The following is a 58,441-nucleotide window of genomic DNA, read 5'->3' on the forward strand; positions in this document are numbered from 1 at the left end:
ATCTGAGAGACCTGGAGCAGTTGGGGAAAGGAACCCTTCCAATCTGAGAGACCTGGAGCAGTTGGGGAAAGGAACCCTTCCAATCTGAGAGACCTGGAGCAGTTGGGGAAAGGAACCCTTCCAATCTGAGAGACCTGGAGCAGCTGGGGAAAAGAACCTTCCAATCTGAGAGACCTGGAGCAGTTGGTGGAAGAAGAGCACTCCAAAATTCCAGTAGAGAGTTGTAAGAAACCAGCCATCCCTGGATGTATATTTTTCTGTACTGGTTTGTAACTTCTTTCGTATGGAAAAAAAAAAACGAATAAACACTATTGAAAAAGAATAAAAGTTGTTCCTCAATACCCGGCCCCGAGTTTGGCAGCTTTAAAGTCATTTTCCTTTGTGATAAGATTCCCATTACTGGAAACTGCAAACAACACAATAAAAATTATTAAACAATTAAATTGTTTTTAATACATTTATTTCAAAGATTATAAAAAAAAACAAAAAAAACCACTTTTTTCAGCAGCCTGTCCGTCTATTGCAGGGTATAGGTTTGCGTCACGCTGTTCAGGGAAAGGGTCACAATGAGTGAACGAGGGTCCTTCCTGTTCTTGCGCACCGTTATCTTCCCCAACAAGAGGTCTCCTGTAGAAAAAAAAGATGAAAATAGAAGGTACAATCTGGAGGTCTATTGCTGCCACCATACACATATGCAGGCCATCCATGGTTTGAATTTCAAACGATTTTCGTACGAAAATCGTACCTAAGAATAATCAGCCGATTTTCGCTCTGTTAGTGGGGCAATGGCATCGGCCGATTTTCATGGTTCCTCCCCATTTCGTTTATTGGGCATGCTGGAAAATTTGTGAAAAACGACCGATTTTCGATTCATTGGTGGCACCATGGGATTACAGAACGAATGACGTTTCGGTTTTCGGACGAAAAATCGTTCGGAATTCGAACCATGTATGGCCTGCAATAGCAAGTGTAGCTTTTAGCTCCTGGACCTTTAACCCGGGTTCATACTGCAGTGGTACGGGTAATCCCATGTAATTGGCATGGGAACCGCACCGCATTCCTGTGCCAATCACATGCGATTTGTGGGCGGAGCGATCAGAGACGTACATTTTGTATGACTCTATTCGCACCGGCACCAAAAATGTGCAGGACCCTTTTTTGGGTCCGCACTAGAATCGGATCGCATGTGTATTCACATCTATGCCATCTGATTCTGCGCATCGCACCGATGTGGGGATGGCGTTAACTTACCATACACACCCGCATCGGTCCGTGTGAATGGGATTCGATTGTGATGCGCTGCGGAATTCGCACTGAAAACGCTGCAAATTCCACACCGCATCCGTGTGAACAAAGGTTTATACCATTTATAGACCATAACAATGTTTACATTTCTGCCATGGGCCGGGTTATTTGGCGACATCTTTGTCAATACCAAAAATAAATTAATATATAAATTTTTTTTATTGTGGATGGGGGGAGGGGGGCAGGGGGACGCAGGATACGCTTTGTTTTGGCAATTTTGTTGTGCAAAAAGAAAAAAAAATGTTTCTGTAATCTAAAATAATAAGATGTCAAATATGTTTCTCGCTATTTTGACCAGCGTTCCTAACAATAAATAAATCATTTTACTCTAAATAAAAAGTATACATATTATTCTAAACTTTGTCCCATTTAAAATTTACACAAATTTTATTTTTCAGCTACAAAACATGGCAAAGTTATTTGCAAATAAAATAAAGTAAAATATATATACACTATACTGCCAAATGTATTGGCCCCGCCCTCCCAATCATGTGATTCAGGTGTTCCAATCCCCTCCCAATCATGTGATTCAGGTGTTCCAATCCCCTCCCAATCATTTGATTCAGCTGCTCCAATCCCCTCCCAATCATGTGATTCAGCTGCTCCAATCCCCTCCCAATCATGTGATTCAGCTGTTCCAATCCCCTCCCAATCATGTGATTCAGCTGTTCCAATCCCCTCCCAATCATGTGATTCAGCTGTTCCAATCCCCTCCCAATCATGTGATTCAGGTGTTCCAATCCCCTCCCAATCATGTGATTCAGGTGTTCCAATCCCCTCCCAATCATGTGATTCGGGTGTTCCAATCCCCTCCCAATCATGTGGTTCAGGTGTTCCAAACCCCTCCCAATCATGTTATTCAGGTGTTCCAATCCCCTCCCAATCATGTGATTCAGGTGTTTCAATCCCCTCCCAGTCATGTAATTCAGGTGCTCCAATCCCCTCCAAATCATGTGATTCAGGTGTTCCAATCCCCTCCCTATCATGTGATTCAGGTGTTCCAATCCCCTCCATGGACACAGGTGTATACAATCAAGCACCTAGGCATGCAGACGGCTTCTACAAACATTGGTGAAAGAATGGGTCGCTCTCAGGAGCTCAGTGACTCCAACCGTGGTCCCGTGATAGGTGGCCACCTGGGCAATAAGTCCATCCGTGACATTTCCTGGCTACTAAATATTCCACGCTCAACTGTTAGTGGGATTATAACAAAGTGGAAGCAACTGGGAACAACAGCCACTCAGCCACCAAGTGGTAGGCCACGTCACATGACAGGGCGGGGTCAGCGAATGCTGAAGCGCACAGTGCGCAGAAGTCGCCAACTGTCTGCAGAGTCAATAGCTAAAGACCTCCAAACTTGGTGTGGCCTTCAGATGAGCCCAACATCAGTGTGTACAGAGCTTCATGGAATGGGTTTCCATGGCCGAGCAGCTGCATCCAAGCCTCACATCAAGGAGGTATAGGAATGAAAAGGCCCTGGGAATCAAGGGAGGTGTAGGAAGGAAAAGGCCATGAGATACAAGGTGGGTTAAAGGGAGGAAAAGGCTCTTGAACTTAAGGGCAGTATAGGGAGGAAATGGCTCTGAGAATCATGGGGGGGGGGTTAAAGGGAGGAAAAGGCTCTGGAACTTAAAGGAGATATGGGAAAGAAAAGGCTCTGGAACTCAAAGGGGGTGAAGGGAGGAAAAAGCTCTGGGATGTAAAGGAGGAATAGGAATGAAAAGGCCCTGGGAATCAAGGGAGGTATGGGAATGAAAAGGCCCTGGGAATCAAGGGAGGTGTTGGAAGGAAAAGACCATGGGATTCAAGATGGGTTAAAGGGAGGAAAAAGCTCTTGAACTTAAGGGCAGTATATAGAGGAAATTGCTTTGGGAATTATGGGAGGGTTAAAGAGAGGAAAAGGCTCTGGGACTTAAAGGAGATATTGGAAGGAAAAGGCTCTGGAACTCAAAGGGGGTGAAGGGAGGAAAAGGCTCTGTGATGCAAAGGATGTATAGGAATGAAAAGGCCCTGGGAATCAAGATAGGTGTAGGAAGGAAAAGGCCATGAGATACAAGGTGGGTTAAAGGGAGGAAAAGGCTCTTGAACTTAAGGGCGGTATAGGGAGGAAATGGCTTTGGGAATCATGGGGGGGGGGTTAAAGGGAGGAAAAAGCTCTTGAACTTAAGGGCGGTATATAGAGGAAATTGCTTTGGGAATTATGGGAGGGGTAAAGAGAGGAAAAGGCTCTGAGACTTAAAGAAGATATGGGAAAGAAAAGACTCTGGAACTCAAAGGGGGTGAAGGGAGGAAAAAGCTCTGGGATGTAAAGGAGGAATAGGAATGAAAAGGCCCTGGGAATCAAGGGAGGTATGGGAATGAAAAGGCCCTGGGAATCAAGGGAGGTATTAAAATGAAAAGGCCCTGGGAATCAAGGAAGGTATTGGAATGAAAAGGCCCTGGGAATCAAGGGAGGTGTTGGAAGGAAAAGGCCATGGGATTCAAGATGGGTTAAAGAGAGGAAAAGGCTCTGGGACTTAAAGGAGATATTGGAAAGAAAGGGCTCTGGAACTCAAAGGGGGTGAAGGGAGGAAAAGGCTTTGGGATGTAAAGGAGGTATAGGAATGAAAAGGCCCTGGAAATCAAGGGAGGTGTAGGAAGGAAAAAGCCATGGGATACAAGGTGGGTTAAAGGGAGGAAAAGGCTCTTGAACTTAAGGGAGGTATAGGGAGGAAAAGGCTCTGGAACTCAAGGGGGGGGGGGGTTAAAGGGAAGAAAAGGCTTTGGGACTTAAGAAGTGTAAAGTGAGGAAAGGGATCCGGAAAACAAGGTTTCTTGGACTTGAGAAGTGTCAGGGACTCAACGTGAGTCTTCAGAGGTAAAGTCTCTGTGACTCACGATGTGCATAGACAGAAATAGGTTCTGGGACTTTGTGGGGTATAGGGAAGAAAATGGTCATGGACCAAAAGAAGTATTAGGAGCAAAAGGCTCTGGGACTCAAGAAAGGGTAAAGGAAGAAAGGAAACTGGGACTCGAGGTGGGTATAGGGTGAAAAGGGCACAGTGACTTCAGGGGAATATAGGGAAGAAAGGCTTTGGGACACAAATGGGGTATAGCAAAAAGGCTCTAGAGCTGAAGGGTGGTAAAGGTATTAAAGGGCACAGTGACTTCAGGGAAGTATAGGGGAAAATAGGCTCTGGTTTTCAAGGGGGGGTGTATAAATATTATGCACATGCTGTTGCGCACAAAAATGTTGACTGGAACCACAGAAAAGTAAAAACATTAGGTATTAAGATACAGGTAAAAGAAGGAAAAGGCTGTATGGCTCAAGGGATGCGGGGGCAGGAAAAGGAACAGGGACTGAAAAAAGATATAGTGAAGGAAAAAAGCTCTGGGACACTAGGAAGCTATAGGGAAGGAAATGGTACTGGTGGGTATTTGGAGGGGAAAGGCACAGAGTTTCAAGGGGAAGTATAGGAAAGAAAAGCCGCTGGAAGGACTATAGGGAAAAAAGGCTCTGGGATTCAAGGAGGTATAGAAAAGAATAGGCTCTGGGACTTAAGCTAGATATATGGAAAGAATAGGCTCTGGGATTCAAGGGAGTATGGGGACACAAAGGGGTATAGGAAGGAACTCTAGGACACAAGAGTGGAACAGGTAGGAAAAGGCATAGGGACTTAAGGTTGGTTAGAAGGAGGAAAAGGCTCCAGGACACTAGTTGAGTAATAGGGAGAAAGACACACAGGGATTAAAGAGGGTGTAGGGAACAAATTGCTCTACAATGTGATGGGGGTATACAGAGATAAAGGCTCTGGGACTTAAAAGAGAAATAAGGAAGAACAGAGCTCTGGGACACAAGGAGGGTGTAGGGAAAAAAAGCCTCTGGAAATCAAAGGAGTATGGGAAGAAAAAGCTCTTGGGCATAACTATGGTATAGGGAAGGAAAATGCTCTGACACCCAAGGAGGGTATAGGGAAGAAAAAGGCTCCGGGACTTTAGTTAGGTATTGAGAAGGAAAATGCTCCAGGACTCAGGGTGTGCATCTGGGGAAAAAGGCACAGGGCCTCAATGAGTGGTGTGGGGGGGGGGGGATACAAGAAATAAAAACCTCTTGATTTCAAGTGACTATAGGGAAGAAAAAACTCTGGGACATAACTTGGGTATGGGGAAGGAAAATGTCTGGCACCCAAGGAGGGTATAAGGAAGTAAAAGGCTCCGAGACACAAGGAGGTGTAGGGATGAAAGAGGCTCTGGGACTCAGTGTGTGTATTTGGGGAAAAAGGCAAGCAGCCTCAGGGGGAAGGGGAAATACAGAAAAGAAAAGCATCTGCAATTCAGTTGAGTATGGTGAAGAAAATGCTTTGGGGCAAAACTAAGGTATAGGGAAATAAAATGCTCTGGCATCCAAGGAGGGTATAGGAAAGGAAAAGGCTCTGGTACCCAAGGAGGGTATAGGGAAGGAAAAGGTTCTGGGACACAAGGAGATGTAGGGAAGGAAAAGGCTCCGGGACTCTGTGTTTATTTGGGGGAAAAGGCAAGAAGCCTCAAAGGGAAGGGGGAAATATAAGAAAGAAAAGCCTCTGGAATTCAGGGGAGTATGGGGAAGAAAAAGCTTTGGGGCAAAACTATGGTATAGGGAAAGAAAATGCTCTGGTACCCAAGGAGGGTATAATTAAGGAAAAGACGCTGAGATTCAAGGAAGTATAAGGAAAGAAAATGCTCTGGCATCCAAGGAGGGTATAGGGAAGTAAAAGGTTCTGGGGCACAAGGAGATTTAGAGAAGGAAAAGGCTCTGGGACTCAGGGTGTTTATTTGGGGGGAAAAGGCAACAAGCCTCAAGGGGAAGGGGAAATATAGGAAAGAAAAGCCTCTGGAATTCAGGGGAGTATGGGGAAAAAAATGCTTTGTGGCAAAACTAAGGTATAGGGAAGGAAAATGCTCTGGTACCCAAGGAGGGTATAAGGAAGGAAAAGACGCTGAGATTCAAGGAAGTATAAGGAATGAAAATGTTCTGGGACTTAGGGATTGTATTTGGGGGAAAAAGCACAGAGCCTCAAGCGGAAGGGGAAGAAGTATAGGAAAGAAAAATTGATTTCAAGTGACTACAGGGAAGTAAAAACTCTGGGACGGGACTTTGTATAGGGAAGAAAAATGTCTGGCACCCAAGGAGGGTATAGGGAAGGAAAAGGCTCTGGGACACAAGGGGGTGTAAGGAAGAAAAAGGCTCCAGGACTCAGGGTGTGTATTTGGGGAAACGGCAAGAAGACTCAAAGGGATGGGGAAATATAGGAAAGAAAAGTCTCTGAAAGGGAGTATGGGGAAGAAAAAGCTTTGAGGCAAAACTAAGGTATAGGGAAAGAAAATGCTCTAGCATCCAAGGAGGGCATAAAGAAGGAAAAGGCTCTGGGACACAAGAAGGGTATAGGGAAGGAAAAGGCTCTGGGACACAAGGAGGTGTAGGGAAGAAAAAGCCTCCGAGACTCAGGGTGTGTATTTGGGGAAAAGGCAAGAAGCCTCAGGGGGAAGGGGAAATATAGGAAAGAAAAGCCTTGGAAATTCAGGGGAGTATGGGGAAGAAAAAGCTTTGGGGCAAAACTAAGGTATAGGGAAGGGAAATGCTCTGGTACCCAAGGAGGGCATAGTGAAGGAAAAGGCTCTGAGAATCAAGGAAGTATAAGAAACGAAAATGCTCTGGGACTTAGGGAGTGCATATGGGGGAAAAAGCACAGAGCCTCAAGCGGAAGGGGAAGAATTATAGGAAAGAAATACTGATTTCAAGTGACTATAGGGAAGAAAAAACTTCGGGACATGACATGGAAGAAAAATGTCTGGCAGCCAAGGAGGGTATAGAGAAGGAAAATGCTCTGGGACAGAAAGAGGTGTAGGGAAGAAAAAAGCTCCGGAACTCAGAGTGTGTATTTGAGGAAAGGAAGGGTAAATATAGGAAAGAAAAGCCTCTGGAATTCAAGGGTGTATGGGGAAGAAAAAGCTTTGGGGCAAAACTAAGGTATAGGGAAGGGAAATGCTCTGGTACCTAAGGAGGTTATAGGGAAGGAAAAGGCTCTGGTACCCAAGGAGGGTATAGGGAAGGAAAAGGCTCTGGCAGCCAGGGAGGGCATAGGGAAGGAAAAGGCTCTGGTACCCAAGGAGGGTATTGGGAAGGAAAAGGCTCTGGTACCCAAGGAGGGTATTGGGAAGGAAAAGGCTCTGGTACCCAAGGAGGGTATAGGGAAGGAAAAGGCTCTGGTACCCAAGGAGGTTATAGGGAAGGAAAAGGCTCTGGTACCCAAGGAGGGTATAGGGAAGGAAAAGGCTCTGGTACCCAAGGAGGGTATAGGGAAGGAAAAGGCTCTGGCACCCAAGGAGGGTATAGGGAAGGAAAAGGCTCTGGTACCCAAGGAGGGTATAGGGAAGGAAAAGGCTCTGGCACCCAGGGAGGGTATAGGGAAGGAAAAGGCTCTGGTACCCAAGGAGGGTATAGGGAAGGAAAAGGCTCTGGTACCCAAGGAGGGTATAGGGAAGGAAAAGGCTCTGGCACCCAGGGAGGGTATAGGGAAGGAAAAGGCTCTGGTACCCAAGGAGGGTATAGGGAAGGAAAAGGCTCTGGTACCCAAGGAGGGTATAGGGAAGGAAAAGGCTCTGAGATGTAAGTTAAGTATTGGGAAGGAAAATGTTCTGGGGTGTGTATTTGGGGGAAAAGAAGATCAGAGCTCTAAGAAGAAGAGGGAAGCATAGAGAAGGAAAACCTCTGGGATTCAAGGAAGTATAGTGAATAAAAGGCTCTGGAACTCAAGAAGGCTTTGGGATGAAAAGATTCTGAGACTGAGACGGTTGAATGAAATCTGATTTAAAGGGGAAACTCTGACTGTTCGGATGCCGTATCCATGCCTTGCATTCCATAAAATGTTTTTGTTCCAGAATCAGAATTCAGCAACCAGCCCAATTGTACCTCCTAATCAAAGTATCGCAACAGCAGCCAGGCAACCAGCATTTAGAACTGCCAGCCTTCATATTTCCCTCCGGATGGGTTTCCTTTTTAAAACCCCCCTTCTGTTCCAGAAGACCGGCAAGCTCCACGGCGACAGCGAAGAGGTAATCAATGTATAATTTGCCGGCTGGAAGCAGCGGCTGAGCCTTCAATCTGCTTTGTGCGGCATTCTCCTCGCAGCTGAACGGAGCCCCGGAGCCTCGGAACACCTCGCCTGATCGGCACAATTAATCAGTGTCATGTAGATATCAAATGACTGATGTTTCCGAGCGCTCAGCTTGGCCCCGGAGCCGCCGAGAGAGTCTCTCCGGGATAGATCCCACTTCACCTTGCTCTTATCGTCCCCCTCCGGCTGCCAGAGCGGCGCTGCGGCGGCGGAGCCGGGAGATTAGGACAGAATACATTTCATTATTACCCTATTATGCTCTTTTATTTGCCCCTCGGAGACCACTTAAGTCGGCTTACAAATAAACTTACAGCGATCGGCGCGCCATCTGCTTACAAATTGCCCGGAATAAACACGTGTACGGCGAAGAGCCGAGATACCCAGATCTGTAATTTTACCGCTCGCTGGGAACAGCCAACACTGTGATTTACATGAGAGCTGAACTCCAGGCAGATATAAAAAAAAAAATGATTACATCGAGCTATGTAGGCACTAAAAAAAAGGAATGAAATGCATGTCTACATCACCTAGCAACGAGAGACCTGAACCCTGTGTAATAAAAAAAAAAAGCGGCATTCTGGGAGCTCTACTGCCTTACAAAAGGCTGTCAGTCTAACAAAGTGAGCATGCTTACAGGAGTTAAGTTCAAAAAAGCCGTGCCACCAGGGCCGTGGATACGGGGGTACCACCAGTCCTCCTGTATGGGGCCCAGGCTGTCAGTCTGACACAGTGAGCATGCTTATCATGGTATCATCCGAGTAGTTTATGTTCCTGTATGGGGCCCAGGCTGTCAGTCTGACACAATAAGCATGCTTACAGGAACAGAAATTACAGGGATGATACCACTGTTGTGCTGCCGACTCTTCATTCTTTAGGTGTTATGGATCTTTTGGATGACTGGACGGGGGGAGCGGTAAAAATCTGTGGCTGAGCTGCAGTCTTACCCTGGCAGTTGAGTTCAATGATGCCGTGCCGCCAGGGCCGTGGGTAAGGGGGTACCACCAGTCCTCCTGTACGGGGCCCAGGCTGTCAGTCTAACACAGTGAGCATGCTTATCATGGTATCATCCCAGTAGTTTATGTTCCTGTATGCATGCTCACTGTGTTAGACAGCCTGGGCCCCGTACAGGAGGACTGGTGGTACCCCCTTACCCACGGCCCTGGTAACACAGTGAGCATGCTTACAGGCACATAAACTAGGGGCCCAAGCAGCAGGGTGAATCGAATGTGGGTAGAGAGAGTTATCGGCACGGCGGTGGGGGGCAATTACTGAATCCGATCCCCTGTATGGCTCTCTCTGCAGCAGCTGAAAGCCAGCGGGAGGGAGAGGAGAAGAAGCCAACTTTCAGCTGCTGCAGAGAAAGCCATACAGGGGATCGGTTCCAGTAATTGCCCCACCCCGGTGCACCCATCACCTCCCTGTACACCATACATTTCCCCCTGCTGCCCCCACCCCTGTAATGTTGCTGGCTTCTCTCCTCTCATTCCCATTGGCAGCTACAAGCATACAATAGGATCATTCAGGATGGAGAGTGTCACATTTACCAGCCCCTTTCTCTCCTGAATGAACACGATGTGTGATTGGTACCAATGAATCACTGTGTTCATTCATAATTGAAGCATAGTAAACTGTTTTCTTGTGGGAATGGGATAGCTTGTTAGGTTGGCTGTATGGGGCCCCTTGTTTTGGGGGGCCCTGTCAGGTTGGGTGTATGGTGCCCCATGGTTCGGGGGGCCCTGTCAGGTTGACTGTATGGGGCCCCATGGTTTCTAACAGCAGCACTGCGAGCCGCAACCACATGTAATGCACACGACTGTACTGCAATTGTGTAGCATTACAGGTTTGAAAAATCAGGCGGTAAGGAAGTCTATTTGAGGATTAGCTCCTGGGGATGTCTATGCTAGAATTAGCTCCTGAGGATGTCTATGCTAGAATTAGCTCCTGGGGATGTCTATGCTAGAATTAGCTCCTGGGGATGTCTATGCTAGAATTAGCTCCTGGGGATGTCTATGCTAGAATTAGCTCCTGGGGATGTCTATGCTAGAATTAGCTCCTGGGGATGTCTATGCTAGAATTAGCTCCTGGGGATGTCTATGCTAGAATTAGCTCCTGGGGATGTCTATGCTAGAATTAGCTCCTGGGGATGTCTATGCTAGAATTAGCTCCTGGGGATGTCTATGCTAGAATGAGCTCCTGGGGATGTCTATGCTAGAATTAGCTCCTGGGGATGTCTATGCTAGAATGAGCTCCTGGGGATGTCTATGCTAGAATGAGCTCCTGGGGATGTCTATGCTAGAATGAGCTCCTGGGGATGTCTATGCTAGAATGAGCTCCTGGGGATGTCTATGCTAGAATGAGCTCCTGGGGATGTCTATGCTAGAATTAGCTCCTGGGGATGTCTATGCTAGAATTAGCTCCTGGGGATGTCTATGCTAGAATGAGCTCCTGGGGATGTCTATGCTAGAATGAGCTCCTGGGGATGTCTATGCTAGAATGAGCTCCTGGGGATGTCTATGCTAGAATGAGCTCCTGGGGATGTCTATGCTAGAATGAGCTCCTGGGGATGTCTATGCTAGAATTAGCTCCCGGGGATGTCTATGCTAGAATTAGCTCCCGGGGATGTCTATGCTAGAATTAGCTCCCGGGGATGTCTATGCTAGAATTAGCTCCCGGGGATGTCTATGCTAGAATGAGCTCCCGGGGATGTCTATGCTAGAATTAGCTCCCGGGGATGTCTATGCTAGAATGAGCTCCCGGGGATGTCTATGCTAGAATGAGCTCCCGGGGATGTCTATGCTAGAATGAGCTCCCGGGGATGTCTATGCTAGAATGAGCTCCCGGGGATGTCTATGCTAGAATGAGCTCCCGGGGATGTCTATGCTAGAATGAGCTCCCGGGGATGTCTATGCTAGAATGAGCTCCCGGGGATGTCTATGCTAGAATGAGCTCCCGGGGATGTCTATGCTAGAATGAGCTCCCGGGGATGTCTATGCTAGAATGAGCTCCCGGGGATGTCTATGCTAGAATGAGCTCCCGGGGATGTCTATGCTAGAATGAGCTCCCGGGGATGTCTATGCTAGAATGAGCTCCCGGGGATGTCTATGCTAGAATGAGCTCCCGGGGATGTCTATGCTAGAATGAGCTCCTGGGGATGTCTATGCTAGAATGAGCTCCTGGGGATGTCTATGCTAGAATGAGCTCCTGGGGATGTCTATGCTAGAATGAGCTCCTGGGGATGTCTATGCTAGAATGAGCTCCTGGGGATGTCTATGCTAGAATGAGCTCCTGGGGATGTCTATGCTAGAATGAGCTCCTGGGGATGTCTATGCTAGAATGAGCTCCTGGGGATGTCTATGCTAGAATGAGCTCCTGGGGATGTCTATGCTAGAATGAGCTCCTGGGGATGTCTATGCTAGAATGAGCTCCTGGGGATGTCTATGCTAGAATGAGCTCCTGGGGATGTCTATGCTAGAATGAGCTCCTGGGGATGTCTATGCTAGAATGAGCTCCTGGGGATGTCTATGCTAGAATGAGCTCCTGGGGATGTCTATGCTAGAATTAGCTCCTGGGGATGTCTATGCTAGAATGAGCTCCTGAGGATGTCTATGCTAGAATGAGCTCCTGGGGATGTCTATGCTAGAATTAGCTCCTGAGGATGTCTATGCTAGAATTAGCTCCTGGGGATGTCTATGCTAGAATTAGCTCCTGGGGATGTCTATGCTAGAATTAGATCCTGAGGATGTCTATGCTAGAATTAGCTCCTGAGGATGTCTATGCTAGAATTAGCTCCTGAGGATGTCTATGCTAGAATTAGCTCCTGGGGATGCCTTTGCCAGAATTAGCTCCTGAGGATGTCTATGCTAGAATTAGCTCCTGGGGATGTCTATGCTAGAATTAGCTCCTGGGGATGTCTATGCTAGAATTAGCTCCTGGGGATGTCTATGCTAGAATTAGCTCCTGAGGATGTCTATGCTAGAATTAGCTCCTGAGGATGTCTATGCTAGAATTAGCTCCTGGGGATGTCTATGCTAGAATTAGCTCCTGAGGATGTCTATGCTAGAATTAGCTCCTGAGGATGTCTATGCTAGAATTAGCTCCTGGGGATGTCTATGCTAGAATTAGCTCCTGGGGATGTCTATGCTAGAATTAGCTCCTGGGGATGTCTATGCTAGAATTAGCTCCTGAGGATGTCTATGCTAGAATTAGCTCCTGAGGATGTCTATGCTAGAATTAGCTCCTGGGGATGTCTATGCTAGAATTAGCTCCTGAGGATGTCTATGCTAGAATTAGCTCCTGAGGATGTCTATGCTAGAATTAGCTCCTGAGGATGTCTATGCTAGAATTAGCTCCTGGGGATGTCTATGCTAGAATTAGCTCCTGAGGATGTCTGTGCTAGAATTAGCTCCTGAGGATGTCTGTGCTAGAATTAGCTCCTGAGGATGTCTATGCTAGAATTAGCTCCTGGGGATGCCTTTGCCATAATTAGCTCCTGAGGATGTCTATGCTAGAATTAGCTCCTGAGGATGTCTATGCTAGAATTAGCTCCTGAGGATGTCTATGCTAGAATTAGCTCCTGAGGATGTCTATGCTAGAATTAGCTCCTGAGGATGTCTATGCTAGAATTAGCTCCCGGGGATGTCTATGCTAGAATTAGCTCCTGGGGATGTCTATGCCAGAATTAGCTCCTGAGGATGTCTATGCCAGATGTAGCTCCTGAAGAAGTCTATCCCAGAATTAGCTCCTGATAAAATCTATCCCAGAATTCTGTCCTGAAGAATTCTATCCCACCACTATCTCTTGAGGAAGTCTATCCCAGAATTAGCTCCTGAAAAAATATATCCCAGAATTATCTCCTGAGGAAGTCTATCCCAGCATTAGGTCCTGATGAAGTCTATATAAAAATTAGCTCAAAAGAAAGTCTATTCCCCATTCTTACTGTAGAAGCCTTTCTGTATGCTGAGATTAAACCTGTTTTCATGCAGAGGCAAAGAGTGCCCCCTCGTCCTTTGCAATGACCTTCGTCAGGGAATGACTTTGCACAAAGTTCACTCTGTGGATCCCGTATATTTATACATGGTGATCACATCCCCCTTAATTGCCTGTTATTAGGAAAGATGAAATAAAGTTCAGTTAATCATTCCTCATAGCTGAACTCCCCCATGCTTCTTATCAGCTTTTTTTTTTTTTGCACTTCTCTGCACTTTCTCCAGCTCCCTATCATCCTTCTTGCAAGTCTACAAGTCAGGTCTGACTGATTAAAGACAATTCAACGTGTCTGTGAAGGTTCCCATTTATCCTGGTTACGGTACAATGTAGCCATTTGAAATTCGACACATTCAGTTGGACTTGTTCTGCAATGTTGGAGGTGTTTTGTGGCTAATCCGAGCCACGTCTGCAGTCGTAATTCTTCATTATAGCTGACGAAGCGGCTTGGATTGAAACAAGTCAATATGTTATCTGGTAATCTCTGATCTCAGCAGCCCTTCAGCAAGGATGCTACGTACAGACAGGCAGAAGGAGGGAATCAATCTCTGTCATCATGAGAATGCCATAGAAGCAAGGGTGTAGGACGGTGAAAGCCACATCAAAGGCTAAACCCAAGGAAAGTTAGCCATTTGCTCACCAAGGTACGTTTATAAACAGCATGGTATACAAGGGCCTAAATCAAGCTCACTGCTGCAGCTGTGCGCTTGGTATCGGCTTTAACAGCCAGCAAAGGGCTTTTATGGAGCTCCCAAAGTGCTCCCCCCACCCCGACACCCACAGTGGTTCCTGGACCCTTCCTTTCCTCTGACTGTGGGAAACTGCTCATACAATGAGAGCAGGAGGAACTCGGGGTACATTCGTTCCCTCCTACGACCCCGGAAGTGAGTTGTATTACATCACTTCCAGGGTCACAGCTGTCATTCCTTGGCTAGTGTAGCCAAGGATGCAGGATGCAGCTATTCAAGCACGATCTGTGCTTGAATAGCTTACTTGGAAGACAGGCGAGACATAGGGGGCGCACTTTGGGGGCTCCATAAAAGCTCCATAAAATCCCTAAAGGGTAGCACGTTGCTGTGCATGGCGGAAAAACACCTAGCCTAACAAATTAATTTTTTCTTTAAGTTTCTTGCTATCACAAGGGGGCAAATGGGTTCCCGATGTGAAAACGTGGGCAGGTGACAGATACTCAATAAAGAGACATTGGGGATTTATTAGAACCCCTATGTCTCTCCTGATCTCCAAGGAAGCTATTCAAGCACAGATCATGCTTGAATAGCTGCATCCTTGGCTTCACTAGCCAAGGAATGACAGCTGTGACCCTGGAAGTCATGTAATACAACTCACTTCCGGGGTCATAGGAGGGAACGAATGCACCCCGAGTTCCTCGTGCTCTCACTGTATGAGCATTCGTTCCCTCCTACGACTAACGACCCCGGAAGTGAATTGTATTACATCACTTCCAGGGTCACAGCGGCCATTCCTTGGCTTGTGAAGCCAAGGATGCAGCTATTCAAGCACGATCTGTGCTTGAATATCTTCCTTGGAGGGCAGGAGAGACATAGGGGGCGCACTTTGGGAGCTCCATTAAAGCCCTAAAGGGTAGCATGTTTCTGGGCATGGCAGAAAAACACGTGAAGTGTGCACCTAGCCTGACAAATGAATTTTTGTTTCTTTAACTTTATTGCTATCACAAGGGGGCAAATGGGTTCCCAATGTGAAAACGTGGGCAGGTGACAGGTACTCAATAAAGAGACATTGGGGATTTATTAGACCCCCTATGTCTCTCCTGCCCTCCAAGGAAGCTATTCAAGCACAGATCATGCTTGAATAGCTGCATCCTTGGCTACATTAGCCAAGGAATGACAGCTGTGACCCTGGAAGTGATGTAATACAATGCACTTCCGGGGTCATTAGTCGTAGGAGGGAACGAATGTACCCTGAGTTTCTCCCGCTCTCACTGTATGAGCATTCGTTCCCTCCTACGGCTAACGACACCCACAGTGGTTCCTGGACCCTTCCTTTCCTGGGGGGATCCCCAGACTGTGGGAAACTGCTCATACAGTGAGAGCAGGAGGAACTTGGAGTGCATTTGTTCCCTCCTATAACCCCGGAAGTGAATTGTATTACATCACTTCCAGGGTCACAGCTGTCATTCCTTGGCTAGTGTAGCCAAGGATGCAGCTATTCAAGCACGATCTGTGCTTGAATAGCTACCTTGGAGGGCAGGAGAGACACAGGGGGTCTAATAAATCCCCAATGTTTCTTTATTGAGTACCTGTCACCTGCTCACGTTTTCACATCGGGAACCCATTTGCCCCCTTTGTGATAGCAATAAAGTTAAAGAAAAAATTCATTTGTCAGGCTAGGTGCACACTTCTCGTGTTTTTCCGACATGCAGAGAAACGTGCTACCCTTTAGAACTTTTATGGAGCTCCCAAAGTGTGCCCCCCCCGACATCCACAGTGGTTCATGGACCCTTCCTTTCCTCGGGGGATCCCCAGACTGTGGGAAACTGCTCATACAGTGAGAGCAGGAGGAACTCGGGGTACATTCATTCCCTCCTATGACCCCAGAAGTGAATTGTATTACATCACTTCCAGGGTCACAGCTGTCATTCCTTGGCTAGTGTAGCCAAGGATGCAGCTATTCAGGCACGATCTGTGCTTCAATAGCTTCCTTGGAGGGCAGGAGAGACATAGGGGGTCTAATAAATCCCCAATAGCTGCATCCTTGGCTACACTAGCCAAGGAATGACAGCTGTGACCCCGGAAGTGATGTAATACAATTCACTTCTGGGGTCGTTAGTCGTAGGAGGGAACGAATGTACCCCGAGTTCTTCCTGCTCTCACTGTATGAGCATTCGTTCCCTCCTACGACTAATGACCCCGGAAGTGCATTGTATTACATCACTTCCAGGGTCACAGCTGTCATTCCTTGGCTAGTGTAGCCAAGGATGCAGCTATTCAAGCACGATCTGTGCTTGAACAGCTTCCTTGGAGGGCAGGAGAGACACAGTGTTTTTTCGACATGCACTGAAACGTGCTACCCTTTAGCAGATGCATGGCGATGCCGTGAAGAATTAACCTACTAATGTGCATTTTTGGATGCGCCAAAAACGCATAGTGCAGCAACATCATGTAGTTCGATTCCATTTTGCAAAAGGGTCAGGGACTTTTTTTTTTTTTTGCATTTTTATCACACGCAGGGAAGCCCATTAAAAGGAACGGTCTGCCCTGCAAGCGACGCATGGAAATATGCGCACGCTCCTTTGCGCCCGCATGTTGTGAGTGGATCCTTGGTCATGGTTCAGCCTGCGCCTCTTTATACTTCAGCACTTTTAATCGGTGGCTAGGCTGGCATATTGTTCTCTGTTCCACAATAAATGTCACTGAGCAAACGCTGGAATGCTAATTTGTACCTCAGAAGCAATGATGCAGTTCCTAAAATTGGTATTTTTCACTTCGCTGAAATAATTAAAAACAAAAAAAAAGAAAAAAGAAAAGAAAAAAAGGTCTGCACACCAATAACGCACACCTCCTAAACGAGAACTCATACGAAAAACAAAGAAAAAGGCGCAAAACCTCAGCAGCAAAGCAACATAAATACAGAAGGATTTTGAACACACACATATCAGCTGATACAATATACAAATCCCGAAGAAGTCCAATCCAGAAGGATGAAGAAGACCCCGGTCACACTGGGTGCGACTTGGCATGCGATTCGCCATGCCATGCGACATGAAAATCGCATGGCAAGTCGCACCCTATTTTCCGCAATTACAGCGGTCATATCGAAGCGATTCCGACTTGGTCGGAGCCGCACCGGTTTCTAAAAGTAGAGCATGCACTACTTCAGGTGCGACTTGCATAGAGCCTAGGTTCACATCTGTGCGGGTGGTGCCACTGTGGATCTGCACGAAAATCCGTGCAGCCGCACCACCGGCACAGAGAATTGCGGACCCGCCGGCGGGTGCTGTTAGTTCTAATGGCGCGCGGCCGCACTGGAAAACACAACCGTACTGGGAACCTCGACTGCGTTTTCCAAAGTAGTGCCAGGACTTCTTCCCTGCGTGTCACGGGGCGCAGGAGTCCATTCAAATGAATGGGCTCTCCTGCCTGTGCAAAACCCAGCCCGCAGGGCCGCATAGGTGTGAACCCGGGGGAGACACCTGTGTCTGGCGAGCCGCACCTCGAGTCGGAACACCATCCGATTTTAAAATCGTGCGACTTCACTGGAAGTCGGTAATACGCAGACTGCTACACCGGGACGTCTACCCCCATGACGGACTTGATGTGCCTTTTATCTACCGTCATCTTGTAAGTGTTTTAACTTTTCTGTAATAAAAAAAAAGTATTACATCTACGCTTAGAGGCGCCTTGTCTTTTAACTAACTCATACTATTAGCTCATTTAATATACCCACATGGAAGGAAAATATATTTTAAGTATATTTAAAAAATATTCTTCCCCAATATATTGACATATATAAGAAATACTACAATTTTGGCCATATTCAATATATATACATACACACACACACACATATATACACATACTGTATGTTGAACTGCGTTTTTTATATATTACAAAATACATGGAAAATATTTTTTAAAATACTTTATCTTTAAAAATAAATGTAATCTACATTTTTGGAATGCACTTACAAATATATGAAAAAGTGACTTTTTAATATGTTAACAAATAGCTGAATAATATACCAAAATATATATATTTTTAATAGATTTTGTAATATATAAAAAATGCATTTCAACATACAGTCTATCTATCTATATATACACACACTATATATATATATATATATATATATATATATATATATAAATAATTATACAGGATTTATGGCGCCAACAGTTTGCTCAGCGCTTTACAATGTAATGAGAGACAATACGGTAACAAAAAAATTCAATACGAGAGGGATAGGAGGGCCCTGATCCTTGTGTATATATATATATATATATATATATATAAATGCACACATACATACACATATATATAAATATACATATATATATACACATATATAAATATACATATATATATATATACACATATACATATATATATTTATATATACACACACATATAATATATATATATATATATATAAATATATTGAATACGGACAAAATTTTTGTATTTCGAATACAGTTGTGCTCAAAAGTTTGCCTACCCCGGCACAAATTGTGAAATTTTGCCATTGATATTGAAAATCTGACTGATCATGCCGAAAAATGCTCTTTTATTGAAGGATGATGACATGGGCAGACTGACCATTTGGAAATTCAGGCACTGCCCGAGGGCCCGGGGTCAGTAGGGGGCCCCATGAGATGCCCCTGGTACCTTTTTCATAGGCTTTTTTGAGTTTGGGCAAGGACACAGGGGCCCCATGATCTCCTATTGCCCCGGGGCCCCATGAGTTGTCAGTCCGCCCCTGGATGATGATCATATGAAGCCATTTATAATCGAATAGTTGTTTGGCTCCTTTTTAAATCACAATGATAACAGAAATCACCTGAATGGATCAGAGGTTTCCCTCCCCTGGAATGTTCGGCCTTGGTACAGACACACAAGGTGACACACACGGGTTACAATGCCAGTCCATCTGTGGCTTTTTAAATTGCAATTAGTGGAAAGTTCGGGGATCTCTTGATACCGAGCCAAGGTCAGGTAGACCAAGAAAGATTGCAGCCACAACTGCCAGAAGAATTGTTCGGGATACAAAGAAAACCCCACAGGTGACCTCAGGAGAAATCCAGGCTGCTCTGGAAATAGATGGTGTGGTTGTTTTTAAGGAGTACAATACGGTGATACTTGAACAAAAATGAGCTGTTTGGTGGAGGTGCCAGAAAGAAGCTTTTACTGCACCAATGCCACAAAAAAGCCCGGCTACAATATGCCTGACAACACCTTGACATGCCTAACCGGGCCTTCTTGTGTCACTGATGCAGTAAAGACTTCTTTCTGGCAACTCCACCATGCAGCTAATTTTTGTTCAAGTGTCATCATATTGTGCTCCTTCAATACAACCACACCATCTTTTTCCAGAGCAGCCTGGATTTTTCTTGTGGTTACCTGTGGGGGGTTTCCCTTTGTATCCCAAACAATTCTTCTGTCAGTTATGGCTGAAATCTTTCTTGGTCTACCTGACCTTGGCTTGGTATCAAGAGATCCCCAAACTTTCTACTTCTTAATAGGTGATGTAACAGTACTGATTGGCATATTAGGCTTTGGACATCTTTTAATGTCCTTTTCCATCTTTATAAAGTTCCATTGCCTTGTTACGCAGGACTGTTGACAGTTCTTTTCTGCTCCCCATGGCTCAGTATCTAGCCTAGTCAGTGCTTCCATGTAAGAGCTAACAAACTCATTGACTATTTATACACTGACACTGATTGCAATTTAAAAAGCCACAGATGTGGGACATTAACCTCTAATTGGCATTGTAACCCGTGTGTGTCACCTTGTGTGTCTGTACCAAGGCCGAACATCAAAGGGGGTGGAGACTTCTGATCAGGGGGTGGAGACTTCTGATCTGGGGGCGGAGACTTCTGATCCGGGGGGCGGAGACTTCTGATCCGGGGGGCGGAGACTTCTGATCCGGGGGGCGGAGACTTCTGATCCGGGGGGCGGAGACTTCTGATCCGGGGGGCGGAGACTTCTGATCCGGGGGGGTGGAGACTTCTGATCCGGGGGGGGGGGCGGAGACTTCTGATTCGGGCCATTTGGGTGATTTCTGTTATCATTAGGATTTAAAAAGGAGCCAAACAACTATTTGATAATAAATGGCCTCATATGATCATCATCCAGGGGCGGACTGACAACTCATGGGGCCCCCGGGAATAGGGGATCATGGGGCCCCTGTGTTCTTGCCCAAACTCAAAAAAGCCTATGAAAAAGGTACCAGGGGCATCTCATGGGGCCCCCTACTGTCCCCGGGCCCTTGGGCAGTGCCCGAGTTTCCAAATGGTCAGTCTGCCCCTGTCATCATCCTTCAATAAAAGAGCATTATTCGGCATGGTCATATTTTCAATATCAATACTGCACTGCACTCATGTAATCACGGGCAGAACAAATCACAAACTGCTAGAGCCAAGCAGCCTCAGCAAAGCCCTGATTATCCCCCATTCACTGTCATTCCAGACAGCCGATTATTTAAGGGCTCCTTCGCATGTGTGGCAGCCCTTGCCACCCCCTATGAAAAGTGATCTGCGATGGATCACTTTTCAAAGCGGTTTGACAGGAGGTAAGGATATGATATATTTCTTCCTCATCACCTGATTTAACCCTGTAAATGCCAAGCCACAATTGCATGCGCTGTGCGCGGGTGCGAGGAAGTTAATGGTGTTTCCTCCCTACGCTTCCATGGGTCATGCGCAGTGGCAGTAACGCCTGCTGAATGTTACATGTCGTTTAATATTTGTCACAGCCGTGAAGCACAGCATTGCAGCCCTGGCAAGTGTACAGCTCTGTACACAAACCATGGCTCAACCACATACTTTTACCACCCCTCTCATGTGAATGAACCCTTAAGGCAGCCTTTCTCAGCAGTTATATCCCAGAAGAACCCTTTAAATCAGTGGTCTCCAACTTATGGCCCTCTGAATAGTTCCCCAAGGGCCAGAAAAAGGTATGCAGAGGGCCAGAAGTTGGAGACCACTGATTTAAAGGGTTCTTCTGGGATATAACTGCTGAGAAAGGCCGCCTTAAGGGTTCATTCACATGAGGCAGGGTGGTAAAAGTATGTGGTTGAGCCACGGTTTGACCACCCATCTGGAAAATGACATGCAGCCGCTCAGAGTGTACAGTATGCATACCTTTTTCTGGCCCTTGGGGAACTATTCAGAGCTGTACACTCTGAGCGGCTGCATGTCACTGTCCAGGTGGGTCACTGTACTGCTGTTCCTAAACATTAAATGAATGAACATATCCCTGACATCCCTTTAGATGTATATCCTTGCTGGCCACTGGGTGCTGCAGGCTTTAGCTGTGCTATCTGCTGATCAGTTGCTGGAATCAAGCAACTGATCAGTAAATTTCCCAACTAACGTCTGCAGGGAGAAGCAAGCATATCCAAAGGGAAGCCAGGGATGTCATTGGCCTGCCCCTTACATCTATTCATTTTCTGTACCATCATTCATTTTTGCTCTTTGCCATGTGTGAACCTGATCTTTAGGACTGAATGTATGAAAGAACATATCGTTGGCATCCCTTTTAGATGTGTATCCCTTCTGGCCACTGGGTGCTGCAGGCTTTAACTGTGCATTTTGCTGATCAGTTGCTGGAACCAAGCGACTGATCAGTAGATTAGCCAACTAAGGTCTGCAGCATCCTGTGGCCACAGGGGAGGAGCATGCACATCTAAAGGGATGCCAGGAATGTGTTTCATAAAAAGCTTGAAGCAGGAAGCTGTGATGTTTCCTCCCAAAAAAAACGCTCTAACCATGGAGCAAAGACCAGCAGAAAGACCCAGCGATGAAAAGAGGTATTTACATTAAAAATGGTAATTGCATATTGATTGGAGGGGGAGGAGAGGGAAAAAGGGGAGGAGTTATATACATAAATTATACTTCAGCTTTAAAATGTAAATATATCTGTTTAAATGTACACTTCAGTGGAAGGTCAGGCCTCAAAGTACCTACCAAAGAAAAACTTCACCGCTCAGGGCTTTCGTTCCATCCAGGCCTTTGAGACCCTGTAAGTCTCCAGTGTCACTGCCCCGCCTCCTGATTGTTCTTTGAAGTAATGGGGTGACCGGAGGGGGGGGGTGGGCATTTTCTGTTCCCATTGGCCATGTTCCGGGCTTCTCTAAACCCTGAAGCATGGTAAAGTGGCCCTTTGTTTAGAAAGTCTAGAGGCCCCTGCTCTAAACTGATGACCTGTAGAAGCTTTTAAAGCGGCACCTATAGAAAATATAGGACAGTGAAGTTTGCTGCATGTGTTTTAACCAGTTCCCAGTGTACTGGCCCATTGCCGGTACCATGTGGCCACTGTGACCAATCACAGCAGGTCACATGACAATTGTAAACAATGGATGGCTTCCTTTTATGCCATCCATTAGTATACAATTGTGTCGCTAGCTGTGATTGGTCACAGTGATCACATGGTACAGACTGGGCCAATCACAGCCCCGTATTGAAGTGGTTAAAGCCTTGACATGTTGGATATCTATTTACTCGGTGCAACCTCCTCTTTTTTACTTTACAAACGAAACGGGTAGTTTATTGCATTTTTGTGCCCTAAAATTAACTTGAGTGTATTTTTTTACTGTCATTTTGCATTTCATACACTGATGGGCTAATATCATACGACATAAAAAAATTGGCAGTACTGCTCTTTTATTCTCCAGAGCGTCTGCTTTCGGATAAAATACATCAATTCCGGGGGTTTTATGTGATCTTCAGGCCTAAAATTCTTATTTTTTTTTTTTTAAACGTGTGCAAAAAAAAAAAAAATTGCAAAATTGGCCGTGGCAGCAAAAGGGTTAAATCCTGAGCGGTGTACTTTATTGGTTGATCCGTCACTTTCTGGTATGGCCAGTGTCCAGCGAAGGGAGACGGGTCTGGATTAGTATGCCGTGATCGACGTGACCCGACCAGAAATGAATTAACCTCGGATCAATTATTGTCTATATATCCTGTACACTGCTCACCCACCGCAACCTGGAGGGGGCTGCCGGGGGATTCAGGAAGAGATGGTAGAAATTCTCATTCAGGATATATTGGTGTGTACACGATGGGACTTTTTTTTTTTTTTTTTTAAACATGCTTTATGTAAAAAAAAAAAAAAAAAAAAAAAAATCTGGAACTCTTCTACAACAGAGAATTCCCCAAGTTCTGTCTTTTTCAACCATTTGTACTCTTGAAATAATTTTTACTTCCTGACCCAACATGGAAAAAAATATATAAATAAAAAGAATCATTAATTTTAAAAAAATGTATAGAAAAATGAATCATTAATTAAAAAAATAAAATGAATCATTAATTTAAAAAAAAATTAATAATAAAATGAATCATTAATTTAAAAAATAAAATAAAAAAAATAAAATGAATTAAAAAAACATAAAATTAATCATTAATTAAAAATAAATTAAAAATAAATAAAAATAATTTAATATATATATATATATATATATATATAAAATCCCCCCCCCCCCTCTAGCCATCTGAGCATTGCTGTCATTTTAGCAATTTGTATTCAGCTGTTTCAGGCTCCTTATCCCTCTTCAGTGCAAGTTCTGGCTGTATGGGTTCTGTGGTGCAGAGTGGGGGTATTGAATTAAAATTTGTGAACGTCTGATCAGTAAAATTGTCTTCCAAACGAGGTCCAAATCTTGTGTTTGTACAAGGCTCAGATGTTTATCATCACAAGACCCCCCCCCCCTCCCCTTTACATCATAGTGTCCCCCCTTTATATCATTTCCCTCAGTCCCCACTTTACAAAACATTCCCCCCTTTACATCAGTGTCCCTAGTCCCTCCCTTCTCATACATCACAGTCCCCCCTTTACATCAGTGTCCTCAGTCCCTCCCTTCTCATACATCACAGTCCCCCCTTTACATCAGTGTCCTCAGTCCCTCCCTTCTCATACATCACAGTCCCCCCTTTACATCAGTGTCCCTAGTCCCTCCCTTCTCATACATCACAGTCCCCCCTTTACATCAGTGTCCTCAGTCCCTCCCTTCTCATACATCACAGTCCCCCCTTTACATCAGTGTCCTCAGTCCCTCCCTTCTCATACATCACAGTCCCCCCTTTACATCAGTGTCCCTAGTCCTTCCCTTCTCATACATCACAGTCCCCCACTTTACATCAGTGTCCTCAGTCCCTCCCTTCTCATACATCACAGTCCCACCTTTACATCAGTGTCCTCATCTGTTTCTCTCTCCCAGTTGACAGCTCCATTCTTTTTTCAGGCATCATCCCGGGTCACCATCTACTTCCTGGAATGAGATGCTGACTCGCAGATAACTTAGTCATGTAAGCCCCGGAACGTGTTCACAAATGTCTGACGCAGATCAGCCCCTGATGCAGCCTCTCGCCTTGTGACTTGCTAAAAAGTTATAATGTTACAGTCTGATCACTGGGGGAGGGGAGACTGAGGAAATGCTTTCTCCTTCCTGAAGCAGACTGATGACATCATCTCAGGCTAGGCAAAGTCACTGGAGAGGGGAGGAATATCATTGCCCTCAGTCCCCCCTTCACATCAGTGTACTCAGTCCCTCCCTCCATACATCTCAGTCCCCCCTTTACATCAGTGTCCTCAGTCCCTCCCTCCATACATCTCAGTCCCCCCTTTACATCACTATCCCCACTTTACATCAGTGTCCTCAGTCCCCCATTCAGATCACTATCCCCACTTTACATCAGTGTCCTCAGTCCCCCATTCAGATCACAGTCCCCCCTTTACATCAGTGTCCTCAGTCCCCTTCCTCCCATACATGACAGTCCCCCCTTTATATTAGTGTCCTCAGTCTCTCTTCACTCCCCCCTTACATCACAGTGTCCCCCTTTATATCACCCCCTTTTTACATCAGTGTCCTCAGTCCCCCCCATACATCAAAATCCCCCTTTTTACATCAGTGTCCAAAGTCCCCCCTTTAAATTAGTGTCCACAGTCCCTCATCACCTCACAGTTCCCCCTCCTCCCAATCACAGTCTACATCACTGGTCCCTTGAGAGGTTGCTCGGGGCACCTTGAGCTGTGGCTAACTGACCTCATATTTGATAGTGCTGCATAGTTCCAACTATGGCCAACACCACTTGGTAGACTCAAGCAGTACATTTTTCTCACTGGCCCAATCATGTGATATCAGCTAGGGTGTCCCTAGACCTGAAGATTATTTAAAGATGGGGTCTCCAAACTTTCTAAACGAAGGGCAAGTTTACTGTTCTTCAGACGGGGCCGGGCAAACCGACTGGCTAGGTGTTCAGTAAAATTGTTGAAAAAATTATTATTGAAAATATAATAATTGTGCCCCATCACTGGTGTCAGTGGAAGGAATACTTCCCTGTCATTGGGAATCAGTGGAGGGAATCGTGTCCCATCATTGGTGTCAGTGGAGGGAATAGTTCCCTGTCGTTGGGAGTCAGTAGAGGGAATTGTGCCCCATCATTGGTGTCAGTAGAAGAAATAGTTCCCGATAGTTGGGAGTCAGTGGAGGGAACTGGAACTGTGCCCCATCATTGGTGTCAGTGGAAGGAATAGTTCCCTGTAGTTGGGAGTCAGTGGATGGAATATTGCCCCATTGTAACAGAACCTGACCACAGACACAAGATATATACACAGGGTGGGGCAATCCACACCCAGCAACAAGAGACATCAGCAGACAGTCCCATCAGGGGGAAGGGCTGCCAGAAACACCCCCCACCAAGCCAATACACAAACACATACATCCCATAATAGTTTGCTCACAAGCAAGACAGGCAATAGAACAATGGGATCCAATCACATGGCATTAAACAATGAACAACCCCCCACCCCACCAATACATGTCCACACAATATCATGACATATCAACCTGCACCCCTAACAAGCACAGGGTGACTTACACATAAGTGGGATATGGGGAGCTGAGACAGGGGTCTCCCCACCTCTCTAAAGTGAGCGGTGTTCCATGGGCCCCCCAACCAAAGTGACTCCCATCACACCCATCATTGGTGACAGTGGAAGGAATAGTTCCTGTCGTTGGGAGTCAGTGGAGGGAATAGTGCCCCATCATTGGTGTCAGTGGAAGGAATAGTTCCTGTCGTTGGGAGTCAGTGGAGGGAATAGTGCCCCATCATTGGTGTCAGTGGAAGGAATAGTTCCCTGTCATCGGGAGTCAGTGGAGGGAATTGTGCTCCATCATTGGTGTCAGTGGAAGGAATAGTTCCCTGTCATTGGGAGTCAGTGGAGGGAATTGTGCTCCATCATTGGTGTCAGTGGAAGGAATAGTTCCCTGTTGTTGGGAGTCAGTGGAGGGAATTGTGCCCCATCATTGGTGTCAGTAGAAGAAATAGTTCCCGGTAGTTGGGAGTCAGTGGAGGAAACTGTGCCCCATCACTGGTGTCAGTGGAAGGAATAGTTCCCTGTCGTTGGGAGTCAGTGGATGGAATATTGCCCCATTGTAACAGAACCTGACCACAGATACAAGATATATACACAGGGCGGGGCAATCCACACCCAGCAACAAGAGACATCAGCAGACAGTCCCATCAGGGGGAAGGGCTGCCAGAAACACCCCCCACCAAGCCAATACACAAACACATACATCCCATAATAGTTTGCTCACAAGCAAGACAGGCAATAGAACAATGGGATCCAATCACATGGCATTAAACAATGAACAACCCCCCACTCCACCAATACATGTCCACACAATATCATGACATATCAACCTGCACCCCTAACAAGCACAGGGTGACTTACACATAAGTGGGATATGGGGAGCTGAGACAGGGGTCTCCCCACCTCTCTAAAGTGAGCGGTGTTCCATGGGCCCCCCAACCAAAGTGACTCCCATCACACCCATCATTGGTGACAGTGGAAGGAATAGTTCCTGTCGTTGGGAGTCAGTGGAGGGAATAGTGCCCCATCATTGGTGTCAGTGGAAGGAATAGTTCCTGTCGTTGGGAGTCAGTGGAGGGAATAGTGCCCCATCATTGGTGTCAGTGGAAGGAATAGTTCCCTGTCATCGGGAGTCAGTGGAGGGAATTGTGCTCCATCATTGGTGTCAGTGGAAGGAATAGTTCCCTGTCATTGGGAGTCAGTGGAGGGAATTGTGCTCCATCATTGGTGTCAGTGGAAGGAATAGTTCCCTGTTGTTGGGAGTCAGTGGAGGGAATTGTGCCCCATCATTGGTGTCAGTAGAAGAAATAGTTCCCGGTAGTTGGGAGTCAGTGGAGGAAACTGTGCCCCATCACTGGTGTCAGTGGAAGGAATAGTTCCCTGTCGTTGGGAGTCAGTGGATGGAATATTGCCCCATTGTAACGGAACCTGACCACAGATACAAGATATATACACAGGGCGGGGCAATCCACACCCAGCAACAAGAGACATCAGCAGACAGTCCCATCAGGGGGAAGGGCTGCCGGAAACACCCCCCACCAAGCCAATACACAAACACATACATCCCATAATAGTTTGCTCACAAGCAAGACAGGCAATAGAACAATGGGATCCAATCACATGGCATTAAACAATGAACAACCCCCCACCCCACCAATACATGTCCACACAATATCATGACATATCAACCTGCACCCCTAACAAGCACAGGGTGACTTACACATAAGAGGGATATGGGGAGCTGAGATAGGGGTCTCCCCACCTCTCTAAAGTGAGCTGTGTTCCATGGGCCCCCCAACCAAAGTGACTCCCATCACACCCATCATTGGTGACAGTGGAAGGAATAGTTCCTGTCGTTGGGAGTCAGTGGAGGGAATAGTGCCCCATCATTGGTGTCAGTGGAAGGAATAGTTCCTGTCGTTGGGAGTCAGTGGAGGGAATAGTGCCCCATCATTGGTGTCAGTGGAAGGAATAGTTCCTGTCGTTTGGAGTCAGTGGAGGGAATAGTGCCCCATCATTGGTGTCAGTGGAAGGAATAGTTTCCTGTCATTGGGAGTCAGTGGAGGGAATCATGCCGTACTGTTGGTATCAGCAGGAGGAATAGTTTTCCATCATTTAGATCAGTGGAAAGAATAATTTTCCATCATTGGGTGTCAGTGAGAGGAATTATGCCTCGTTGTTGTCAGTGGAAATAATGATGCCCCATCGTTGATGTCAGTAGGATGAATAGTGCCCCATCATTGGTGTCAGTGGAAGGAATAGTTCCCTGTTATTGGGAGTCAGTGGAGGGAATCATGCCCTACTGTTGGTATCAGCGGGAAGAATAATTTTCCATCATTGGGTGTCAGTGAGAGGAATTATGCCTCATTGTTGGTGTCAGTGGAAGGAATGGTGCCCCATCGTTGATGTCAGTCAGAGGAATAGTTCCCTGTCATTGGGAGTCAGTGGAAGGAATCATGCCCTACTGTTGGTATCAGCGGGAGGAATAGTTTTCCATCAGTTAGATCAGTGGGAAGAATAATTTTCCATCATTGGCTGTCAGTGAGAGGAATTATGCCTCGTTGTTGGTGTCAGTGGAAGCAATGGTGCCCCATCGTTGATGTCAGTCAGAGGAATAGTGCCCTGTGGCCCAGATAAATGCAAGCGAAAGGCCGCATCCGGCCCGCGGGCCACAGTTTGGAGACCATTGGTTTACATGATGGAGTCATCTCTTAGCCAGCATCTCAATCCTAGGAATAGATGGCGACCCTGGATGATGCCTGAACAAAGGTGGCGCCATCCTTCTGGAGAAAAAAAAAAAGCAGATGAAGGCGTTGTCAGGGGGAATACTGCGGGAAAAATTACCAGGAGGTGTTACATTGAAACAATACGGATCATGCTGAGCTCGGACTGCAACTTTGCAGCAAAGTCACAAGGTGAGATGCTGCTGCAGGGGCTGGCCTGTGTCAGATCACACGACGACACTGTTACATTGCCATGTGTATGGTGACCCTTACAGATATTTATTATTGAGTAACAATGTCCCTTTAACAGGTTTTTTTTCTTTGTAAGCCTAAAATAAACCTCAGCGTACAGCGGCCAAGTCTTTGCTCGGGGCGATAAATCCTGCCGCGACCTACAACGAAGGTTTGCCAAGTTCCCTGAACCCCGGCAAAAGCCTGGCCAGCAATCCAGCCAGCATGGAGCTCCTCCGAAAGATCCTCAGCATATTGAGGACATGACCGCACAGATTTCACAGCAGATGCCAGCGGCTTGCGTGGCTCGCTGCGATCCGTTATGCTGTCAGGAAAGACCAACCTGGGAATTTACCCCATAAAGCCGGCGCTGACAAACGACGGGCTCCAAACCAAGCTATTTTTGGTGGATCAACAATAAAAAGCGATTTGCGTTCCTTTGAAAGTCATTGAAGTCGGTGTAATTAGTCCAAAACTGGAGGGTATAGAGAAAAGGGATTTGGGCGGAGCTTAGGGGGTGGTGATGCCCCCCCTCACCCCATTAATCCAAAGAACAGTCGGGGCGGTGACAATGAAGACTTACAGGGTCTCAAAGCCCTGAGCGGGGAAGCATTTCAGTAGGTACTTTGAGGCCTGACCTTCCACTGAAGTGTACATTTACATTTTAAAGCTGAAGTATAATTTATGTATATAACTCCTCCCCTTTTTCCCTCTCCTCCCCCTCCAATCAATATGCAATTACCATTTTTCATGCAAATACCTCTTTTCATCGCTGGGTCTTTCTCCTGGTCTTTGCTCCATGGTAAGAGCGTTTTTGTTGGGAAGAAACATCACAGGTTCCTGCTTCAAGCTTTATATGAAACACGTGCCTGGAATCCCTTTAGATGTGCATGCTCCTCCCTGCTGGCCACAGGATGCTGCAGACCTTAGTTGGCTAATGTAACAGAACCGGACCCCGACTGCACTTGGGTACTTCCGATATAATACTCCTTCCCCGTCCGAACACCGACCACAGACACCACAGCAGACCATACAAGACTAGACAACGCCATTTTTGAAGTAAACCAGGAAATAGACTACTTTATTTTAACACAGATACAAGATATATACATTCAAGGGAACAACCCCCCCCCCCCTCCCTGCATAATGACACAGGGCTGGGCAATCTACATTTAGTAACAAGAGACACACCAGCAGACAGTCCCCGCAGGAGGGAGGGCTGCTGGAAACACCCACAACAAGCCAATACACAAACACATACATCCCATAATAGTTTGCTCCCAAGCAAGACACACAATAGAACAATGGGATGCAACCACATGGCATTAAACAATCAACAACCCCCCCAACCCCAATATTAGGACAGATCACCCTGTACCTCTAACAGGCACAGGGTGACTTATACATAATAGGGATATGGGGAGCTGAGACTGGGGTCTCCCCACATCTCCAAAGTGAGCTGTGTTCCACGGTCCCCCACCCAAAGTGACTCCCGTCACAGCTAATCTACTAATCAGTCGCTTGGTTGCAGCAACTGATACGCAAAATGCACAGCTAAAGCCTGCAGCACCCAGTGGCCAGCAGGGATACACATCTAAAGGGATGCCAATGATATGTTCTTTCATATATTCAGTCCTAAAGATCAGGCTCATACATGGCAAAGAGCAAAAATGAATAATGGCACAGAAAGTGAATAGCTGTAAGGGGCAGGCCAATGACATCCCTGGCTTCCCTTTGGATATACATGCTTCTCCATGCAGACGTTAGTTGGGCAATCTACTGATCAGTTGCTTAATTCCAGCAATTGATCAGCAGATAGCACAGCTAAAGCCTGCAGCACCCAGTGGCCAGCAGGGATATACATCTAAAAGGATGTCAGGGATATGTTCGTTCATATAATGTTCAGGAACAGCAGTACAGTGACTGGCCCCAGCCCTAAAGATCAGGCTCACACATGATGAAGAGCGAAAAGGAATGATGGCACAGAAAGTGAGTGGCTGCAAGACGCGAGACGATGATGTCCCAAGGTGAGCAGAGCTGCTGAGTAACTGCTAGGAGGGGGAACTGTGCTGCTGAGTAACTGCTAGGAGGGGGAACTGTGCTACTGAGTCTCTGCTAGGAGGGGGAACTGTGCTGCTGAGTCTCTGCTAGGAGGGGGAACTGTGCTACTGAGTCTCTGCTAGGAGGGGGAACTGTGCTGCTGAGTCTCTGCTAGGAGGGGGAACTGTACTGCTGAGTCTCTGCTAGGAGGGGGAACTGTACTGCTGAGTCTCTGCTAGGAGGGGGAACTGTGCTGCTGAGTCTCTGCTAGGAGGGGGAACTGTACTGCTGAGTCTCTGCTAGGAGGGGGAACTGTGCTGCTGAGTCTTTGCTAGGAGGGGGAACTGTGCTGCTGAGTCTCTGCTAGGAGGGGGGAACTGTGCTGCTGAGTCTCTGCTAGGAGGAGGGAACTGTGCTGCTGAGTCTCTGCTAGGAGGGAGAACTGTGCTGCCGAGTCTCTGCTAGGGGGGGGGACTGTACTGCCGAGTCTCTGCTAGGGGGGGGAACTGTACTGCTGAGTCTCTGCTAGGAGGGGGAACTGTACTGCTGAGTCTCTGCTAGGAGGGGGAACTGTGCTGCTGAGTCTCTGTTAGGAGGGGGAAATGTGCTGCTGAATCTCTGCTAGGAAGGGGAACTGTGCTGCTGAGGCTCTGCTAGGAGGATGGAACTGTGCTGCTGAGTCTCTGCTAGGAGGGGGGGAACTGTGCTGCTGAGTCTCTGCTAGGAGGGGAACTGTGCTGCTGAGTCTCTGCTAAGAGGGGAACTGTGCTGCTGAGTCTCTGCTAGGAGGATGGAACTGTGCTGCTGAGTCTCTGCTCGAGGGGGAACTGTGCTTCTGAGTCTCTTCTGGGGGGGAAACTGTGCTGCTGAGTCTCTGCTAGGAGGAGGGAACTGTACTGCTGAGTCTCTGCTAGGAGGGGGAACTATACTGCTGAGTCTCTGTTAGGAGGGGGAACTGTGCTGCTGAGTCTCTGCTAGGAGGGGGAACTGTGCTCCTGAGTCTCTTCTAGGAGGGGGAACTGTGCTGCTGAGTCTCTGTTAGGAGGGGGAACTTTGCTCCTGAGTCTCTGCTAGGAGGGGGAACTTTGCTCCTGAGTCTCTGCTAGGAGGGGGAAATGTGCTGCTGAGTCTCTTTTAGGAGGGGGAACTGTGCTGCTGAATCTCTGCTAGGAGGGGGAACTGTGCTGCTGAGTCTCTTCTAGGAGGGGGAAATGTACTGCTGAGTCTCTGCTAGGAGGGGGAGATGTACTGCTGAGTCTCTGCTAGGATGGAGAACTGTGCTGCTGAGTCTCTGCTAGGAGGGGAACTGTGCTGCTGAGTAACTGCTGGGAGGGGGAACTGCGCTGCTAAGTCTCTGCTAGGAGGAGGGAACTGTGCTGCGGAGTCTCTGCTAGGAGGGGAACTGTGCTGCTGAGTCTCTTCTAGGAGGGGGAACTGTGCTGCTGAGTCTCTTCTAGGAGGGGGAAATGTACTGCTGAGTCTCTGCTAGGAGGGGGAACTGTGCTGCTGAGTCTCTGCTAGGAGGGGGAACTGTGCTACTGAGTCTCTGCAAGGAGGGGGAACTGTGCTGCGGAGTCTCTGCTAGGAGGGGGAACTGTGCTGCGGAGTCTCTTTTAGGAGGGGGAATTGTGCTGCTGAGTTTTTTCCAGGAGGGGGAACTGTGCTGCTGAGTCTCTGCTAGGAGAGGAACTGTGCTGCTGAGTCTCTCTTAGAAGGAGGAACTGTGCTGCTGAGTCTCTGCTAGGAGGGGGAACTGTGCTGCTGCATCTCTGCTAGGAGGGGGAACTGTGATGCTGAGTCTCTGCTAGGAGGGGGAACTGTGCTGTTGAGTCTCTGCTTGGCGAAGGAAGCTGAGCCTCCAAATATCTGTTTGGCAAGGGGAGCTGAATCTCTGCGTCTCTGTGGGGAGTGGGGAGCTGAGCTGCTAAAGTTTCTGCTTGGAGGAGGAGCTGAGCTGCCGAGTCTCTGCTGGGAGTGGGGTGAGCTACTGAGTCTCTGCTGGGAGTGGGGTGGGGTGAGCTGCTGAGTCTCTGCTGGGAGTGGGGTGGAGTGAGCTGCTGAGTCTCTGCTGGGAGTGGGGTGGAGTGAGCTGCTGAGTCTCTGCTGGGAGTGGGGTGTGGTGAGCTGCTGAGTCTCTGCTGGGAGTGGGGTGTGGTGAGCTGCTGAGTCTCTGCTGGGAGTGGGGTGGGGTGAGCTGCTGAGTCTCCGCTGGAAGTGGGGTGGGGTGAGCTGCTGAGTCTCTGCTGGGAGTGGGGAGCAGAGCTGCTGAGTCTCTGCTGGGAGTGGGGAGCAGAGCTGCTGAGTCTCTGCTGGGAGTGGGGAGCAGAGCTGCTGAGTCTCTGCTGGGAGTGGGGAGCAGAGCTGCTGAGTCTCTGCTGGGAGTGGGGAGCAGAGCTGCCGAGTCATTGCTAGGACATTTAAAATACCTGAAGGTGGCTTTAATTAATAATTAGAGCATTTAAACAATTACTTATTACAGGGTCACTTTAAAAGAAGGTTCAAAGTATATTTTTAAGTCATTCGGTTGTTTTTCGGTTTCCTGCTCTGCTGCCCCGATAGCTAAACTGCAAATTTAAGCAGAAGTACAGCAAGCGTCGGGAGCCACTGGGGACCTTGCAGGGACCTTCATCTTGCTTTCAGACAGATGGAGATGTTGCGGAGATCCAAACTTTATCAGCAATCTCTTCACTCTTAAAATTCTAGATATGTGTGACAAAGATGAGTGTTCCGGTTTTGGGGTTTTCTAAGGATATGCTGTAGGAGGGAGCCGGGCGCGGACTGACAGGCTGCGATGATAAACCAGATCGGCTGGAGGAATATTTGTTCAGGAGACGGGCGAGGGAGAAATAGACGATGAGCAGATATGATCTCCGGAATGATGGAGAGAGAAGGACGGCCTGTACCAGGCACTGCAATGCGGAGGCAGCCAGTGGGATGAGGACAATATGCTTCCTCCCCGCCGGCGCAGCAGACGATCGCTGCTCGCTGGGTGTGACAGACAGTGCGGTATTTAACGCAGAGCCCCCCCATAGTGTCACATACAGGATGAGTATACCACAGACACGGCCAGATTGATGAAACAGACACGCCGGTTTGTGCTCCTGATGCGGAGGTGGCAGGTAGACATGGAGATTGATGCTGTGCAGAGGAGACGTGTCATTAAAGAGGAGTATAGGAAGCGCCGGGAGGCAGGTGGGATGCAGAGAGGCATAAGTAGAGGAGATACAAATTTAAAGGAGAACTCTACAAAATCCTTTATATTGTTTTAAACAGAAGAAGATGTCTAAGAACAATATTCAAAGATCTCGGGGAAGCCCTGGTAAGAATCGTCCATCGGGAGTCATTGGTAATATGGCCCTCACATCGGCGGTGGTAAATTTGAAGAATGCCGCCTTTGCCAGAATGATACCCCTGCAGTCATGCCGCTGGCTCTGCCGAGTGGTGTGGAGCCTGGAACGTTGCAGGGACCATCAAATGGGAGCTCAATTAGCTACAGCTCAAGGAACTCCTAGCCAACCCTTGAGGGACCCTAGGGTTCCACAAAACCTTGGGTGAGAATGGCTGATCCAGGGGCGGACTGACCATTTGGAAACTCGGGCATTGCCCGAGGGCCCGGGGTCAGTAGGGGGCCCCATGAGATGCCCCTTGTACCTTTTTCATAGGCTTTTTTGAGTTTGGGCAAGGACACAGGGGCCCCATGATCCCCTATTGCCCGGGGGCCCCATGAGTTGTCAGTCCGCCCCTGGGCTGATCTATAGAGTAAGCACGCCACATCCACAAAATGCCTTTGCATTTAAGTTGAATTCAACATATTTCAGATTGTTCTGGAGCTGCACACCATTTCTCCAGGGTACAAATTTACTTTATAGTTCAGCACAATCATAGACACTTCATAAGGAATCTTCTTGTAACATGTTTCACCCCCTACTGGGGCTTAACAGGATCAGCTTTATAAAAATCAACTTTATTGTTCAGCACTAGCACAGACATTCCACATAGGGTCCTCCCGCTAACGCATTTCGTCCCCTACTGGGGCTTAACATATACAGTATAGAAGCACTATAATACAAAACACCAAAGACATTCAGGTCCAGCCAAGGTTTATTGCAATGACAGCACACTTCTCACCCCACACATTATGTTAAAGCATCTATGTGATTCTAGTGTTTGGGTGTACATACACTATGTTGCCAAAAGTATTGGGCCCGCCCTCCCAATCATGTGATTCAGGTGTTCCAATCCCCTCCATGGCCACAGGTGTATACAATCAAGCTCCTAGGCATGCAGACTGCTTCTATTAACATTGGTGAAAGAATGGGTCGCTCTCAGGAGCTCAGTGACTCCAAGCGTGGTCCCGTGATAGGTGGCCACCTGGGCAATAAGTCCATCCGTGACATTTTCTGGCTACTAAATATTCCACGCTCAACTGTTAGTGGGATTATAAAAAAGTGGAAGCAACTGGGAACAGCAACTCAGCCACCAAGTGGTAGGCCACGTCACATGACAGAGCGGGGTCAGCACATGCTGAAGCGCACAGTGCGCAGAAGTCGCCAACTGTCTGCAGAGTCAATAGCTAAAGACCTCCAAACTTGGTGTGGCCTTCAGATGAGCCCAACAACAGTGTGTAGAGAGCTTCATGGAATGGGTTTCCATGGCCAAGCAGCTGCATCCAAGCCTTCCATCACCAAGTGCAATGCAAAGTGTCGGATGCTGTGGTGTAAAGCACGCCGCTACTGTACTCTAGAGCACGGGAGACGTGTTCTCTGGAGTGACCAATCACGCTTCTCTGATGGATGTGTCTGGATTTGGCGGTTGCCAGGAGAACGGTACTTGCCTGACTGCATTGTGCCAAGTGTAAAGTTTGGTGGAGGGGGGGATTATGGTGTGGGGGTGTTTTCAGGGGTTGGGCTTGGCCCCCTAGTTCCAGTGAAGGGAACTCTTAAGGCATCAGCATACCAAGACATTTTGGACAATTTCATGCTCCCAACTTTGTGGGATGGCCCCTTCCTGTTCCAACATGACTGCGCACCAGTGCACAAAGGAAGGTCCATAAAGACATGGAGGAGCCAGTTTGGGGTGGAGGAACTTGACTGGCCTGCACAGAGTCCTGACCTCAACCCCATAGAACACCTTTGGAATGAATTAGAGCGGAGACTGCGAGCCAGGCCTCCTCCCCCGACATCAGTGCCTGACCTGACAAATATGCTTCTGGAAGAATGGTCCAACCTTCCCATAGACACCCTCCTAAACCTTGTGGACGGCCTTCCCAGAAGAGTTGAAGCTGTTATAGCTGCAAAGGGCGGGGCCAACTCAATATTGAACCCTACGGACTAAGACTGGGAGGGGCCATTAAAGGTCATGTGTGTGGAAAGGGCGGGGCCAACTCAATATTGAACCCTACGGACTAAGACTGGGAGGCCATTAAAGTTCATTTGGGTGTAAAGTCATTCGTCCCAATACTTTTGGCAATATAGTGGATCTTTACAATCTACCTAATTTAGTGCTAAGATCACCTTTACAAAAAGTATGTAAAGGTGAACACATGTAAGTCTCTCATATTCCAAGATATGAAATCATAGGGGAAAATGGATGTTGAATGTGGTGTCTTGTTTTATGCCTTCTCTGGAATGTCTTTGAACTCCTGTGAAGGGCTTGGTTTACGCTTTTACGATATCCCAGATTGCACAGCTACCAGACAGGGGGGCACCTAGCTGTTGAGGTTTTATAGCCAGGACGCCCTCCCAATGGGTTTCGATGCCTTTTTGAACTCTGCATCAAACAGACCACATGTCACTCAACAGAGAGGGAGGGGGGATGATTGGAGGAGGAAGCCTGATTTGGGAGTGAGAGATGGTACAACATGGAAAATTCTTAACAAGATGGAGGACCGCGTCCATCTTTGTGTGCACGATTGCTACATGGCCCACTAATGTATAAGAATGCCTCCAAATCCTGATTAAGGGGCCCTATAAGGATGATTACCTTAACTGACCTAATGCTATAGGAATGTCATTGTAAACTGACCATATGGCCACGCCCACTAATTTCATTGCAGGGAATACGTTATCTTCTTAGATTGCACACCCCTTGAGGGTTAGGGACCTTAGATTGCACACCCCTTGAGGGTTAGGGACCTTAGATTGCACACCCCTTGAGGGTTAGGGACCTTAGATTGTACACCCCTTGAGGGTTAGGGACCTTAGATTGTACACCCCTTGAGGGTTAGGGTCCTTAGATTGTACACCTCTTGAGGGTTAGGGACCTTAGATTGTACACCCCTTGAGGGTTAGGGTCCTTAGATTGTACACCTCTTGAGGGTTAGGGACTGATGTGAATGTACAATATATATGTAAAATGCTGCGTAAATTGATGGCGCTATATAAGTACCTGAAATAAATAATAATAAATAAATAAACATCACCCAGAATTTTTACCTGCTTTGACATCGGTTGGTTTCTCCACAAGGAAAACCGTTTGCTTCCAGTGGGTTTTGGTGCACGTCGGCCCCGTGGAAAAGGCGACCTGCAGACACAGAGCGGTATTTGTAATATCATGGTACATTACTTTATTACACGATGACATACACGCACATTAAATGCTTATAACAACAGGGAAAGAGCAGCTCATTCCCACATAGCCCGGGGCACCGAATTAAATGCAGCCTTTCCCGTAATTAATTTGGACCGGCGTCTGAATGTACTTACTGGCGTATGACAATCCTTCTCGAAGAACACGTCAAAATAGCCGGCCAGAGCCTACGAGAGACATGAAGGGTAATCAGTCAACGCGAGTTACTGCAGACGACAGCAGAACAATGTATGGAATAACATCATCGATATACGCATTAACATATTCTATTACTGAAGCAAACGCTATAAAATCACAGCAGGCTCAGAAAAAACTGCAACCCCTTGGAAAAAAAAAATGACTATTTATGGAGTACTCATTGACTATAAGGCACTCGTGGAAGAGTTTAAAAAATTAGGAGCTCTGCGTGGCCACTCCTACCGCAGGAGATTTCTTCGTTCTATTTAATGGAAGGTTTATGGTCAATGAGCATGATGGATTGGGGGGGAGACGAGGCAGACGAGAAACATTAGAGGAAAGAGCCTGGTAGGGAGGCTTCACTACTGAAGTCTTCAAAATGCATAAGAAAATGGCGCTCTGGAGAAAAACGTTTAGTTTGGGGGTGGGCAGGAAAGGGCTAGATGTTTGGAGGCCAATGGTCATGGTCAATGATGTGCCAGCTGACAGGGCATACAGAAAGTCCTCCTGTAAAGGGTCAAGGCTCCATCAGGTCAACAACAGGGTCTGGACCGGACCAGAACTCCATGTATATGTATCTCAGAGCGCATGTCTTTTGGGCTTGTCCCCTTTGGGCTGAAATCCAGCTCATTCTTGGTATGGGAGGTGGTTTCTGGGCTTTGTTTGGCATGTGCCAGGTATCTGGTACATGATAGGTGCGGGAACTGAAGGGGTAACATGTCGGGTGTAGGGTCATAGATCGGGGGGGGGGGTCTGGATTGCTGGTAGAGGTCAGTGCAGCCTACAGAACACAAGGAATATAGAGACCAGTGGTAGGCCAAGGAGAGTTCAGACCCCTGTACTGAGTATATTACACACACCAGACCCCTACACTCTGTAAATTACACACTGCTGACCTTTGCGCTGCGTACAATATATACCCCTGTATTATATACATGACACACAGCTGACCTTTTCTCTGCGTACAATATATACCCCTGTATTATACACATTACATACAGCTGACCTCTGCGCTGCGTACAATACATACCCCCGTATTATATACATTACACACAGCTGACCTTTGCACTGCGTACAATACATACCCCTTTATTATATACATTACACACTGCTGACCTCTGTGCTGCGTACAATACATACCCCTTTATTATATACATTACACACAGCTGACCTTTGCGCTGCGTACAATACATAACCCTGTATTATATACATTACATACAGCTGACCTTTGCACTGCGTACAATACATACCCCTTTATTATATACATTACACACTGCTGACCTCTGTGCTGCGTACAATACATACCCCTTTATTATATACATTACACACAGCTGACCTTTGCGCTGCGTACAATACATACCCCTTTATTATATACATTACACACAGCTGACCTTTGCGCTGCGTACAATACATAACCCTGTATTATATACATTACATACAGCTGACCTTTGCGCTGCGTAAAATACATACCCCTGTATTATACACATTACACACAGCTGACCTTTGCGCTGTGTACAACACATACCCCTGTATTATACACATTACACACGGCTGACCTTTGCGTTGTGTACAACACATACCCCTGTATTATATAGATTACATACAGCTGACCTTTGCGCTGTGTACAACACATACCCCTGTATTATACACATTACACACGGCTGACCTTTGCGTTGTGTACAACACATACCCCTGTATTATATAGATTACATACAGCTGACCTTTGCACTGTGTACAATACATACCCCTGTATTATATACATTACACACAGCTGACCTTTTCGCTGCGTACAATACATACCCCTGTATTATACACATTACACAAAGGTGACCCCTGCACTCTATACATGAAATTTCCCTGCAATATGTACATTACACACACCTGACCCCTGCACTATGAGGATGGTGAAGTGACAGAAGAGCTGTGATGTGAATGGGGGGGCTGAAGTTTTAGGGGAGATGACCGATCTAAAGGGGGGAATGTGAGGTTAAGAGGGAACTGGGGTCACTGATATAATGGGAATGTGATATGAGGGGGTTGTGATGCAAAGGGGAAACGGAAGACTGTGAAGGGTGGGGGTGGAGGATATTGATGTAAATAGGGGGGCTGTGATGTACAGGTGGGGGCTGTGATGTAAATGTGGGACTGAGTATATGAGTGTTAAGAGAGGACTGTGATGTAAAGGAGGGCTGTAATGTGAAGGGGGGACTGCAAACACTGATGTAAGGGGAGGGGGTTCTGTGATGTGGAGACTTCTGTGGGGCGGGGTTCTGATGTAATGGGGAAACCTCTGATGTGATTGATGGGGGGACCTATGATGTGAAGGGAACCTCTGATGTGATTGATGGGGGGACCTATGATGTGAAGGGAACCTCTAATGTGATGCGGGACCTCTGAAGTGAGGAGTAACCTCTAATGTGATGAGGGGACCTACGATGTGAAGGGAACCTCTGATGTGATTGATGGGGGGACCTATGATGTGAAGGGGAACCTCTGATGTGATGCGGGACCTCTGAAGTGAGGAGTAACCTCTAATGTGATGAGGGGACCTCTGATGTGAAGGGGACCCTCAGATGTGATGTGGGGGACCTAAAATATGATGGGGAACCTTTGATGTGATGGGGACATTTGATATGATAGGGGGACCTCTGGTGTGATGGTGGAACCTCTGTTGTGATGGGGGAACCTCTGATGTGATGGGGGAACCTCTGATGTGATAGGGGACCTATGATGTGATGTGGGTGATCTTTGATGTGATGGGGGAATGTGAAGGGGGACCTCTGATGAGATGGGGGGCCCTTCTGATGTGATGGGAGACCTCCAATGTGATGGGGGGACCTATGATGTGATGGGAGACCTCTGATGTGATGGGGGCAAGTGATGGGGGAACTCTATTGTGATGGGGGACTTCTGCTGTGATAGGGGACTTATGATGTGATGGGAGACCTCCAATGTGATGGGGGCTTGTGAAGGGGAACCTCTGATGTGATGGGGGACCTATGACACAATGGGGACCTCTGATGTGATGGGGGGGATCTCTGATGTGAAGGGGAGGGTTTTCTGATGTGATGTTAAGTTCATGAGGGCATTGCGTCCCAAGTTTAGGATTCCCATTGATAAGTAAAATTTATGCTTTTTTTCCATTGTAGACTTTGGGCCTCAAGTCAGCTGCAGACTCCCCTAACCTACTCCACACCCCACATTTTCTCCCATAGTGACCCCCTCCCCCCCCCCACCTCAGTCCCATCCAGAGCCTTTTAGCATTTCAATACACATTTGCATTCCCATACTTTTATTGTCCCGGTATAAGCATTACTGTTCCCTCATAGGCCATGGACAGTTTTGGAAGAATTTTCCATTCTCCGATCTCCATAAGGTTGGGAACCACCACCGTGATGTATAAAACGTTTCCACTAATAGGAGTCATTTTATCTGTAAAACTTTTCCACTATAATGTTCCTCTAAAGTGTGTTCTTCACCGCGTTTCATAATAGTCCTCAAATTACCAACCCCCTCCTCCCCACCATATCAAAAATCCTTAACAATGCGCCGCAATAGGTACATTCTACAAATAAACCGGTAAACTCATTAAGGTTTGTTATTTGTTCAGCACTGCGAGGGAACGGTGCGCACCGCTCTGGAGGTTAAACGAAATGCTTGAAAAGGATAAAAAAAAAAAAGAAGAAAAAGGCTCTGACTCTGCAGAACGGCGCGGCATCGCTCCCTCTGCCAAGTAATTATGGCGGGTTGTAGAGCTTCTCCTTGGCAGGGACAAGAAGAGAAGATCTGGAAAAAAGAATTTTATGTCGTCGTGTTCTGAAGCCATTGTCTCTGCGTGTAACAACGCAGGCTATTTACAGAGAAAAAAAAAAGGTGATGACAAGAGGCTACGTGATGGAAGGAACGCGCGCGGGGGAAGAGGGGAGATGGCGTTTTTATCCCTCGGTGCATAATTCTCTCGCCCGCTTCTCCATTACCGGAGTCCTGGCAGTTGTAAAATCATTGACTCGTTAAAGGCGTTGGACTGGAACTAATTACCTTGACTCTGGAAATTTGTACGCATCTACAAAAAAAAAAAAAAAAAAAAAAAGGAGAAAGCAAAAAATCCTGATGGAACAAAAAAAAAAAAAAAAAAAGCGACAGCGTGTTCCAAAAATGAGAATGTTCAATAAACTCAACATATAAAACAAACAGCGGCCACCACCGAGGCGCCGACCAAGCTGTACCAACACCAGGTGTATCGTTTTTTTCAGCTGTTAGATAAACTAAGACTTATGGGGGCCATAGATGGGTCGAAAACCGGCCGTTTTGTTAACAAAAAAATTAAAACTCGGTCGTTCAATATGCCAATGTGACCACCAGCCGGAAAAAAAAAAAATCGGCCGATTTTCGTCCCGTCTATGGCTGGCATTTAATTACTTCTGTCCCTGCAGAGAGCTCCACTATTATATTTGACATGAAAAAGTCTTGCGGTTGCAACAATGTATCTATTTGTATCCATTTCGGATACAGATGTTTTTATTCGGATACAAATAGATACATTGTTGCAACCGCAAGACTTTTTCATGTCAAATATAATAGCGGACTGGAATTCTTCTTTTTCTTCTTCTTCTATTTCTTCTTTTTCTCTTCTTTTTCCTCTTTTTGCAGGTCACAGCTCATGCGAAGATTTTTTATCGGTAAAAAGATTGGTCGGTTTGCCCATCATTGCCGTGAAAATCGGCCGATCGGCAAAAAAGCTATACTTACATTAAAAAAAAAGCTATACTTACATAAAAAAAAAAGCTATACTTACATAAAAAAAAAAGCTATACTTACATAAAAAAAAAAAAAAAAGCTATACTTACATAAAAAAAAAAAGCTATACTTACATAAAAAAAAAAAGCTATACTTACATAAAAAAAAAAAGCTATACTTACATAAAAAAAAAGCTATACTTACATAAAAAAAAAAAAAAAAGCTATACTTACACAAAAGAAAGAAAAACTCTGTGAATGTCCTAGAGTGGCCCAACTAGAGCCCTGACTTGAACCTCACTGAACATCTCTCAAGAGACCCAAAAATGCCTGTCCACCGACAGTCCCCATCCAACCTGACTCAGCTTGAGAGGATTTGCAAAGAAGAATGGCAGAAAATCCCCAAAATCCATGTGTGCAAAGCCAAAATGGCTGGAATTGGTGTAAAAGGGGCTTCAGTAAAGTACAGAGTAAGGGGTCTGAATACTTAAGTACATGTGATATTTCACTTTTTTCATAAATTAACACATTTCTAAAATACGGTTTTCACTTTGTCATTATGGGGTGCAGAACATGAATTTATTTTGGCCATTGAAATGAATGAACGCTGAAATGCTAAACGTACCTAGTGTTGAAAGAAGAATCCCATAAAAAAAAAGCTATACTTACATAAAAAAAAGCTATACTTACATAAAAAAAGCTATAATTACATAAAAGGAAAAACTATACTTACATAAAAAAAAAAGCTATACTTACCTGATCCTTTGATACTCTGGAAAACTGCACTCCCCCACATCCAGCGGTGGACTGTTCAGGAACAGTCCATTCACAAGACCGCTAGCATGCGGGGGGGGTGACAGGAGTGGCAGGGATCGGTCTTGCACTTGGAGGATCGGAGGATTAGGTAAGTATATCTCCACTCTCCAAACCCCCTGCGTTTTTTATCTGCTGGAAAGCTCCTCTTCTGAACGCACAAGTGATTTTTTTTCTCTCTGCCTCTAAACTCCTGTAAAAGCGCCTAGGTGCGCAGGGACACATAGACTCACCTTGAGGGGCGTTTAGAGGCATTTTCTATGATTGAACTGGATGGACTTTTGTCTTTTTTTCAGCCAGACTAACTACGTAACTATATACTGTAATGTTTAGAAAAACTGCAACCCTCTCCGGGATGGACTGTTCCTTTAACCCAGACCTGTACTGAAGTGGTGATTTCTTCATGACACCACCCTGGACTGGCCAATCAAGATGGCCGAAGGTGACATTCCTAGAAGAAGACCGAGGAAGTATTACCTTGGAGGCGACCGGTGACCTAATACATACAATTTTCAAGTAGATGTAAACCTGATCACTAAAAATCACACATCTTTAGTGTAATCGTCATTTTATGTCATTTTTTAAAAATCGATCAACGGCATGGATCCTGCCGTGAAGATCCGTGTTCAGGCGCTTCCTGTTACAGAGTGACAACCAAGGGCGGACTGACCATTGGGGAACTTGGGCAGTGCCCGAGGGCCCGGGGTCAGTAGGAGGCCCAATGAGATGTCCCTGGCACCTTTCATAGGCTTTTGTGGGTGTGATTTGAGTGTGGGCGAGGACACAGGGGCCCCATGATCCCCTATTGCCCGGGGGCCCCATGATTTGTCAGTCCACCCCTGGTGACAACACTCTGTCCAGGTCACCCAAATTTGCTCCTGCCTTGTCATCTTGTCAAAAGGGCTTCCAGTGTGGACTCCAAGTGGCGTTTTCAACAAACATGTTCCAGTGTTGTCACCATCAGGAAACCTGTCCTGAGAAATGCTATGTAGCCATCGATGGAGTGCATGTAGACAGGAAGTAGCGTCAAAACGGCGGCAGGAAATCAGCAGCATGAAAGATGAAAGCAAGGATTTCATTATATTGAAAAACTGTAATTGTTTAACCCCTTGGCGCCGGCGCCTCCCGGCCCTTTAAGGGTTTCAGAAGCCGGGAGGCGGGGCGGGGTTTAGGGTCTTGTGACCGCCGTGATGTCACATGATCGGGAAAGGTCCCGATCAAAAGAGGAGATCGGGACCTTTCCGCGAGTACCGAACGTGTGTGCTAGGAGCGAGCAGGGCGCGCGCTCTTAGCACATATGTTTTTTTTTAATAGAACGCAAATGTGCGGCCGCTTGGCGTCTAGGCCCAGACACCGGGAGGTCGCACATTTTTGCGTTCTGCCAGCGCCAAGAAGTTAATCACATGCAGCGCATAGAGCAAACTTAAAGTGTTGTAAACTCTTACCTATAGCCAGTAGAGTGACCGGCATCAGGTGATGCACAGAGATGAAACAAATCCTCCTACAAAGTTGTACCTGTTTATCCACAATATTCTCTACATCTGTTCAAAGTCCAGAATTTAAAAAGCATGTCTTCAGAAAAAAAATGGGGTGGAGAGCTGAAATTACACACTGCAGAGCTCAGTGAGGAGAGCTCTCACAGCTGATTGGAGGGAAGCGACACACCTCCTTCACACAGCAACAGAGCTGAGGCTGTAACTCTGCTGGAGCTCCTTCCCGTCACCATTTTTCTCCTGGTGTCAGGAAAACTTGTCAGAAGTGATTCATGCTGATAGCAGAGGAAGGAGGAAGCAGACAGAAATGACACTTAGTGCTCTGGATAGAGACAAGTACACACTATAAAGCAGTGGTTCTCAACCTTCCTAATGCCGCGACCCTTTAATACAGTTCCTCATGTTGTGGTGACCCCCAACCATACAATTATTTTTGTTGCTACTTCATAACTGTAATTTTGCTACTATTATGAATCGTAATGTAAATATCTGATATGCAGGATGTAGTTTCATTGTTACAAATTGAACATAATTAAAGCATAGTGATTAATTATTTTGCAGTAGTTGATGATTTTACATAATAATTATAATTCATGAAGTGTTGTTGTACTTCCAATACTGCTGCTTTCAACACAGTAGCTGCTTTCTACACAGTAGCTGCTTTCAACACAGTAGCTGCTTTCAACACAGCAGCTGTTTTCTACACAGCAGCTGCTTTCTACACAGCAGCTGCTTTCTACACAGTAGCTGCTTTCAACACAGCAGCTGCTTTCTACACAGCAGCTGCTTTCTACACAGCAGCTGCTTTCTACACAGCAGCTGCTTTCAACACAGCAGCTGCTTTCTACACAGCAGCTGCTTTCTACACAGTAGCTGCTTTCAACACAGTAGCTGCTTTCAACACAGTAGCTGCTTTCTACACTGCAGCTGCTTTCAACACAGTACCTGCTTTCTACACAGTAGCTGCTTTCTACACAGTAGCTGCTTTCTACACAGTAGCTGCTTTCAACACAGTAGCTGCTTTCTACACAGTAGCTGCTTTCTACACAGTAGCTGCTTTCAACACAGTAGCTTCTTTCAACACAGCAGCTGCTTTCTACACAGTAGCTGCTTTCAACACAGCAGCTGCTTTCTACACAGTAGCTGCTTTCTACACAGCAGCTGCTTTCTACACTGCAGCTGCTTTCAACACAGTAGCTGCTTTCTACACAGTAGCTGCTTTCTACACAGTAGCTGCTCTTTGCACATTTGTGACTGGTCCACATAAGTACATTATGGCGCCAACCCTGTCACATACACCTGTATTTGTATGGGGTGTATGTGATGGGGTTGTCATGATGATGTCATCACGCCAGGTACTCGTATGTGGGCGTATCTGCATGTGGGCGGACCCGCCTGGAGACAGATAGAGGAGCGGTGTCTCAGTTCCTAAGACCATCGGAAATATGCGTTTTCCAATGGTCTTAGGCGACCCCTGTGAAAGGGTCGTTCGACCCCCAAAGGGGTCACGACACACAGGTTGAGATCCGCTGCTATAGAGGGATATGCTTTGTTCACATTACACATTTGTAAAGACTATTTTTCACTGATACTCTTTGTTAAGAATTACTTATGCCCAGGGGCGGACTGACAACTCATGGGGCCCCCGGGCAATAGGGGATCATGGGGCCCATGTCCTTTCTCAAACTCAAAAAAACCCTTATAAAAAGGTACCAGGGGCATCTCATTGGGCCCCCTACTGACCCCAGGCCCTCGAGCAGTGCCAGAGTTTCCAAATGGTCAGTCCGCTCCTGCTTATGCCATGCAGCCATGGAGTGGAGTGGCTACAAAGAGGCTGCAGGAGATCAGCAGCACCGAAATGTAACGCAGGATAAAACAAGTATTTTATTTGTGTAAAATGAATGACAACCATTAAGGACGCACAGAACAAGCTAAATGCCATCCGGTTTAGCTCTGAATTTGGAAACGTTGAACCCATTAAATGATTGCAAGCATTATGTTATAGTGTGATGTCACTTTCAAAAGTCTCTAACACTTCACCTACTATATTTGAAGAAATTAAAAATGTCTCCATTTGGGCTTTGAAGCTGGCCCAGCTACACAAATATTAGATAGCTGACCGATTCTGTAGAAATCAGAAAAATCTGAACCTACTGCAGACCTCAAAATGCTCCACCAACCAAAAGATATGAGAAAAAAAAACAAGTCTACAGGCCAGACACATTATTATGGCCATTGCCCTATAGATCACAGGGTTGGTGGGATATCTGATGTAGAGATCTATGGGTGCAGCACCTTGTAAGATGTACACATTGTTAGGCTGAACATTTTCTGGGTGTTTTTTTTATAAATGTCCAACTGCCTTCGGCCAGCTTACTGGCGGTTTACAGCGGGATCCTGGCCCTGCCGACCCCCCATCCGAGGACGGACAAAGAAATGAGCTATTTTCAAGGCATGGGGACGCAATTCCGCAGTTAGTAATGGAATACGCTGTGCTCAGCTATGCTTGACTTACTAAATTGATTTCCAGTCATCCCGCAGTGCCTTTCCTTACAGACATAAAACACGTCAAGGTCTATCAATATTGATTGTCATACGGAAGCCCCTCGTGCCTCTTATTTATGTCTTCGGAGCAATTTTCACAAAGATGAAAACTCCACCGAGGGCCGCAGAGGATTCTGGGCTGACAGAGCTGAATGGCGGTCTAGTTATGAAATATGGGAGGGCGATGGTGGAGAGAGCCTAAACGAAGCTGAAAACAGAACTAAGAACTCAGGCCAAAAGACTAACTGCTTGCTCATATCTGTCTTCTGAGATGGGCCAAACCGCTCAGCTGACTAGTGCCATCTTGCTGAATGCTGCCCCTTTGACCCACCATGACTTGGTCCCTAAGAAGTCTCGCATTTTCTTGGATGAGCAGCTTTATGCGCCCGATAGACTGCACCATCCACTGTTTGGTAGGGGAGGTAAGACAGAGCTTGGTAGCTCCAAAGTGCTATAAAAATAGAAAATATCTTTTGGTGAAAATGATCCTACAAGGTGCAATCATAAATGGACCAATCCTCAACAGTATCAAGCCATGTGGGGCAAGTCAATGAGTCCCTCAGGACAAAAGGGTCAAATGGGGCACAATCTATTTTAGGCTGATAGAGATGAATGGCGGTCTAGTTGTGAAATATGGGGCCAATAGTGGAGATTGCTTAAATGGTGCTGACAACAACTTAAGGCTAGATAGGCCATAGAAGGCCAAAAGTCTGACTGCTTGCTCATGTCTGTCTTCTGAGATGGGCCAAGCCACTCCAATGTCTGGTGCCATCCTGCCCAACTCATATGTGACCACTAAATGGTGCTGAAAACAGAGGTAAGAACTCAGGCCAAAAGGCTAACTGCTTGCTCATGCCTGTCTTCTGAGATGGGCCAAACCGCTCAGCTGACTAGTGCCATCTTGCTGAATGAGGCCTCTTTGACCCACCATGACTTGGTCCCTAAGAAGTCTGGCATTTTTCTTGGATGAGCAGCTTTATGCCCCCGATAGACTGCACCATCCACTGTTTGGTAGGGGAGGTAAGACAGAGCTTGGTAGCTCCAAAGTGCTATAAAAATAGAAAATATCTTTTGGTGAAAATGATCCTACAAGGTGCAATCATAAATGGACCAATCCTCAACAGGATCAAGCCATGTGGGGCAAGTCAATGAGTCCCTCAGGACAAAAGGGTCAAATGGGGCACAATCTATTTTAGGCTGATAGAGATGAATGGCGGTCTAGTTGTGAAATATGGGGCCAATAGTGGAGATAGCTTAAATGGTGCTGAAAACAACTTAAGGCTAGATAGGCCATAGAAGGCCAAAAGTCTGACTGCTTGCTCATGTCTGTCTTCTGAGATGGGCCAAGCCACTCCAATGTCTGGTGCCATCCTGCCCAACTCATATGTGACCACTAAATGGTGCTGAAAACAGAGGTAAGAACTCAGGCCAAAAGGCTAACTGCTTGCTCATGCCTGTCTTCTGAGATGGGCCAAACCGCTCAGCTGACTAGTGCCATCTTGCTGAATGAGGCCTCTTTGACCCACCATGACTTGGTCCCTAAGAAGTCTGGCATTTTCTTGGATGAGCAGCTTTATGCCCCCGATAGACTGCACCATCCACTGTTTGGTAGGGGAGGTAAGACAGAGCTTGGTAGCTCCAAAGTGCTATAAAAATAGAAAATATCTTTTGGTGAAAATGATCCTACAAGGTGCAATCATAAATGGACCAATCCTCAACAGGATCAAGCCATGTGGGGCAAGTCAATGAGTCCCTCAGGACAAAAGGGTCAAATGGGGCACAATCTATTTTGGGCTGATAGAGATGAATGGCGGTCTAGTTGTGAAATATGGGGCCAATAGTGGAGATAGCTTAAATGGTGCTGAAAACAACTTAAGGCTAGATAGGCCATAGAAGGCCAAAAGTCTGACTGCTTGCTCATGTCTGTCTTCTGAGATGGGCCAAGCCACTCCAATGTCTGGTGCCATCCTGCCCAACTCATATGTGACCACTAAATGGTGCTGAAAACAGAGGTAAGAACTCAGGCCAAAAGGCTAACTGCTTGCTCATGCCTGTCTTCTGAGATGGGCCAAACCGCTCAGCTGACTAGTGCCATCTTGCTGAATGAGGCCTCTTTGACCCACCATGACTTGGTCCCTAAGAAGTCTGGCATTTTCTTGGATGAGCAGCTTTATGCCCCCGATAGACTGCACCATCCACTGTTTGGTAGGGGAGGTAAGACAGAGCTTGGTAGCTCCAAAGTGCTATAAAAATAGAAAATATCTTTTGGTGAAAATGATCCTACAAGGTGCAATCATAAATGGACCAATCCTCAACAGTATCAAGCCATGTGGGGCAAGTCAATGAGTCCCTCAGGACAAAAGGGTCAAATGGGGCACAATCTATTTTGGGCTGATAGAGATGAATGGCGGTCTAGTTGTGAAATATGGGGCCAATGGTGGAGATTGCTTAAATGGTGCTGACAACTTATGGCTAGATAGGCCGTAGAAGACCAAAAGTCTGACTGCTTGCTCATGTCTGTCTTCTGAGATGGGCCAAGCCACTCCAATGTCTGGTGCCATCCTGCCCAACTCATACGTGACAACTAAATGGTGCTGAAAACAGAGGTAAGAACTCAGGATAAAAGGCTAACTGCTTGCTCATGCCTGTCTTCTGTGATGGGCCAAACCGCTCAGCTGACTAGTGCCATCTTGCTGAATGCGGCCTCTTTGACCCACCATGACTTGTTCCCTAAGACCCTAAGAAGTCTGGCATTTTCTTGGATGAGCAGCTTTATGCGCCCGTTAAACTGCACCATCCACTGTTTGGTAGGGGAGGTAAGACAGAGCTTGGTAGCTCCAAAGTGCTATAAAAATAGAAAATATCTTTTGGTGAAAATGATCCTACAAGGTGCAATCATAAATGGACCAATCCTCAACAGTATCAAGCCATGTGGGGCAAGTCAATGAGTCCCTCAGGACAAAAGGGTCAAATGGGGCACAATCTATTTTGGGCTGATAGAGATGAATGGCGGTCTAGTTGTGAAATATGGGGCCAATGGTGGAGATTGCTTAAATGGTGCTGACAACTTATGGCTAGATAGGCCGTAGAAGACCAAAAGTCTGACTGCTTGCTCATGTCTGTCTTCTGAGATGGGCCAAGCCACTCCAATGTCTGGTGCCATCCTGCCCAACTCATACGTGACAACTAAATGGTGCTGAAAACAGAGGTAAGAACTCAGGATAAAAGGCTAACTGCTTGCTCATGCCTGTCTTCTGTGATGGGCCAAACCGCTCAGCTGACTAGTGCCATCTTGCTGAATGCGGCCTCTTTGACCCACCATGACTTGTTCCCTAAGACCCTAAGAAGTCTGGCATTTTCTTGGATGAGCAGCTTTATGCGCCCGTTAAACTGCACCATCCACTGTTTGGTAGGGGAGGTAAGACAGAGCTTGGTAGCTCCAAAGTGCTATAAAAATAGAAAATATCTTTTGGTGAAAATGATCCTACAAGGTGCAATCATAAATGGACCAATCCTCAACAGTATCAAGCCATGTGGGGCAAGTCAATGAGTCCCTCAGGACAAAAGGGTCAAATGGGGCACAATCTATTTTAGGCTGATAGAGATGAATGGCGGTCTAGTTGTGAAATATGGGGCCAATGGTGGAGATTGCTTAAATGGTGCTGACAACAACTTATGGCTAGATAGGCCGTAGAAGGCCAAAAGTCTGACTGCTTGCTCATGTCTGTCTTCTGAGATGGGCCAAGCCACTCCAATGTATGGTGCCATCCTGCCCAACTCATATGTGACCACTAAATGGTGCTGAAAACAGAGGTAAGAACTCAGGATAAAAGGCTAACTGCTTGCTCATACCTGTCTTCTGTGATGGGCCAAACCACTCCACTGTTGAGTGCCATCTTGCCCAACTCATTAAATGCAGCCTTTTGGACCCGTCATGTTTTGGTTCCTATGAAGTCTGGCACTTTCTTGGATGAGCCACTTTATGCACCCAATACAATGAAGTGGCACATGCGCATCTTTGGTAGGAGGGGTAAGATAGATCTAGGTAACTTAAACATGCACAAAAATCACCAAATATGATCATTTGGTGAAAATGATCCCATAAGGTATAGTCATTAACGGACCAATTCTCAACAGTATCAAGCCATTTAGGGCAAGTCAATGAGTTCCTCAGGTTAAAACGGTCAAAGGGGGCACTATCTATTTTGAGCTGACAGAGCTGAATGGTGGTCTAGTTGTGAAATTATGGGGCTGATGGTGCAGACAGCTTAAATGAATACAACTTTAAGGCTAGATAGGCAGTAGAAGGCCATAAGCCTGACTGCTTGCTCATGTTTGTCTTCTGAGATGGGCTAAACCACTCCAATATCTGGTGTCATCCTGCCCAACTCGTATGTGGCCACTTTGACCTGCCATGTGCTGGTGACCATGAAGTATGGCCCTTTCTTGGATGAGCAGCTGTAGGCGCCTCAAAGAGTTAAATGGCACATGCGCCATGCAGTGCTTGGTAGGGGGGGGTAAGAATTTGGTAGCTCTAATGTGATAAAAAAATTGTGAGGTGTAATCACAAATGGAACAATCCTTAACAGTATCAAGCCATTTAAGTCAATGGGTTCCTCAAGTCAAAGGGTTTAAGGGGAACCATACGGATTCTGGGCTGACAGCGTTGAATAGCGGTTTAGTAATGAAATGTGAAAGGGGGGATGGGGTGGAAAGAGCTTGTCAGAGCAACTCCACCTTAAATGGTGCTGAAACAGAACTTACAGATAAAAAAGGCAGTAAGAAGACATGACTAACTGCTTGCCTCGTGCCTGCTTTGAAACGCACCAGACTGTTCCACTTCCTGGTGCCATCTTGCCCCAGTCTTGTTGGATCTAGCCTTTTTTTGACCCACCATGTCTGAGTTCCCATGAAGTCAGGGACTTTCTTGGATGATTAGCTGTGCATACCCAATAGACTGAAGTGGCACATGCACCATTCACCATCCACTCCTTGGTAGGAAAGGAAGATGAAGTTTGGTAGCTCCGAGATGATAAAACAAAATAGTAAAATATCTTCTCCAACACTGGCAATCATTTTCACCCAAAAAGGTGTAACCATAAACAGACCAATTCTCAACAGCTTTGAGCTATTTAGGACCAGTCAACGAGTTCCTCAGGTCAAAGGGGTGGTGAGAGGCTGAATACAAGACACGTCATTGCACATGGAGTAGTGAGGTGCTATTCCTCAGAGATGATTGGGACAACCAGTCATCAGATCAAAATATATTTATTGCTCACACCAGGGAACTCATTGTATCTTTTCAGTAACGTTCTCGGAGATTCATTTTGGATGTTGGTACTTTTTTCCATGTTTGTTTCATGTTTCCCAGGGAGAACTGTTATGACCGTGGATGGGGCATGGTGCTTCTGATCCTACTGCTTACAGATGGAAATCTGTAGTGTTGGATGGTTTCAGACATTTTGTCTTTTATGACACTGGAAGTCCCATTAATTCCTTAAAGGGAAGTACAAGAAAGGAATGAAGATGATAGGAAAGGAGAGTAGGGGGTAGGTGGGGTAAGAAGAGGGGAGGGGAGAGTAGGAAAGGAGAGATTCTGGGCTGACAGATTATAGATGGAAATCTGTAGTGTTGGATGGTTTCAGACATTTTGTCTTTTATGACACTGGAAGTCCCATTTATTCCTTAAAAGGAAGTACAGGAAAGCAATGAAGATGATAGGAGAGGAAAGGAGAGTATTGGGTAGGTGGGGTAAGAAGAGGGAAGGGAAGAGTAGGAAAGAAGAGATTAGGAAAGGAGAGAGTAGGAAAGGAGAGAGTAGGAAAGGAGAGAGTAGGAAAGGAGATGGTAGTTGAGGTACCGATAAGATAGGGTTAGCAGAGGGAAGGAGAGGAGATGGGAAAAAGAGAAAAGAAAAGGAGAGTCAAGGAGAGGGTTGGTGAAGGAGAGAGAGGAGATGGGAAAAAAGAAGAGGGAAGAGAGGAGATGGGAAAAAAAAGAGGGGAGAGAGGAGATGAGAAAAAAAAGAGGGGAGAGAGGGGAGAGAGGGAAGGGAGAAAAAAAGAGGGGAGAAAGAGAAGGGGGAGAGAGGGAAGGAGAAGAGAGAGGAAAAGATTAAAGGAGAAGAGGGAGAGGGAAGAGAGAGGAGAGGGAAGGAGAAGAGAGAAGGAGAAGAGGAGAGGAGAGGGAAGGAGAAGAGGAGAGGGAAGGAGAAGGGGGAGAGGGAAGGAGAAGGGGGAGAGGGTAGGAGAAGGGGGAGAGGGAAGGAGAAGGGGGAGAGGGAAGGAGAAGGGGGAGAGGGAAGGAGAAGGGGGAGAGGGAAGGAGAAGGGAGAGAGGGAAGGAGAAGGGGGAGAGGGAAAAGAGAAGAGGAGAACGAAGGTGGAGAGAGAGGAGGAGAGGGAGAGGGAAGAGTAGGAAAGAAGAGATTAGGAAAGAAGAGATTAGGAAAGAAGAGTTTAGGAAAGGAGATGGTAGTTGAGGTAAGGATAAGATAGAGTTAGCAGAGGGAAGGAGAGGAGATGGGAAAAAGAGAAAAGAAAAGCAGAGTCAAGGAGAGGGTTGGTGAAGGAGAGAGAGAAGATGGGGAAAAAAGAAGAGGGAAGAGAGGAGATGGGAAAAAAGAAGAGAGGAGAGAGGAGATGGGAAAAAAAGAAGAGGGGAAAGAGAGAAGGGGAAGAGAGGGAAGGAGAATAGGAGATTAAAGGAGAAGAGGGAGAGGGAGAGGGAAAGAGAAGATAGAGGCAAGGGAAGTAGAGGAGAGAAGAGAAGAGGAATGGAAAGCCTTGGCTCAGGCTTGGAGGTGCTGGATTGATTGAACATACATGACAGGTACATAATGGGGAAGTAAAATCTTTCTTCTGCCAGAAATTGGTTTCTATCCCAAGAAGGAGGCAGAATCCGCAGCAGCAGATTTCCCACCTGGAAGCTGCCTGACCTCTCAGTCTGAACTTTCATGAATTGCAATTCATAACTACAAAATCTTTTTAAAAATCCTGTCAGGCAAAACCACTTTGGAACACGATATACTAATTCCACAGAAGTCAGGTGCCGGACCATCCACAGGACTTTACAAGCTTCATTACTGTTCTAAAAGAATATTTGTTTTCACCTTTATCATCTTTTGGTAAGTCTCAGTGCTGCAGACCTCCAGCAGCCTCTTTGCAGCCACTTCCTGTCTGCATACACTACGGCGATGCCTGCATGACATTTCTCAGGGAGGATTTCCTGATGGTGACAACGGTGGACCCTGCCTGTGTACTCCGTCCTAAAACAGGCAGTTAAAGTTTCCTGTGGAAGCCTGTGTGACAGGGGTGACAACACAGGGGCACAATTGGAAGACAGAGACAAAGCGTTGTCACCCTATAACAGGAAATGCCTGAACAAGGACCTCATGGCGGGGTCACCAGGGATGAATATAGTGAAAGCTGCAGAGTAGGAATATTAAAAATTACTTTTGAAATGACATTACTGCGCTAAACAACTGAAAGAGTTTTGTTTAATCTATTCTATAAATGCAAAAAAAAAAAAAGTTGATCCTGCCAGGAAAACCAGTGAGTGTAACGTCCTGTAGTGAGCAGACAACACAGAGGCCTCTGCTGCAGCGAAATCCCAAGCAGTGTTACCAGCCCTGCCCAGTTTTCTTTTATGAACAACTGAAAACCCCCCTCCCCCTCTGTTATGGAGCAGAGAGAGGTGGAGGTGTTCTGTTAGTCTAAATCAGCAGGAAACAGACTACGGGTGACCATGCTGCTTTTCTCCATGTGTGAGCGTTGTCACCCCAGCTCAGGACGTCTGTCACTGGCAGGACCACCAGGGGAAAACAAAAGAAAAGGCAGGACTGAAAAAGGAGGGAGGGGCTGGTGGTACAAAAGGTAATAACTGTGGGGGATGGGCTGGTGGAAGAAACAGAAGGTTCGATTAGCTGAAAAAGGAAAACTAATGCAGCCATACAGGCTTTTTTAATCTAATCAATCCTCAATTCGATCACAATGACTAATTCCGCAGAAAATCGAATAGCTATAACTTCACTTCCAATTGAATTCGAGCCGAATGGCCCGGGTAGAATATTATTATTATAGAGGATTTATGGCGCCAACAGTTTGCTCAGCACTTTACAATATAACGGGAGACAATACAGCAACAATACAGTTCAATACAAGAGGGATAGGAGGGCCCTGATCCCTGGGAGCTTACAATCTAAGAGGGAGGGGCTAGTGGTACAAAAGTTAATAACTGGGGGGGATGGACTGGTTGGAAGAGTAGAAGATTCCATTATTAGCTGAGGGCAGGATAGTCTTCCCTGAAGAGAGAGGTTTTCAGAGATCGCCTAAAAGTGGGCAGAGTAGGCGATCGTCTGATAGATTGGGGTAGAGAGTTCCAGAGGATGGGGGAGGCTCTGGAGAACTCCTGGAGATGAGCCTGGGAGGAGGAGACAAGGGAGCTAGAGAGCAGGAGGTCGTGGGAGGAGCGGAGAGGACAGTGAGGGTAATATTTGGAGACAGGATCGGTGATGTAGTTTGGGGGCGGAGTTATTGATCGCTTTCAGAGATCGTCTAAAAGTGGGCAGAGTAGGAGATAGTCTGATAGATTGGGGTAGAGAGTTCCAGAGGATGGGGGAGGCTCTGGAGAAGTCCTGGAGATGAGCATGGGAGGAGGAGACAAGGGAGCTAGAGAGCAGGAGGTCGTGGGAGGAGCAGAGAGGACGGTTAGTATGAAATTTGGAGACAGGATCGGTGATGTAGTTTGGGGGAGGAGTTATTGATCGCTTTCAGAGATCGTCTTAAAGTGGGCAGAGCAGGCGATAGTCAGATAGATTGGGGTAGAGAGTTCCAGAGGATGGGGGAGGCTCTGGAAAAGTCTTGGAGACGAGCATGGGAGGAGGAGACAAGGGGGCTAGACAGCAGGAGGTTGTGGGAGGAGCGGAGAGGATGGTGAGGGGGATATTGATTTAGTTTGGGGGCAGAGTTATTGATCGCTTTCAGAGATCGCCTAAAAGTGGGCAGAGTAGGCAATAGTCGGATAGATTTGGGTAGAGAGTTCCACAAAATGGGGGAGGCTCTGGAGAAGTCCTGGAGACGAGCATGGGAGGAAAAGACAAGGAAGCTAGACAGCAGGAGGTCATGGGAGGAGCGGAGAGGACGGTGAGGGTGATATTGACGTAGTTTGGGGGCAGAGTTATTGATCGCTTTCAGAGATCGTTTAAAAGTGGGCAGCATAGGCGATCGCTGGACAGATTAGGGTAGAGAGTTCCAGAGGATGGGGGAGGCTCTGGAGAAGTCCTGGAGACGAGCGTGGGAGGAGGAGACAAGGGAGCAGGAGGTTGTGGGAGGAGCGGAGAGGACGGTGAGGGTGATATTTGGAGACAGGATCGGTGATGTAATTTGGGGGCGGAGTTATTGATCGCTTTCCATCAGTTGGCAGAACTCAGGTTCAGGTTCAGGTATCATATGATGAGATTACACATGGGGATCGATCATTTCCAATCATAAATTACGATCAAATCTTAACGATCGATCGCAATCTGCTTCCCCGTGTCTGACATATCGATCAAATGTGCTGGCGACTGCAGACTATTCCTTTTGATGGGAATAATCGATCATTTCCTCCATAAGGGCATACACATGGATCGTTCTTCAAAGAGCAGATCACGTGTGAATGAGCCCCGCATGTGATCTTCATAACATCCTTCCAATAGATACAAAGTATCCCATCCACTCTTCCGGATATGAACTCGTTCAATCGACTTCCCCCCCCCTTTAAGCGGATGGCGGTTCCAGCCGTCTCCGGGACCCCCCCCCCCTTTATTCAGACACAATAAACCGCTACAAGCCGCTCGGCGCCGACAGAAGAACGATCAATTCAGAGGGGAGAAAGGAAATTAAAAATGATCATCGCGGCTTTTATCTGGAGGGAACAATTTGTCATTGTGATGGCGGCGCGGCTCGCGCGTTGCTGCGTGCGGATACAATGAAGCGCTTGGACACACAAAGTAGGCGGATAATGTACTTGTGATGAGGCTCAGCCAAGCGTGAAGGAGCAAGTGATTCCAGCGGGTTACCGCTTCCCCATAATCCTCCTGTAAACACATCCGATAAAGGGGAGGTAAAACCTCGGCCAGGACAGTTTGCAGAAAGGGGTACACCGCTGTCTGGTTTGCAGTCGACCGAGTAAGATGGTTTACTTAAAGCGGTTGTAGTCCCTTATATATACCCGGTGAAGGGACTGGCCTCAGGTGATGAAATAAATCCTCCTGCTTAAGTTGTACCTGTTTATCTGCAGCCCTTTCTCCTCTGTATTCTCCGGTCATTCAAAATCCATAATTTATACAGCTTGTCTGAGATTTCAGAAAGCAGGTGGGGAACTAAAGTTACACACTGCAGAGCTCAGTGAGAGCTGATTGGAGGAAAGGGAAAGGAAGGTAAGGGAAGGGAAAGGAAAAGAAAGGGAAAGGAAGGGAAAGGGAAAGGAGAGGGAAAGGAAAGGAAAGGAAGGGAAATGGAAGGGGAAAGGAAGGGGAAGGGGAAGGGAAGGGGAAAGGGAGGGGAAGGGAAGGGAAAGGAAGGGAAGGAAAAGGAAGGGAAGGGAAAGGAAGGGAAGGGAAAGGGAAAGGAAAGGAAAGGAAGGGAAATGGAAGGGGAAGGGGATAAGGAAGGGGAAGGGGAAGGGAAGGGAAAGGAAGGGGAAGGGGAAGGGAAGGGAAAGGAAGGGGAAGGGGATAAGGAAGGGGAAGGGGAAGGGAAGGGAAAGGAAGGGAAAGGAAGGGGAAGGGAAAGGAAGGGGAAGGGAAAGGAATGGGAAGGGAAAGGAAGGGGAAGGGAAAGGAAGGGGAAGGGGAAGGGAAAGGAATGGAAAGGAAGGGGAAGGGAAGGGAAGAGAAGGGAAAGGAAAGGAAGGGAAGGGAAGGGAAGGGAAAGGAAAGGAAGGGAAAGGAATGGAAAGGAAGGGAAGGGAAGGGAAGGGAAGGGGAAAGGAAAAACAGAAGGGAAAGGAAAGGAAAGGAAAGGAAGGGAAGGGGAGGGTTTCTGGTTTCTGTATTGTGGTTTCTTTTGCAATGAAACTCAAAAAAGGTGTATTTTTCCCCAACAAATTGCATTTTAAAAACTGC

At 46.7% G+C, this 58,441-nt stretch overlaps 1 long non-coding RNA gene across 1 annotated transcript; it reads right to left on the reverse strand.

Moving 5' to 3' along the window:
• Window positions 1–443: 443 nt before the first annotated feature.
• On the reverse strand, window positions 444–37,843 carry LOC149427664 (uncharacterized). Its single transcript, XR_016311236.1, has 3 exons — window positions 37,689–37,843; window positions 37,419–37,506; window positions 444–627 (listed from the first exon to the last, which is right to left on the reverse strand). It is a non-coding gene; the product is annotated as an uncharacterized LOC149427664 (long non-coding RNA).
• Window positions 37,844–58,441: the final 20,598 nt, after the last annotated feature.

This window comes from Staurois parvus, unplaced genomic scaffold, assembly GCF_062004578.1.
Source record: "Staurois parvus isolate SC_StPar_1 unplaced genomic scaffold, SC_StPar_1.0 ptg003595l, whole genome shotgun sequence".
Taxonomy (NCBI): domain Eukaryota; kingdom Metazoa; phylum Chordata; class Amphibia; order Anura; family Ranidae; genus Staurois; species Staurois parvus.